Source organism: Lycium barbarum, chromosome 1, assembly GCF_019175385.1.
Source record: "Lycium barbarum isolate Lr01 chromosome 1, ASM1917538v2, whole genome shotgun sequence".
Taxonomy (NCBI): Eukaryota; Viridiplantae; Streptophyta; class Magnoliopsida; order Solanales; family Solanaceae; genus Lycium; species Lycium barbarum.
Window position 1 is genome coordinate 4,857,446 of NC_083337.1, and position 72,089 is coordinate 4,929,534.

General features: G+C 35.6%; 5 protein-coding genes across 6 annotated transcripts; 3 read left to right on the forward strand and 2 right to left on the reverse strand.

Annotated features, from left to right (window-relative positions):
- Positions 1-4,139: 4,139 nt before the first annotated feature.
- On the forward strand, positions 4,140-13,210 carry LOC132630127 (acyl-coenzyme A oxidase 3, peroxisomal-like). The gene is made up of 13 exons (XM_060345680.1): positions 4,140-4,723; positions 6,904-7,021; positions 7,127-7,234; positions 7,534-7,706; positions 7,806-7,905; positions 8,214-8,288; positions 8,385-8,515; positions 9,785-9,920; positions 10,007-10,126; positions 10,937-11,083; positions 11,160-11,264; positions 11,630-11,731; positions 12,742-13,210. Exons 1-13 carry the CDS (start codon positions 4,236-4,238, stop codon positions 12,988-12,990), a joined length of 2,052 nt encoding a protein of 683 aa, XP_060201663.1. The 5' UTR covers positions 4,140-4,235; the 3' UTR covers positions 12,991-13,210.
- Positions 13,211-23,491: 10,281 nt separating this feature from the next.
- On the forward strand, positions 23,492-26,540 carry LOC132630136 (probable O-methyltransferase 3). Its single transcript, XM_060345694.1, has 2 exons — positions 23,492-24,382; positions 26,053-26,540. The coding sequence occupies exons 1-2, from the start codon at positions 23,606-23,608 to the stop codon at positions 26,353-26,355; spliced, it is 1,080 nt and encodes a 359-aa protein (XP_060201677.1). The 5' UTR covers positions 23,492-23,605; the 3' UTR covers positions 26,356-26,540.
- Positions 26,541-47,772: 21,232 nt separating this feature from the next.
- On the forward strand, positions 47,773-52,515 carry LOC132630142 (prohibitin-1, mitochondrial). Of its 2 annotated transcripts, none has more exons than XM_060345713.1 (6): positions 47,773-47,860; positions 50,176-50,363; positions 50,715-50,831; positions 51,038-51,208; positions 51,318-51,530; positions 51,959-52,515. In XM_060345713.1, the coding sequence occupies exons 2-6, from the start codon at positions 50,187-50,189 to the stop codon at positions 52,148-52,150; spliced, it is 870 nt and encodes a 289-aa protein (XP_060201696.1). In that variant the 5' UTR covers positions 47,773-47,860; positions 50,176-50,186; the 3' UTR covers positions 52,151-52,515. The 2 variants fall into 2 exon arrangements, with proteins under 2 accessions (XP_060201696.1, XP_060201688.1); XM_060345705.1 differs by lacking the exon at positions 47,773-47,860 and adding an exon at positions 48,591-48,724.
- A 1,946-nt stretch (positions 52,516-54,461) lies between these two features.
- Positions 54,462-57,003, reverse strand: LOC132611084 (glucan endo-1,3-beta-D-glucosidase-like). Its single transcript, XM_060325785.1, has 3 exons — positions 56,870-57,003; positions 55,664-55,898; positions 54,462-54,656 (listed from the first exon to the last, which is right to left on the reverse strand). The coding sequence occupies exons 1-3, from the start codon at positions 56,930-56,932 to the stop codon at positions 54,631-54,633; spliced, it is 324 nt and encodes a 107-aa protein (XP_060181768.1). The 5' UTR covers positions 56,933-57,003; the 3' UTR covers positions 54,462-54,630.
- Positions 57,004-59,126: 2,123 nt separating this feature from the next.
- LOC132611844 (glucan endo-1,3-beta-glucosidase 4-like) lies at positions 59,127-62,180 on the reverse strand. The gene is made up of 3 exons (XM_060326393.1): positions 62,051-62,180; positions 60,851-61,082; positions 59,127-59,380 (listed from the first exon to the last, which is right to left on the reverse strand). Exons 1-3 carry the CDS (start codon positions 62,111-62,113, stop codon positions 59,355-59,357), a joined length of 321 nt encoding a protein of 106 aa, XP_060182376.1. The 5' UTR covers positions 62,114-62,180; the 3' UTR covers positions 59,127-59,354.
- Positions 62,181-72,089: the final 9,909 nt, after the last annotated feature.

Below are 72,089 nucleotides of genomic sequence, written 5' to 3' on the forward strand. Positions count from 1 at the left end.
TACGTTTTACTTCTTTCCCTTGATTCCTTTTTGTAATATTGTTTCAACCTGCTCATCATTATGAAAAAAATTTACAATCTAAGTACTGATTTGCCTTTTACTAATAATATACTGTTGGTTAATAATTGAAATATATTTCTGAAAATCTTCTATAAAACAATATTTTAGGTAAAAACATTTTAGTTTCCCTATAAATAATCTAATTATATATTTAAATGATCTGATATATAATTTTCTTAATATTGTCCGTGCCTAAATTTAAACTCATTAGAAAAGGTAGCATATTGATATTGGCAGGTTACATCAGTTTGGCTTTTTACCAAACTGCATTTACAATGAATTGACGTTTTATGCTCTTTTCTGTTTGTTCTTAATATGCCTTTTAAGGAAGCCTAGTAGAAATAATTAATATCTATTGGTGACTGCCTCATGACAAATTGACAATTCATTCAATGTTACTTATTAGTTCAAGATCAAATGGAATTCTTAGAGATGTAACCTGCATGATATCGTAAATAGCCCTCTCTTGTCATTGTACCTCATGAACAACCCATCTCTTCCTTTCCTTTCGTCACACCCAACGAAATCAGATTTCTAGAATAAAATGACGTGATAAGAAGAGAAGACTACATGCTGACAGGAAATACCTATTTACGAAAGCGCCTCGTTATAAGGATAAGAGGAAAAATGAAAGTACGCTATTGCGTACTAAGCTGAAGAAAGGAGCATTGGAAGTCTTCCACGACAGAATTACTCTCTTTTCATGAATAATCATGAAATAATTAGTGTTTTACATTGTCAAACTTCAAACTTGAAAAGAGATTTTCGAAAATTTCCTAACGTAAAAAAAAATATAAAAAAAAATCTAGAAGTAAAGATTACAAAAAAAAATCATCTGACACGCATAAAAAATTAAACATGAACATGTAATTAGCATATCATTTTCTTGGGAAGGAACATTTTGCACATGATGTTCATATTCTATTACCAGATTTGCACAAGCGATGGTTGCGTCTTAGCAGGGGCGGATTCAGGATTTAAAATTTATGGGTTCAATTTATAGATTTTTAGCATTGAATTCATTATATTTTTAAAGTTAGGGGTTCATATCTACTATTTATTACAATTTTAATAATTTTTTATATATAAATTTAGGCTCCGCGTCCAAAGTTTGGGGTTCAGTTGAACCCCAACCTTATAGGCTACATACGCCTCTGCGCCTTAGGATAAGTATGATAAAAAAAATTCTTATTCTCATCCGTTATATTTTGGGGCCAAATATACCCCTCATCCGTTAAAATTGTTCAAGTTGGACATTCGATCTTGCATGGCTGTCACACATTCGATGAGGTGGATGCTACGTGGCATGCCACCTCAACACCCCTAACCCATTTTACCGCTTCCCTTTATTTGTTCTTCCACCACTAAAATTTTTTTTACCTCCACCACCATTACTACCATTACCGCCACCATGACCACCTATTCAAATTCCAAGCAACATCACTAAGCAGATTTCAACAATTTTTATGAACGAGTTTAATATTTCTATTTAATATTTTTGTACCAAAAAAATAAACAGATTTAGAACATTGCAATCGAAAACAGAGTAAACCCTTTGTTCTTGGAATAGTAAAAATGTTCTCATAATCAATAACCGCAGAAACAATTGCTAATCCAAGTACAACTGAACAAAAATTAAGATATGCAAAAAATGCAAAAAGAATCACAATCCATTAGCAAAGCTTTTACAAACATTCAGATATCAATCCATATACAATCGCAGAAGAATCAATCGAATAGAAGCATTTTGATTACATTAATAGACCTCCAAATCCAATCACATCGAACAGAGAAGTGGACTATAATCATCTCACTCCAAAAAAAAAAAAAAAAAAAAACCATAGCCTCGAGTTTCAACTCCTCAATGAAGCGAACAGATAGAAAATCAGAGTTGTTCCGATCAAAGCACCGAAAACCGGCACGGAGATGCCGGCGACGGCGCCAGAGCTTAGATACGTAGTGAATGAGTTGAAAAACGAATAGCTTATAGTTCTTTAGACTATTAGACGAGAGACCACCTTTGCTGAAATTTGCTTAGTGTGCTGCTTGGAATTTGAATAGGCGGTCATGGCGGCGGTAATGATAGTGGAGGGGAAAAAAATTTTAGTGATGGAAGAACAAATAGAGGGGAGGGGTAAAATGGGTTAGGGATGTTGAGATGTCATGTCATGTGACATCCATCTTATCGAATGTGTGGCAGTCACGTAGGATCGAATGCATTTTTTTGCGCGGATTGCCCTTCTTTTAGGGTGGTCTTTAAATTTTGCCTCTCATATTTGTGGTCTTTAAATTATGCCCCTCATATTGCTGATCTTTAATTTTTGCCCTTCGCGTTGCAACCCTGAGCGTCCACGCAGAAATCATGAGGTTCTGGGTTCGAACCCCCACTCAAGTATAAATTAAAAAAAAAATTGCAAGGCAAGGTTTGGGTCGCGTGTATGCTGGACCCGACATACACTTATTAAGGAATTACCAAAGTTATGTCGGACCCGGCATACTCATGTCTTATGGGCAGACTGGGCATAAGTATACCGGGTCCGGCATAACTTTGGCAAATTCTTAACAAGTTTATGCCGGGTCCGGTATACTTATGAGCAAACTTTTAATGGGCAAACTTTTAGTTAAGCCTTAACTAAAAGTCTTTTCCTAGTTATGCCTTATGAGACAGACTTTTAGTTAAGACACAACTAAAAGTATGCCCCATAAGGCATAACTAGGAAAAGACTTTTAGTTAAGGCTTAACTAAAAGTTTGTCCATAAATATGCCGGACCCGGCATAAACTTGTGAAGGAATTACCAAAGTTATGCCGGACCCGGCATACTTATGCCAAGTCTGCCCATAAGGCATAAGTATGCCGGGTCCGGCATAACTTTGGTAATTCCTTAACAAGTGTATGCCGGTGGGGGCATAGCGAAATTTAAACTCTACCTTGCGATTTTTTTTAAAATTTTTGACTGAGTGGGGGTTCGAACCTGAAACACATGGGTTTTAGCCGAAGGGCAAAATTTAAAGATTTCAAATATGAGGGGAAAAATTTAAAGACCACCCCAAAAGAAGGGCAATTCTGCGAATTGCAGCAGAATTGCCCGATCGAATGTCTACCTTGAATAACTTTAACAGATGAGGGGTATATTTGGCCCAAAAATATAGCGACAGGGGTATATTTGGCCCCAAAGTATAACGAGGGGTATATTTAGCCCTTTTCCAATAGTACAAGGGTATATTTGGCTCTTTTCCATTTTTGAAAAGTACTTTTGGGAAAAATACATTTAGAAACACTTTTAAAAGCTTGACCAAACACTAATTGTTGCTAAAAAGTACTTTTCTGAAAAGTTCTTTTGAAAAAAAGTACTTTTAAAAATAAACTAATTTTAGAAGCTTGATCAAACAGGCTATTAGTCAAATGACCACTTCATTAATTTTATTAATTAAATTTCTTAGGAGCACCTTAAAAAATCAGTTACTATATTAGAATGGAGCTACTTCCTCTGTTCACTTTTACTTTTCCAGTAATCTAAAAATAGATTTTCACTTTTACTTATCATTTTTAACATATCAAGAAAAGATAATTTATTTTTTCCTATTTTACTCATAGTATTAAATACTCACTTCAAATTATTTTTCAAATCTAATAAAAGTATACACTAATTAATATGAATATATTGAAAATTATGCATTTTATTTATTATATAATTCCCTCTGTTTCAATTTGTTTGAACCTATTTTCTTTTTAGTCCGTGTCAAAATGAATGACCTCTTTCCTAATTTGGAAACAAATTTACTTTGTGAATGATTTATAGCCACACAAATTTTTAAGGCTTATTTTGAACCATAAATTTTAAAAATCTTTCTTCTTTCTTAAATATCGTGTCCAGTCAAATGAGTTCGTATAAATTGAAACGGAAGGATTATTAAACGGCGTGAAAAAGTTGAAATTGGATAAATAAAAATGAACGAGTAGTAGGTAGACATTTTGACCAAATGGTGATTTCACACTGTCATGCTCATCTTGTCCTCAAAGCCACGTATGCCAGATTGCCACCACATTACACCACATATATAAACCTTATTTTCTTCTAAAAACTTTAGATTCACTCCACCAAATAAAGACTTTTTTTCCCTCTTACTTTTCATATCTGTTTTCTTGATTTCCTATTCACTTGATCATCCAAAAATGCAAAATTCCCATTTTTCATCAATGGAAAAAATCAATTTCAGAACAAAAGTTCTAAGCAGACACTTAAATCAAGAAAATCCAACCCCAAATTCAATAATCCAATCATTTCCATGTTTAAGTTACACCCCACCTGAATTATCAGAACAATCATCCATTTTTGACATAAAAGAAATGAGAAAACTAATGGATGGTCATAATTTAGTAGATAGAGACTGGCTTTTTGGTTTAATGTTACAAAGCAATTTGTTTAATCCAATAAAAAGAGGTGGAAAAGTGTTTGTTCAACCTGATTATAATCATTCTAAAGAACAACAAAGGGAAATTACTATGAGGAGAATTTGGTACCTTCTTGAACATGGGGTTTTTGAAAAATGGCTAACTGGTAAAGGACATGAAGATGAGTTGAGAAAATTGGCTTTATTGGATGTTGTTGGGATTTTTGATCATTCACTTGCTATCAAGATTGGTGTCCATTTTTTCCTATGGTATGTTTTTGTCCATTGTGTACCTTTTCTTTAGAAGAATTAATCTAAATAGTCGTCCATCCAACTGCTTAAACTAAAAATAGTTGACTGATATACAATTTATATGTATAATTCATGTGTAATATGTGTATAATCTATGTATATCGACTAGAAACAATAAACAGTAAATCACTCGTAGCTAATTGAATTTTTGATAATATGTCGCTAAGCAGCATTAGTGACAGATTTTATTGTTTAGTTGTAGAGTTTGTTTGTTGCTAATTCATGTTTTTAGTAGTATATTATATGTATGAGACCTCTGGTTAAGGGTTAAGGCACATTTTTGACATAAAAGAAATGAGAAAACTAATGGCTGGTCATAATTTAGTGGAAAGGGACTGGCTTTTTGGTTTAATGTTACAAAGCAATCTTTTTAACCCAATAAAAAGGGGTGGAAAAGTGTTTGTTCAACCTGATTATAATCACTCTAAGGAACAACAAAGGGAAATTACTATGAGGAGAATTTGGTATCTTCTTGAACATGGGGTTTTTGAAAAATGGCTAACTGGTAAAAGGCCTGAAGATGAGTTGAGGAAATTGTCTTTGTTGGATGTTCTTGGTATTTTTGATCATTCACTTGCCATCAAGATTGGTGTCCACTTTTTCCTATGGTATGTTTCTTCATTTTGTACCTCTTTTTAGGGATTTTTACACTGTACATCCGCATTTTTACACTGTACAGCCGTCCACTAAAATAATAGCCGGGTATTTTTTTGTATATTGATGGGATTTTTGTATTTTGTATAATAGGGACTACACTGGGTATGTTGTTGATGTTTATAGGGATTTTTACACTGTATAGCTGCCCACCAATATATAACAACAACAACAACATACACAGTGTAATCTCACAAGTGTGGTCTGGGAAGGGTAGTGTAAGCAGGCTTTACTCCTACCTTGGGAGGTAGAGAAGCGCCCATCAATATAATAGCTGACAAATGTATATTTTTTGTATATATTGCTAGCGGTTGTAATTGTTTTTGGCGAGCGGCCAAATGTGCAACTTTCCCTTTTTGCTCAACCATTTGGTACCCGAAACTAACTGTCCTGACTAATTCGGATTCTCGTGGAGTAGACCCACCTGAATAATTCAGATACCTGTCTAGTAGACCTGCTACGGGAGAAGTTCTCCATTCCCAAGGCTTACTGCAAAAAAAATAAAAATAGCTATGAACTTTGTCGCTAATCTGTTAGTAAATCACTTGTAACTAATTGAATTTTGATAATCAATGGTAAATAGTATTAGCGATTGATTTTGCTGTTTAGCTATAGAACTTGTCCTTCGCTAATTCTTGTTTTTAGTAGTATTATAATATATATATATACGAGACCTCTGGTTAAGGGTTAAGGACACATTTCTTGGCAGTCTGAGTGATACTTATGATATATTAGTTGTTGATTTTGTTTGTTTTTCACTTAAATTAGTAGGGGTGAGTTTTATGAATACTCTTTGTCGAGTTCAGAGAATTCATAATTCCACTCATTTTTTTTACCATGGTTGTCAAAAGAAATAATTTTGAATAGGAATACGAAAGAATCTAAGTAGACATTAAATTTTACTGACATTCTTGATTGCCTGATTGATTGGTTGAAAAAGCTTACTTGGCAACATCAGGCCGGTGAGTATCAAAATTCTCAGTACAGACATTCTTGATTGCTTGATTGATTTGTAAAATTCTAAGTAATTGAATTTTTCTGTACATATATTCTATGTTATATTTTCCGTCAAGACTTCTGGGATATCTGCATATCAGTGAACTTTCTTGATATGATTGGACGATTTTTATGTTGGTGGTCAACCTACTGCAAGAAATAGATAAATTTAGGAGTATGAATTAGAAGAACCTTTATAGGTGAAATTTTGTGTCGGGAAAATCTTGATTGGTTGGTTGAGTTGCATAAATTAAAATTCCAGGTAAGCAAAAAGCAGTGGTGGGGCTACGATTTTGGTCACGGGTTCGACAAAACCCAATAGCTTTGGTCCAAACCTTGTATTTGCGTTAAAAAAATCTTTTATTATGTATAATTAATTTATCTAAAACACAGTAAGCTGCCTTGTCTAGAATTCAGAACCCACAAACTCAAAATCCTAGCTCTGCCTCCGACAGAAAGTCATTGAGCTTTTTGGTTGATTGATTCAGGGGCGGTGCGATCCAGTTTTTTGGTACCAAACGACATCATGATAAATGGTTGAAGGACACAGAGAATTACGTGGTTAAAGGTTGCTTCTCGATGACAGAGTTGGGGCATGGAAGTAATGTATGTGAAAGTTGTTTAAAATTATACAGTATGTGACTTTAGGGAGTAAACTGTTGCCCATTGTTTCTGCAATTCTAACTGAATTCCTTTGCAATTACCCTTCAGGTTCGAGGTATTGAAACAGTAACAACGTATGATTCGAGCACCGGAGAGTTTGTCATAAATACTCCGTGTGAATCAGCTCAGAAGTACTGGATTGGAGGCGCAGCTAATGTAACTACTCCCCTCTGTTTCAATTTGTTTGTCTTACTTTCTTTTTTGATCTGTTTAACAAGGATGTCTCTTTCCTAATGTGGCAACTCTTCAATTTCAACATCCCACGTGGCATGTTTAAGACTACAAGGTTAAAGGGCAGTTTAGTACATCATACATATCTTTAGTTTAAGACCACAAGATTCAGAAGTCTTCTTTACTTTCTGAAACTCCGTGCCAAGTCAAACTAAGACAAATAGATTGTAACTCTTGCTTGAGCCTTGTTCTAAATTGACATAATTTCTCTTTACCCATTGTAGCATGCAACACATACTATAGTTTTCTCCCAGCTCATCATTGACGGGAAAAATCAAGGTGTCCATGCTTTTATCGCTCAGATCAGAGATGAAAATGGAAACATTTGCCCAAACGTCCGTATAGCTGATTGTGGTCACAAGATTGGCTTGAATGGAGTTGACAACGGCAGAATCTGGTATAGAAGAACTGTACCTGAACTTGGCTTTAAGTGCAGTAAATTGTACTACATTTTGGCGGTTAGAAGCTAATATCTTTGTGAAATCACATAATCCAGGTTTGACAATGTCCGTGTACCCAGAGAAAATTTGTTAAATTCAGTGGCGGATGTTTCTCCAGATGGAAAATATCTTACTGCTATTAAGGACCCTGACCAGGTAAACTTAATTCGTTTAAGGCAATGATTCCTAAATTCTTTTGTTGTGCTTGATTCCCCTATCAAGATTCATGCAAGTATTTTCTAAGGAAGCAAAATATGGATATCTTTATCTGTTAGTGTTCTTTACGATCTATAATAGGAGACTCAATGACCCTCTTTGGCCAAGCTTCCAAAAAAAAAAAAAAAAAACTGTTTTGGCTTCCCAGAAGCTTGGCCAAAACACAAACAGGCTAATAATATTTGAATTTTGGAATGTTTTGGATAATTCTTTGGTAGCTAACTGAATTTTGACAATTTGTTTCTCAGAGATTTGCAGCATTTTTGGCTCCTTTGACATCTGGTCGTGTGACAATTGCAGCTAGTGCAACTTACTCAGCAAAGGTATGACTAGCAACAGTTGCTTCTACTCAAGTATTTTGTTTATCACTCATAAAAAATATTTTCATGGCATCTTATCTTCTTGTCTTGCTTGATCAGATTGGTTTGGCAACTGCAATAAGATACTCGCTGACAAGGAGAGCATTTTCGGCTACTCCTAATGGACCTGAAGTTCTTATACTTGATTACCCAAGTCATCAACGGCGACTTCTTCCTCTTCTTGCAAAAACGTAAATGCTCGCCGAATTGCACTAATTTTTTTATTCTACCATGCATCCTTTCCTTCGTACTCTTTGTACTATTATTCTTTGTTTATGGTTTCCCTCCTTTGTTTTGTTTTCTTTCGACAGAGATACATCGGTAAAAATAACCAAAAACCATTGGCTGTTTTCTCTTTTAAACTGAACTATATTTTTAACCTTTCTAATATCCATTTTGTCGCTCCATAGTTAACTTGCTGGCTGTAAGTATGCATGGAAACTCTTCTATGCTTGCTAATTGAAACTTGTTTTATAATAAGCTTTTCAGAATGTGGTCCACAAGTTTTTTCCTTTACTAATATGTCGTTTTTCTTATACTTCCTCTGTCCCATTTTGTGTAGCGTCTTTCAAATTTCGAGAGTCAAAACACGTTTTTCTTTGACCGCGATCTTTTCATATGCCTTTGAAAAATTTTAAATTATCAATTATTGTGACTTATAGTACTTCTTACGTAGTTTCCAAATATGTAAATTTTATTTTGAAAAACTTAAAGATTTCATGTTCGAATTCACGGTCAAAATTTAAAGGTTTGACTCTCGAAATTTGAACGGTGCCACATAAATTGGGGCAGAGGGAGTAGTATATTCTCAGAGTCACTTAAGGTAGATCAATAACCCCCCAATCCACCCCAGCCTCGGGGCCAATTTTTTTCTATTTTCAGCTACTGTATTTATCATATCATTTGTTAAAACCTACCGTGCAGTCTGCCATTTTGGCACTCATGGGACTAATAGCCTGTTTGGCCAAGCTTCTAGGAAGCCAAAAGTTCTTATTTTCAAAAATTGAGGTGTTTGGCCAAACTTTTATGTAAAACATAAGTGCTTTTGAGTAGTGAAGTTGTTTTTCAAAAGCTAAAAAATAGCTTTTCCCCGGAAGCACTTTTGGAACCTTGGCCGAGCACAAGTTACTACAAAATATTGGTAGAAGCGCTTTTCAAATTTATTAGCCAAACACAAACTGCTATTCTCCAAAAGTACTTTTTTGAAAAGCACTTCTGACAAAAAACTCTACCTGCACAAGGTAGGGGTAAGGTCTGCGTACCACTCTACCCTCCCCAGACCCCACTTGTGGCATTACACTTGGTATGTTGTTGTGCTTCTGACAAAAAGCACTTCTGAAAATAAGCAGATTTTGAAATCTTGGCAAAACAGACTATAAGGCTACATATCATGAGTTGTCAGATGTTGGTAAAAATTTATGGTCTCCCAAGTTAATCAACCCAACTTTGTCTCATTGCAGGTATGCTATGAGCTTTGCTTCTAATTACCTGAAAATGATATATGTCAAGAGGACACCTGCGATGAACAAAACTATTCATGTTGTTTCAAGTGCATTCAAAGCTACCACAAGTTGGCATAACATGCGAACTCTTCAGGTAGTATATACGCACAAAGAAAACTTGGATTGTTACCGATTAAACTTTCTTCCGGACTCTATAAGATTCTTTAAATATTGAATCAGGAATGTCGTGAAGCCTGTGGAGGCCAAGGGTTGAAGACTGAAAATCGGGTTGGCCAGCTAAAAGGTGAATATGATGTCCAGTCTACTTTTGAGGGTGACAACAATGTTCTTATGCAACAGGTATGGTTAAAAATGCTACTATTTGTTTTACAAAGTATTTTACATATGTAGTTTCTTCTGACTGGGATGAAATTGAAATTGTAATTTTTTGCTAACATGAATCTTCTGTAACACACTCAAGCAAATGTGTGGCTCTTGACTTGAATAGTCGAGAAGATTGTAGATTTTTGCATCAGCATTAGGTGAAAGACGAAATCTTAGTCATTATCTTAGCTCTGAGAAATAGAAGGTTATATCATTAATTCGTTTAGCATAGGGTTGTCAAATGGGCGGATTGGGCTGAATTTGGGAGGGTCAAATTGGCAAGTTAAATGACCCAAAGTTACTTGGGCTGAAATGTGCTAAAAACCGGGTCATAACCCAACCTGCCCAATTCTTACTAAGTTTTAGATTCTTTCTTTGTTTTCTTATAATTTATATAAGTACCTAATAAAAGAAGTTCCTTTTATTGTGGCTATATATAACATATCAAATAAAATAATGTCTTCTCAAAAATATTTAGATTAAGTTTCTCAGGGGTTAATTTGGGCTACATTATCAGCCTAGTGTTAAATGGGCTGAATTGGGCGGGTAAAAATGGGCTGAGTTAATAAACTAAACGGGTCATTAACTTGCCCAAATCTAAGCGGGGTGGGGCAGTCATGATTTTATGGGTTAATCTTGCCACCTCTAGTTTAGCTCAATGATTCAGCATTGACCTACTCTTCGCACTAATTATAGATCTTGAGAGTGCATAGGAATATCTTCTCGAAAGGTGGTTATTTTAATATCTTCTCAAAAGGTGGTTATTTTAATAAATATGCATGGCAGGTTAGCAAGGCACTTTTTGGGGAATATGTTTCAGCCAAAAGGAGTAAGAAGCCGTTCAAAGAATTGGGATTAGAACACATGAACAACTCTCGACCCGTCATACCTTCACAACTCACAAGTTCTACAATGAGGCAAGCCCAGTTCCAGGTAACAAATATTTTGTTCTTTTTTATTTTAGATGAATCACTTATCAGGTCAAAAGTTCTGATTGCCTTTCTTCCAGAACGACATATTCTGCCTACGAGAACGTGATCTGTTGGAACGTTTTGCTGCTGAAGTTTCCCTATGCCAGTCACAGGGAAAAAGCAAAGAATATGCTTTTACTTTGGTAAGTGTACCCTGTTCTTTTACTCCCTCCAGTCCAAGATAATTGATGTTTTAGCCTCTAAAAGTTGGTTCAAAATAATTGATGATTCATAAAACCAAGAAGGTATTTAATTCTTGTTCCAAATTTGCGCTCGACACATTCCCATATCCCCATGATAATTATGCCAACCTAAAAAGAAAAGAAAGTCACAATTAAGGGTATATTAGTCAAATCCCTCTTAACTTTAGGAGTAAGTGAATTCCTTAATTCATGTGCCCAAGCCTAAAACATGAATTATTTTGGACTGGAGGGAGTATCCTTTTCTTGTTCAATCTGTATCTGGTGCTTGCATATAACACATTGATTGTCTTTTTTTGCTTTGACAGAATTATCAGCTTGCTGAAGACCTCGGGAGAGCCTTCTCAGACCGAGCAGTTCTGCATACTTTTCTTGAGGCAGAGGCATCCGTCACATCTGGCTCCCTTAAGGTACTACAAATGTCTTTTAGTTCATTTCGATAGGGTTATCAGTGTAATATTCTATATGGGAGTGGCCTGGTGGAATAGTCGAGGGTCGCGCAAGTCGGCCCGGACATCACTTTCATTAAAAAAGGGGAGTGGAAAACTAATGTGAATGTAGCTTTGAGTGCGTAATAAGAAATACAGCCTCTGTTTCATTTTATATGTGGCGGTATTTGATTGGACCTGCTTTACAAAAGGAAGACAGACTTCTGCACATGCCAAATGTACCCTTAAAACTTGTGATCTTAAACATGCCTTGGTAATTATGTGGCTATAAGAGTATATCATTAAGGTAAAAAGAGAAGTACAAAGTTGAAGAACACTAAATTTAGAAAAGTATCTTTCTTTCTGGGAAACACAAAACTAAACGAAAGAGTGACATATGGGTGTGTTTGGTATGAAGGAAAATGTTTTCCGGGGAAATAAGTTAGTTTCTTACTTATTTTCTAGTGTTCAGTAAGCAAGCAAAAAATATTATCCCAAACATTATAGGAGATGGGGTGAAAAGGTAGGGGTGAGATGTCTTGGACGGTGGGGAGGACAATGATGTCTTGGACGGTGGGGAGGACAATCAATATGGACTACCACTATAGAACTTGTTTTCCCTACTACCAATAGGGAAGTCATTTTCCTTATTTTAAAGAACTTATTTTCCTGGAGAAAAAAATTTCCAAAATTTCTGACCGACCAAACATGGACAAATTGGAAAATATTTTTTGAAAAAGGTTTTACTCCATACCATACTGAGCTTTCAAATTGTTTTAAAGGTTCAGTAACAGTGGTTGGGAGTGGTTGGGAGTCTATCTGAAACAACCTCTCTACCCCATAAGGTAAGGTTAAGATCTGCGTACACCCCACCCTCCCTAGACCCCAGTTGTGGGATCACATTGGGTATGTTGTTGTTGTTGTTGTAACAGTGGTTGGGATTTGGGAAGACGTGTAAAATGTGTTGTGTGTAACCGTTGTTTCTCTTGCAGAATATTTTGGGTCTCGTGAGATCGATGTATGCTTTGGTCACACTAGAAGAGGATGCTGCATTCCTCCGATACGGATACTTATCGACGGATAACGCTTCTATGGTGAGAAAAGAAGTTGCAAATCTTTGCAGTGAACTAAGGCCACACGCTCTGTCCTTGGTCAGTTCCTTCGGCTTACCCGACGCCTTCTTGGGCCCGATAGCTTTCAATTGGGTTGAAGCCAATGCTTGGTCTTCTGAACAGAACTAGCTCGCCGTTCATAGATATACTACAAGGAGTAAAAAGATGTCATAACATGGTTAATTTATTCTTGCAACTAATGTGCTTCCCGTGAACTAATGTGCTTCCCATGAATAACAATAGGCTATTTTGCATTGTTTTCTTCCAGAAAATAAGTATATTTCACTTTTTCTGTTGCATCATTTAAAGGACAGATACTTTTACTCATAAATAAAATGTTATTTGATCCTGTGGCATGTTACAGATGCTTACTGTGTGTCTGTGATATAGTGAGAGTAGATGCTCATTAAGATACACTGAAATTTGAATGACACTGCAGTATAACACACAACCCTCAAAGGCCTAGTTCACATAACAATACGCTAATTTCATATTTCAAAGTAGTATGAGAACAAAAGCTGATAAAATAAGGGTAACAAATGCTCAGAATTACCAACAGGGGCAGGTGTTGTGCTGGAGGTACGTGTTCACCCAAGTTCAATAGCCTTAGTTTAGACCTGTTTATGTGATAAAAAAATCACTAAATAAGTCAAATAATAGATTTTTAACTTAAGTGATAGAACTTTGAACTCGAACTCATAAAGTTCAAATCGTAGACTCGCCTCTCATTACCAGGTACCTTCAAATACATTAGGGAAGAACAATCAACCAATTACATCTCACTCTCAAATTGGTTAGGATCGAGGGTCAACTATATGAATCTTAACCATTTTGTCGTCGTTCTCATCCTCCCATCACAATAAAGTTGTGCCTTTTGATGCGAAGGTCGACTATATGAGTCTTTTGTAAACATTTTGCCCTGTCATAATTGAAGAAATGAGAAGTTTGATAAGTGGTTAAATTCAATAACGCTCACAAGCAAGACAGTTGGAGTTGATTTTTTAAACGGTCACTTACGTTAATGAAATTACGTAGTAAAATCACATATCTTTTTCTTTCGTCACAACAAATCAACTAGCTATAGTCAAGTCTCTCAGAATATAACCAAAACCAAAAAACACAAAGCAGTTAAAAGAAATCATCACCGAGTTAATGGTGGAAAGGAACTTTGAACAAAGAATAATTGCCAGATATGAACTACAAAGAGATAAGGAGAGAGACTACTTTTGGAAAAATACCAGGAGGTTGCACTTAGACAACTCTGATTTTGGTGTTCCTTTTTACTTTGTGTTATAGTAAAAATTTGGTAGGTGGGGATTTATTCTGGTAGTTGGGTAATTAATTGCACTGTTGTAAGTATTTTGGGTTATTTTGGGATGCGAGGTAGTAGGTAAAAACTTACCCGTACTTGGTATTTACATCAAATTATATTGCTTTACCATGGTTAAGTTGAATTAAGGTTAGAATATGTATTAATTAACTATGATTTAATGATTTAACAATAAAAGTATAAGTGAAAACATATATCATGTATTCATTGAGTTAGTGCAAACACGAGGTGCAGATAAATTTTAGCCAGATAATATGTGTATTTATGGATAATAAAATGTGTAAGGTGGGTTGGTGCTGCTGGTAAGGTTATTAAATGGGAGTTGTTCTTGTAGAGTGAAGTGTGTAAAATGTTCTTGGGCATGTTGATGTGGTAAGCCATGTTGCTGCTTGTATTTTGATTTGTAAAATGGCTTAATATATATTAACGTTACGGAGTTCTGTTGTAATATTTGTATTGTTATTAGCTGAAAATATGCTTTTCCCACCTGATATTCAATATTTGTATTAGGTCATTAATTTGAAATGGTTGATGGAAGTCAAAGTGCACAAATACTTCATATTGGGACCACCATTTAAGCTATACATACATTGCATAAAAAGTTGCAAGTTTTCTCTTCGGAATGACTTCAGATATGCGGTGTCTAAAGTTAGGTTTGATAAAGTTTAAACTTCAAATAAAATATCTGAAGTTTCATATGATTGAAGTTCAGACACATACGGCTGTTAAGTCTTTTTTGCTTGCACTTTCGGCACATAAGCTTGAATTTCAATCATTTTTGCTTGAACTTCAAGCATAAACGATCATATGTGGCTGAATGCAGTTATTTTTGAAGGTCATTGGCATATGACTGAAGTTCAATCATATGTAACTTCACACATATTTTTGTTAAATCTAACATCAGACACCGATATCTAAGATTATTCCGTAGTGGACAAACATATTAAAAAAGAAGGAAGTTAAAAGTGGATGCAACTTAGTTTTACCTGCTAGAGTGGCTTTTGTGAGAGTGGTTCTACTCGCAATGTTCAAGAAATTAGTTTTCTAATCCTCGAGCTTGTTTTTCAGCATATCGATTATATATGAACTAACAATCGTTTTTGGAGAGTGTTGTGTTGTTCGTTGGAAAGCCTGGATAATTTACAAAATGCTCTCCGTATTTCATAGATTGGTATTGATTTATGTGACTTCTATCTTCTACAAGAGCTTTCTTTTTTTCTTGGCTTAATGTATATGCGCCCCCTAAACTTGCCTCCTTTTTCCATTTTGGCACCTCAACTAAGTGTTGTTCCTATTGAACCCCTGAACTCGTCCTCAAGTGTGTCTATCAAACCCCCTAAATCTGATTTTTATTAGAAGCAGAAATTAAATTGGGAAAATGAAAGTGGGGTAATATTTTAGACATGTGGTAAGCTATTCTTTAGGTCATGGATGTGTCGGTTTCCGCTCTTCCACTGACAACTTAATTAAGAGCTACTCTTTTTTTCTCTCTCAATTGTTGCTAATCTTAGCTAAAAAAATGACATAATTAAATTAGAACATATATTAGCATGTTGCTAAAATGAAGATGGAATACTAAGTAAGTTGGATTGTGTTTGATAGATACACTTGAAGACGAGTTCATAGGTTCAATAGGAACAACACTTAGTTGAGGTGTTAAAATGAAAAGAAAAAAAAACAAGTTTAGGGGCCGCATATGCATTAAGCCTTTTTTCTTTTGGAGAAAAGAACATTCCTAAATTTAAAAAAGTTAATAGTCTTTCGTGAAGTGAGTAATATAAAAACAATAAGCAGTCTCCTGGAGGATTCTTTCAGATGTGCAGTTTGTAGTTTGTACGAATAGGCCTCATATATGAAATTGGCATAATCATCATTTTGTTAGCATCAAATGTTTATCATTAGGTCAAAAACTATAGCTGATAACAAATTTTATTTTTTAAAACGGATTCATCAAATAAGCGCTATGTTTAACCATGATTCTGACTGAACCATCTCCACCCATCACCTAGCGCTCGCCATAAGCAAAAAGTTACATTACCTAACAACCCCCCCCCCCCCCCACCCCCTCCCTCCCTCCCCAACACCTACAACACACATCATGTCATATTTGGAAAAACCATAAATTGGTTTTAATACTACATGTTAGGATGAAACGTTTTCCATCATGCCAAAAAATATAGATAATAGCAAAGATAAAAAATTAATTTTTAACCAAGCCCATCACACAACATCATGTTCGACCATAACTTCGACTCGAACTATCTCCGGCACAATAAAGCTCCAAAATTCTTGAGATAATAACACTCGAAACTAATTAGTGTTTAGTGATATATATAAAAAAGTGGTAAAAGGAAAAACTTAAGAGCGACGAGACGAGTAGAAACTAGAGGAAATTGCTAAGCGGGCCGGTTGAGGCATGGTAAAACTTTGATAGGAAAAGACTTCTCCGTTCATCAAAAAATTATACTATCATGCAAATAAGATGGAAATAATATTTTTGGTGATATATATGCAACATTGAATCCATCTCTAATCTAGTAGAAAGAGATTTCAAATGTATGAACTAAATTTTTTGAATTTGATCGAATCCCTAACCGATATTCTATCTCCACCCACATAAATTCATATGTTGTACTCTAAATTCGACTATGTGAAGGGGCACGTCTACGATAATGTGATTGCTTAAAGAAAAATTAATTTCAGGTTTGAATGTATAATTTCTAGCTCTGCTCAAACCCAGGAAGCACATCATTTAAGAGTAGCTAGTGGTTCATTGTCCTCTTATTGTGATGATTGAAAAATCCACCAGATTTTGTCTTTTTTTTTTCTTTTTAAACATCACAATTAAGAGCTATTTTACAATTACAGGTTGCATTCCTTAAATGCTAGAAAATTGAAGTGAGAGATTGGAATCCACCGGTCAGCTGATTATAAATATCTTATAAGTTTTAAATGCTGAAAATTAGAATTTAAATGTTAAATTATTTATAAATAAATATTTATGTATTTGGATAGAAATGCTCAAGGGGGGTGATAAGCAGTTGATATGTTTGATAAAAATATGTTGTTAAACTTTTTTTTACTAAAATGACTAAAATACCCTTAGTTTTATTTGCAAAAAGTAATAAATTTGAAAATATCCTTTAAGAAAATGAGAAACACTTAGAAAACTAGGTGTTTTTTTTTTGGAAAGGTATTCTGATAATGAAAACAAATATTAAGGATGAAATAGTAGATTTGGTCAAACTAAAAATGCATATAAGCTAAAAAGTCATAGGTTAAGAATGACTAATTTATGACTGATTTTAACTTATAAACACTTTTAATACTTACAAAACGTGTAAATAAGAAAAAAAATGTCTATAAGCCAATTTAGCGGCTCATAAGCTTAGACAAACATCTTCTAAGAGAACACAAAGCAGTTTATTACTCCCACGTAACCATTTAACCAAGGGGAAGTTATACATTTAACTGTTAGGCCAAAAATATTTATATGCATTACCCACTAACCAATACACACACACACATATATATATATATATATATATATATAATTTTTTTTTCAGTGGACAGATATTTATATTAATTTCCCTTTAAACAATGCAGTAGCTTTCAAGTTATTAAGCCCATTGACCAAACATTGTCATATCTCATCACCTTAGAGTCCCTTATCTTTAGCACACTGTCAGTATATCAATAGGAATCATCTTTGTAAATAGACAAGATCTCCTCTGTCGGCTGTCGCGGTTTGGATTAGTTAAATGCAAATATTAAGTAGGGCAGGGACTAAATTATATGTAGTATTTCTTATATGTTTCGCTTTGTAAGTGTCACATATCCAAATTAGGATGAGACATGATTGACACTGGGTCGTTTGGTTTGCTGACAACATTATCTCGATATTATACTTCTCAGTGAGATAACACCAAGTTTGAAATACAAATTTATCCCGAAATAATTATACTTTGAACTAAATAAAGGATAAATTTAATTAGAAACTTAATTATGGAATATTACACCAAACGGCCCCTTAATCTTTACTTCATGTTTTAACTGGTTGATGACTATTAACAAACTTAGCATAATAATAAATACTACTAAAGCATCCAAGGGTGTAGTCTAGTGGTCAATGAAGTGGGTTGAGCAATATGAGGTCTTATGTTCGAATTCCAGCTGAGATAACCACTAGGTGATTTCTTCTCATCTGTCCTACTCGTGGTGGATATAGTTACCTAGTACCTGTTACTGGTGGGAGGTAACAAGTATCCTGTGAAATTAGTCGAGGTGCGCGCAAGCAGGGGCAGCTCAATGATACTTGTGGCCTAAAGCCAAATTCCATTGAGAGGCCCATATATATATATATATATATATATATATATATATATATATATATATATATATATATATATATATATATATATTTGTACGTTCGAATCACCAAGGGAGCAAAAAGGGAAAGCTCTCGGGGGAGGGGTAAAATTTTTTTAAAAAATGCATGAGAAATAATGAAAATCGATATGCTTTTAAAATATGTAGATGCATAAGAAGAAGAAAAAAGCATAAGCACAAATATCAATTAGGAAGACATGAACTAAAAATGCAAATGTTATTTGCCAGAAAAGTATATATTTCCTTACACTTAAAGGCTAATTATCTCCTCCTTTAAGTTGTCCTTTTCAATCTACTTTTTTCTTTTTACAAACATTTGTATTGTTTTATTCTTCTACAAGATTCATATTATTAACAAAGAACAATTTAGTCATTCAAAACAATTTTGGGGGCCTAAGGTTTGGGGGCCTCAAGCAAGTGCTTTACTTGCTTGCTCCTTGAGCCGGCTCTGCGCACAAGTTGGCACGAACACCAAGGTTATCGAAAAAAAATACTATTGACGTCATTAATTACTCTTGGGGTGTAGAGATTGAGCTCCTAAGCATGATTATTCTCCCAATCTCTTCGGCTCTTCCTTTACATAGGATTAATCGGACCAATGAATATGGAGTACCTAGTTGTTGTACATCAACAGTTATAATTATACTTTAATCCAAAGTTAATTGGATCGATTGGATGTGAGGATTAAAAAGAAATAAAAGATTTTTGAAAGAGAATTCTATGTTTTACTATGACATATTGCAATGATTTTCTGTTATTAAACCGTTAAAAGTCTTTTTCCATTTATTCTGAAAATGAGTTAATTCATTTCTACAAACTTAAGTTTTGTACTGGTGAAAACTCTTTATGTAGATCAACATCGACAATCTTAATATTTTCTTTGTGGAGATTTTTTTTTAACGTAAAGAATTTGATTAGGAAAGTAAGCTATCCAATCTAGTTACTGAGGTGTCGCTGGGTGTTTGTCAATTTCATCATACTTATTGTTCAACGAATGTCATAAAAACAGTTTAAAAATTGGGAAATCTACATGACGTGACAAATTACTACTATTAACTATATTTAGTAGCTATAGTTTGAATTAATTACTTCTTATAGTTAATAGTTATATGTTGATGACACTTATTAGCTATTACGGTAAAATAAGCTGAACACATGTGTATCCTAACTCTCTAAGAGCCCGTTTGGATTAGCTTATAAGTTGCTTATAAGCTGTTTTCAACTTTTTTGAGTGCTTGGCTGACCAGTTTAAAGTCATTTTGTGCTTAAAATAAAGGGAATTTTACATAAATGACTACACTTTGGGGGTTTAAAATTTGTTATAGCTACAGTTTCAATATTTACATTGCGTAGCTACAGTTTCCCCGCTGTATTCAAAAAATGGCTCGTTGTATTCATAAAACGGCCTATCTATATTCGTGAATACAGTAAAAAAAATTCAAGAATTCTTTTCACTGTATTCAAGTCATATGTATCCAACTCAGTTGTATTCATGTCAAATGTATTCATCTATAGCTACTTTTACATTGTATTCACTTTATTGTATTTAAAAATCAGTGGTATTCAAACAACATAAATACAAAAAATATTGTATTCAACTTGTTGCATACAATTTTTTTTTTAGTGAAGGCAGCGAGTAATACACTAAAAATTGAATACATGAAAACATAGATACACTAAAAATTAACAAAAACACTCAAAAAAACTGAATACAAAACAATAAAACCTCAAATTCAAATTCTCCACTCGGATACTGATCCTCCTTTGTAGAACTCTTCGCAACATCATCACCGTTGATTTCAGGACCAGCCTCATCTTTGGAAGATGATGATGATGATACGTCGTCGTTTTTTGTGTCGAAAGCTGAAACAGAGAAATTGCGATGAATATTTTTGCAGGGATTAGGAGTAGTGTAGAGGGAAAAGAAAAAGGAATTGGAATGAAGAGAGATTGGGGAAACAGTGTGAATTGGATAAGAAGAAGAAGGAAACTGAGAGAGAGAGAGAGAGGTGATGGAGGAGAGAGAAAATAAAGGAAAATGGGAGCAGATTGTGAGAGAATAGAGAGAAAATAGTTTTTATTCTAAATACAATATAATTTTACTATACTAGCTACCTTGTGTAATTGACATACAAGATTTAGTTATGAGATGTAATTTGGGCAAAGTATAGCTACTAAATGTAAATAAGGTCTAATGTTCTCTACACTATGTAGATTTCCCTAAAATAAACTTAAAAAAATAATTGGGCCCGTTCAAATTGGTTGTCTTTAAATTTTATCTTTCGCCTAATACTCCGAGGTTATATGCTCGAACCCCAGCTCAATTAAAAAAAAAATCGCAAGGCAAAATTTTACAAATCTACCCATGCAGACAGAATTTGGGCCTTAAAGCCGAATTTGCATGGGGAGAAATTCTGTCTTTGCCCATTTGAACTTTAAGGACAAAATTTAAAGACCACCAATTTAAGGGGCAAAAATTAAAGACCACCCCAGCGAAGGACAATCCTACAAGTTGCCTTTTTTTTTTTTGAAGTGGACCAAGCTGTTTCTTGTTTTTCTAATTTAGAAAGATTTATCGGAAATCTCCGACTAGTTTGGTCTTCACTTATTGCACATGGGCAACTTCTCTTATGATCCTTTATTAGTTTGTTTTCTTCTGTACTATGAGTTGGATCTTAATCGTCGTTGTGTTGGAGATGGAACTTAAATTAATTAACTGCTTCATACACGTTGAAACTTTAGGAATTGTTAGAACTTAGAAGTAGTTAAATATGATTTACAAAGAATAAAGTAATATAGTATTTTCTCAATTATTATTATTACTTGTTATTTTATCTTGATGACTGTATACTACAGTATTAAACTGTAAATAAAGATTCCCCGGTACTAATCACTAATCAGTATATGGGACGGTGAAACGGTGAGTGCTTACTTTTGCATTCACGTGGGACCCGGATTGTGTAAGCCTCAAGAGATTTGAGAATTAAATCAAGAGCATAATCACTTTCAATCCTAATCACCATTAGAGATTTTTTATGTATGTACAAAATCTCATTTCAATATTGTAAGGGCATTGTGATGTCAATTGTGACATCAATTACAAAAAAATAAGGGGATTTTAAAATAATATATAGCCTAACACAACACATTGCACTCGTATAGTCATATTTCCAGTTTACACACGCATAATCAATTTTTTTTGCAACAGTGTTAATATAACTGGTATACAATATTATACGATATTATACACTTACAGTAAACAATATATCAATCTTATATGAATGTACAAATAGTGTATAAGAGGTATTATACATATTTTTACACTGTTATACAAATTTATACGAAAATTGACATTCGTCTCCTACGAACTTCAACCATGAAACTCTATTCGAAATGAGTCAATTTTTTTCCGAATAATTTTAAATTTTAACCACAACTTTAGAATGATATTCCTGACGAATCTCGATTATCAATTTGTCAAAAACTTCATACTGAGTTTTCAAACTTTTAAAATCCCAAACAATATATGTCAATTGCCATTAAATCTTCATCCTTTTGTCCTTCTCAATTTAATTAGAACACCATGCATGTTAGTCTGTGTAGTGTTGTCCAACCCATATCACTTCTTGCTATTACTGTCATTTGACTTTCACTTCGTTTTTAAGTGTCAAAATATGGATTACATAGGGTTGTAGACATTGAAGTTTTATGGATTCTATAAAATGAGTCCAATCCATCTTCAAACTCTAAGGTTCGCTAGGGTTTTTTAGAAGCTACTCTACCCTAAGCCCTAGCTCACGCCAATACAAAGGGACACATGATCTCTTGAAAAGACATCTCGAAAATTTCATAAACTCATGAAATATTCACAAAGAGATCAAGATGTGTTCGTACTGTTCTTGATAATTAAATACTTCAGGAAGATCTCAAATATGAATAAACTCATGGGTATTCACAAGGAGATCAAGCCATATCTCGAAAATTCCATAAACTTTCCGGGATATTCACAAAAAAATCAATATGTGGTCAGATATTTCTTGACAATCAAATACTTCAAGAAAATCCATACACTATACACAGATTTGTACTCACAATCTTGATAAATGAAATCAACCTTTTTATTTAATTTGTGATTGTAGTTTATTTTCCACATACTTATTTTCCACATACTTGAGAAAATTTGTTGCTGACAAGGGTACCAGACGCCGATTGAAAGTTAAAAATATCTTATTATTTCCGCATTGGGGCGCGTCTTTCAATTTGTTTCAATAAAATCATCTCATTAGAATATTTTTTCTTAAATATTTCAAATTATACAAAATGGATTAATAAGGGTAAGATATAAAAATATGGGCTTATTTTATAATAATCTTCGGCCAAGTGATATAGAGGTAAAAATCTCAAAAAGTAATCATTTATATATTCAGAAACAATTTAACTTAAAACTTCGATTTAATCTTTAATGAGATACCGACAAGGATTGTGGTGGAACGGTAGGTACTCCTTTATCGTTGATTAGAGGTCTCGGGTTCGAGCCCTGGGTATATAGATCATCATTGTTAGGGAGCACATCACCCCTAATGTGGGACTTTCTGGGATGAATTTGGATTTAATCGCGCCCCAATGCGGATAACAGACACTGATTGGATCAAAAGCAAAAAACGTTAATTAATGAGATGATTTTATTGCTCCACAAAAGCGTCAATATCTATGTCCTATGACTTGCTTTAGATCACAATTTTTTTTAAATGTTTCTTAAACTTCGTGGCCAATCAAACATTACTTGAAATAATACAAAGGGAGTGCAAAATACTCACTTGCTCGAACTTTTAATAATGGATTTGAAACACAGAATCGTGTATATATCATGATATTTCTCAAATATGACTAGCCGGCTGGCCGCTATTATTATTATTTTTTGTCTACACTCAAGACTTAACTCTATATAAATTGATCTAGTGTTAGAAAGAATTGCATCAATCAACACTAAGTTAACATTCTACAAAATAAGAACAATCTTATAAGATGGTGGTGCCAATTGTAGGAGAGCATGAGACTGAAATTCTCCATGCTCAAACTCACATATGGAACCACATTTTCAGTTTCATAAACTCCATGTCCCTCAAATCAGCAATTCAATTAAACATCCCAGACATCATCCACAAACATGGCAAACCTATGACCCTTGATGAATTAGCCAATGCACTTTCCATCAACAAATCCAAAATCACTCACCTCCGCCGTCTCATGCGTATTTTAATCCACTCCGGATTTTTTCTCAAGTCAAAGATCCCAGAAGAGGAATCAGGAGGCGAGGGCTACGTCCTCGCCCCTCCTGCTCGTCTTTTACTGAAAGACGAGCCATTGACCGTTACACCGTTTTTACTAGCCATGTTGGATCCAATTCTGGTTAAGCCTTGGCACCATGTGAGTGAATGGTTCGAGAATGATGAACCAACACCATTTGAGGTTGCACATGGGAGGACATTTTGGGACTATGCTGGACATGAACCTAGGCTAAATCATTTTTTCAATGATGCAATGGCTAGTGATGCAAAGTTGGTGATGAGTGTTGTAATAAAATACTCTAAGGATGTTTTTGAAGGATTGAATTCTATTGTTGATGTTGGTGGTGGCACTGGGACTGTGGCTAAAACAATTGCTAAAACTTTCCCTAATTTGCAATGCACTGTTTTTGATTTGCCTCATGTTGTTGAAGGACTTGAAGGAAGTAACAACTTGTCTTATGTTGGTGGGGATTTCTTTGTGTCCATTCCCCCTGCTGATGCTCTTCTACTCAAGGTAATTTTTGTTATAAATTAAAGGATTTAAGTTATATATGCTGGTAATATACACTTTTTGTTTGTATATTATTAGCATAGCTCAAAACATATAACAACACAATTCATGTTAATTACCAATTTTGTTGAATTATTACTTAATATTTATTACAGAGATTTACCTGTAATTGCCTTACACTTATTACTTATAATGCCAACAGATTCGACCATCTCTTCCTGAGAAACTAAGTCACCCTTTTGTTCTTTTCAACAATAGAACAAAATAAAGAATGAGTTAGTCTATATCATGTATCAAGGTAATTTTTTCATAAAAGTATTTAGGTTATATACGGGGGTAGTTTAACCTTTTTTACACTATTAGTGCAGTGTAACTTATGATAGTAGGTTAGTAATCATTTTTACTATATTACCAGTTAATATTTATTAGAGATTTAAATATAATTGTCTTATAAGTGATGTAATTGTGTAAATATTTGTTACACCTTTAATGGATATACAGGATTTAAACTCGTGTTCTGAATTCGAGATTTAGCATCTATGCACTATGTCGTATAGAAGATGTTTACATAATTAAATTATTTTAAGGTAATTACATGTTAATATCAATGATAAATATTACTCCGTAAGTAAGCTGGTAAAAATGATAGTAACTAACTTGATATTACAGGTCAAACTACACCAATAATGTTTAAAAAATTTACATCGTCATCAATAACTTGTGTCAACGAATTTTACCATCAACTTTAACTGAGAAGTTGAATCACTTTTTTATTTTCTTTCAAAACAGGACCAAAAAAAAAAATGAGTTAGTCTGTGTCACGTTTCAATCAGTTACTTTATGAAGAGGTCAACTCTCCAGGTACAGAACTTAAAATTATCTTTTTATATTTTGTAAGTACACACGAAGTTATTTAAAATTATAATTATTAGAGTATCACTCAGTACACTAGCATGATTGGTGTGGAGAATCAATCTAGCAGACTGCTGTATCTTATGCATGCTTACGATAGTACGTCTTGTAATATTTTAAGATATAATTCTGTTCGAAGATAATCTAATACTTCATCCGTTCAAAACGGAATGTCTTAGTTACTATTTAAATGGTCAATTGATATTTTGTCATCATTTTCTTTTCAAATACTTTTAAAATATTTTTAATTATTAGCTATTGTGACTTATAGTATCTTTTTTGTACTTTTTAATTATGTAAATTTTATTTTTTTTTTAAAATGAAGATTCTATGTCCTAATTCACACCGAACATTAGTTAGTTTGACCCTCATATTCCGAATTAAGACAATCTTTTGGGATGGAGGAAATAGTTGTTTTTCTAATAACCATCTGGTATATACAAAAGTTTCCGACCCGATTAATTCAGATTCACGTCATATATGACCATTTAAAGATATTAGGAATTTTCATTTTCGGACCTCGAACACGAGATCTCGGTATATGACCCATTTAAGGGGAAAGTTTTCATTTTTAGAGCTCGAACGTGAGATCTTGGGAAACACATCTGTTGGTCGTAATCTAATAATTTTTTAATACTAACTTTTGAGATTTCCCTACCAGAATTTTTTTCATGTGCAAGATTCAAACCCAGATTTTAAAAAAAAAATGTGATAAGTTGCATGTTACTAATTGTTGGCATTTTAAAAAAAATTAATTGTAGTGGATATTACACGATTGGAGTGATGAAGAAAGTGTGAAAATATTGAAGAAATGCAAGGAAGCAATACCAAGCAGGGAAAAGGGTGGAAAAGTGATCATTATTGACATGATGGTTGATAATAAAATAGGAGACGATGAATCAATTGAAACTCAAATTTTCTTTGATATGTTGATGATGGTTTTAGTTACTGGAAGAGAGAGAACTGAAAGAGGCTGGGCAAAAATCTTCTTGGAGGCTGGTTTTAGTGACTACAAAGTTACTCCAATTCTTGGATTAAGGTCACTAATTGAGGTTTATCCTTAATTAATTCGAGATACAAAAAAGAAAAAATGAATAATTTCTCCTCAGTGTGCATTTATTTTATGAAATGTAGTACTTAATTATCATGGTATGTTATGTATGATGTAAATAGTGAGAACTATGTCTTGCTTAATGTACTTGTTAATTTGGTGTAATGGAACTATGGAAGTTGCATTGTTACATTGCCAGATGAATCTTGATTAATTTCTTTAATGTCTCAAATGTTGCTTGTTTCATTCTTTGGAACCAAAAAAGTAATTATCATACTTAGGGCCCGTTTGGCCATGAATTTTTTTCACATTTTTCCGAAAAACATTTTCATTTTATTTGGAAATCAGCATTTGGCCATGGAAATTCCAAATACAACTTGAAGTTATAGTTGGAATTTGAAAAATACCAAAAAACTTGTTTTCACTTTCAATACATTCAAACAATCAAATATTTTTTGCAAAAACTATAACCAAACACAACTCCATTTTCAATTCCAACTTCAACTCCAACTCCAAAATACCAAATATATAAAGTGAAAAATATTTGATTTTCATGGCCAAACGTCTGCTTACTACTTACTAATAGTAAGTTAACTTGTACTAAAAAAAATGTGTATAAGAATATAATGAACTCTGTGTATAAACAAAATCTAAGACTAGTTAAAGCAAGCGAAGGAGATGGTCAGATGGCTTGAGATTCTTTAGAAGAAATGAGGTTTTGTTTTTGAAAGTAACATGCTTGGTCTTGCTTAGGCGGTTTAATCAATATTCTAAGAAGAAAATTCAAATATTAATATCATCGATTGATGAGAACATTCATTCCATACCAAATTTCATCAATCGAATCATTTCTTTAAAAAATACTAATTATACAAATAAAGAGATCTATTCAATGACAAAAGAAATAGAAAAAACATAAATTGTCTCTGCTACCTTTTTATCGAGAAAGCAGAATACCGGGGAATAACAACAATTTATTAGAAACATAGGACTCTGTTAAGTGGTAATATAAATGTATACAGTCTGATACTTGCTCAATATTGGAACTTCCAAGGAAGAAATATTAACACTGTGAATGGAATCCCGGCAAACAATGATAGTAACTCTGCATTAATTGGTCAATCACAGTGACTATCATGTTTTAATCAGTTGTGTTATTATGATATGAATTCTTTTCAGTATTACTCCCTCTGTTCATTTTTACTTGTCTACTTTTGACTTTGTACACCCCTTAAGAAATAATAAAGTACATAATTTATTAATGTGCCCATATTAATTGGTGCATATTTTTATTGGATTTGAAAAATGATTTGAAATGAACAATTAATATTATGGGTAAAACAGGATTTTATTTTTTTTCTTGATATACTAAAAGTGACAAGTAAAAATGAAAATTTATTTTAAGAATACTGGATAAGTAAAAGTGAACGAATGGAGTAATATATACTATAATTTAAATTCGTGAAAAGTTCTCTACTATCAATCATATCATATTCTTATATGTTGATTGTATTTGAATACTCCCTTCGTCCCATATTACTTGTCCACTTTCACATTTACACGTTCTTTAAAAAATCATAAATAAAAGTGTATTTTTACTACATTATCTCTATTTCTCTCCAATAAATTGCACTCTTGTCAATATTGATTACTTTAAAAAACAATTAATGCTAAGGTCAAAAATGAATTTTTTTAATTAAATCTATCTTAATTTAATAAATGGATAACTATTTTGGGACAGATATATTTAGTAACGTTAAGTTCAATTCATGCTGAAATTTATGTTTCTTTACCAATCACCATTTTGTGTGTGCGTGTGTAACGATGAAATTTTTTTTGCATTGTACCAAACAACAAACATCTTTGGATTAGTGACTATTACTCCTTCCAGATAAAAAAGAGTATTCACTTAGCCATTTGCACAACTCTTAAGAAAATACTAAATTTCTAGATAAAAATAAGTATTTTGACTAAACTAACCGTAATTAAATAGGTACATTGTGATTTGATCATAAAGCACTTAATAGGGACCGTAGATAGTGAAATTTTACCGAATTTGTAATAAGACTCTACAAAATGAGTTCAATTTATCTTCAAACTCTAAAGTCGGTTAGTGCTTCTGGAAGGCTACTCTACCCTAAACCTTAGATCGTGCCTATAAAAGGGGGCACATAGTCCCTTGAAGACACATTTAAAAAACCCCATAACTTCCGGTATATTCACAAAGAGATCAATATGTGGCCTGATATTTCTTGACAACTAAATACTTCAAGAAGATCCATAATATCCTTTCATGGAGATCAAATACATCCAAGAAAGTCCACGCATCCAAATCCAAATCATCTTTATTCGAGAAATACGCTACTAACGGCCCTCGAATCACGGAATGAAAAATAGGAGAGAAGAATCAAAGGAATAAACAGAATTGTATCCGCAATGTTTATTCATAAAATATTCTTGTTTCTTCATATTTTGTTTGTAGTTATTTATTTTCCGCACGTCAAAATTTGTTGCAAACAAATTGGCACGCCCAGTGGGACCAAATCTGCCCTTCATCTCTTCTCTCGCAAATCAAATCTGCAAAATCTGGAGCCACAAAATCGTCAAGATGGAAGCTCCATTTTTATAGGTACTTCAAGTCTCATCTTTGAGTTTCGACAAGTCTACACTCCGACAAGCCTTGAAGTAGGGGGCATTTGTAGATAGCGAGATTTTACCAAATTTGCAATAGGACTCTACAAGATGAGTTCAATTCATCTTTAAACTCTATAGCGATTAGCGTTTCTTGAGGGCTACTCTACCCTAAACCCTAGATCGTGCCTATAAAAGGGGGCACATATTCCCTCGAAAAGACATCTCAAAAATCCCACAACTTCCGGGATATTTACAAAGAGATCAATATGTGGCCTTATATTTCTTGACAACCAAGTACTTCAAGAAGATCCACAATATCCTTCGATGGAGATCAAATACATCCAAGAAAGTCCACACACATCCAAATCCAAATCATCCTGCATTCGAGAAACACGCTATTAATGGCCCTCGAATCACGAAATGAAAAATAGGATAGAAGAATCAAGGGAATAAGCGGAATTATAACCGCAATGTTTATAATGAAATATTCTTGTTTCTTCATATTTTGTTTGTGGTTATTTATTTTCTGCAGCTCAAAATTTGTTGCAAACAGGGACAAATCTAGAAAAATAAAGTTAATTCTTTCTTGATTTGATAAGTGAACACTATTTTTTATCAAAAAAAAAGGCTAAGCGGACAATCTTTTTTATCCGGAGGGAGTAATTCACTAGATTAAAAGCTTATATAGCTTTACTGATTGAAAGTAGATGATAAATATAATTAAGTTGGAATTTTTTTTATGTGTATCGATAATTATCGTGTTTGGTGAAAAGACGCTTTAATGTTAAATTGATCAAAATGCCCTTTAAATTATGGAGAAATGTATAAATTAAAATATTTGTTTAAATGGAAAAGGACAAAAGGCGGAAATGAAATGGAGAGTGAGTTAATTAGAGATGTTATGTTTTGAGAATAGCATATTAGCAATTACCCCAAAAAAAAAAAAAAAACATATTGAGGATGAACTAACAGAAAATTCTTGGACAAACAAATCCTTACCTTCTATCCGACAATTACAAGAGACATAATAAGATTACATATGTATATGATCATCAACAGTACGTATTCACTCACGACTTCTCTGATTCGAAGATATCTTTGATTATACGTGTTTGCGACAAATTTTGGTACGTGAAAAAAATTTACAACCACAAACAAAATATGAAGAAACAGAATTATTTTATTGATAAGTAGCGCGGGTAGAATTCTGTTTATTTCCTTGATTCTTCTCTGCTGAATTTTCCCCATAATTCGAGGGTCGTTAGTAGCATATTTCTCGAACATAGGATGACATCATTGTGATGTATTTGATTCCCAAGAATATAGGGCGGTTTGATAAAGGCAGTATTTGATGCCTTGATCTCTTTGTGAATATCCCAGGTATTTATAGGATTTTTGAGATATGTCTCGATCTCTTTGTGAATATCCCTAGAGTTTATGTGATATTCAAGATGTCATTTTAATGGAATATGTGCCCCTTTATATAGGCGTGAGCTAGGGTTGCTTCCAAGAAAATCCTAACGGACCTTAAAGTTTGAAGATGGATTGAACTCGTCTACTAGAGTCCTTTTTTAAATCTGCAAAATTGTGATGTCTACAATATGATACTAGTTTGATTAAGCTAGGTTCCCGCTATTAAGCTTCCTATCAAGAAATTTTTCGTTCTCAAGACTCGAATCGATTCGATACCGCTGGTTAAGGATAGATGAATTCTCGAACCTGAGACCTTTGCTTAAGGATAGATGAATCAACCATCTCACCAGATCCCTTATAAGTGGTTGATTATATGATAGTAATGGAATTAGCTAATATCTGCACTGATAATTGTGTCTTTTTTGTTCTTGTTCCTAATTACTAGTGTTTTGATTTGCAGCCTGCAGTATTATATTTTACCATCGCGTAAAGTGCATTTGCAGTTGATAGCATACATGTATACAATCTCAAATTTCATTAATTACATAATTCGTATATCATGAAATTAAAGCATTAAAGAAAATATATAGGAGAAGCAGCAATTTAAGGAGAGATAATTAAGATTAACCTCATGTAGAATGCCTAGCTAGCTTGTTCTCTGGACTCACCCATATTTCCACGTAAATTGAAATAAATATCCGCCCATTCATCTATATATACTTGAAAATCACAATCATTAAAATGATGTTTTACATGGTAAAACGGTTACTTTCCTGCTGACCTAATCATTGTTGAGAAATAGATTAATTAACAGGATTCGCATATCTCATGTATTAATTTTTTAATATGAGCACGTAGTCAATGTCAATAATGGATTTTACACCTACCGTGCTGGATAATATTTAATAACAAAGATTATTTAATTAATATTGGATTTGGTAGCAGAATGAGAAAGAGACAAGATCTGTTATTCTAATCCAATGTGATTCACGTATCTAATAATTCATTGAAAATGAAAAAGAAATCGAAATTTGATTTGGGAGTATGTAACATGCAAATGGGCATGTGGTTCAACAACCTATGGAGTTTCCAACAATAATAGCTAAACTACAAAGATCAATCACCCAAAACCTAGAATGACATTTAAATCGTAAATCAACGTTGAATTCAATAGAGTTGAGAGCAAGAAAAAGACATGATCGATTATTCGTGCTCTATTTGATCATGAAAATGAACGAGGAAACAAAAATTTGCTTTGGCTGAGCAACTAAAATTTGCTTTGGCTGAGCAACTAATCCTATATTCAGTGGAAAATTTGTGTTATAAAACATGATTTTCCCATCACATTCCCAATGAATCATCTCATTGGAAAAACGCATCATGGGAAATAATTTCCCATTGAAACGCTGGAAATTTCCTAATTTTCGGTGTAAAAACACTACTACTATTTTTTCTTTTCTCGCAGATTCAATCAAAATAGTTGTGGGAACAACCACTAAACATTTCTCATTGATAATTTCAGTGGGATATTCGTGATGTTTTAGTAGTGTAAATCGGAAATCAACATTGACTTCGACTATCTTTGTATACGGGTAAAACTGAGGATATGGATATACCCGGTTTCCCGATGTTAACATTATGCTCGGCCAGGATACGAGCGGTTATCGGGGATCAGGCGTCAAGCTCGATCTATTCTAAGTGAACGAGCAAAAACTCACTTCAAGAACGTGGACGCCAACAAGCAAGATAGACTGGAAAAGCCTTAGCAAGTGATACACATGATCATGGGAGGAATGGACCTTCCCCTAGGACCGGTAGTAAAACGCACCAAAATTTTCATAACAAGAGAAAAGCATATTCGAAATAATGACACCGACGGTCCCATCTCGTTCAGTGACGAGGACATGGAACGCATCGTTCAGCCTCATAACGACGCACTGGTAATATCTATCCTTGTCAATAAGTTTATAATCAAACGTGTGATAATTGATCCAGGTAGCTCGGCTAATATCATCCGATGGAGAGTTATTGAGCAGCTGGGACTACTAGATCAGATCATACTAGCAATATGAGTCCTCAACGGATTCAACATGGCCTGGGAGATGACTAAGGGTGAGATCACCTTATCAATCAACACGGCAGGAGCTGCGCAACAGACCAAATTTTATGTGATAGAGGGAGACATGGGATACAATGCATTGTTGGGAAGACCGTGGATTCACTTTATGAAAGCGGTCCCCTCAACTATGCATCAAGCGTTAAAATTCTCGACCCCAGAGGGGCTCAAAACCATTCATGGTGAACAACAGGTAGCAAAGGAAATGTTTGCGGTCGACGAATTTGTTAAGACAACGAAGATATCGGATTGGAACGAAGGGGAAAGTGCCAAATACCAATCACAGATTCTGATCCCAAATTCCTCGAAAGATTGGAATAGGAACACGCTAGACGAAGAGTTAGAGTTCGGAGTTACGAGGACCTTTGTGGTGCCCGATGATTCAGATGCCACTAAATCCACAGTTGAAGAACTCGAACAAGTCATACTGATCGTTCATCTATCGGATAAGAAGGTAAACCTGGGCACGGGGCTAACCCCCAAGCTCAGGAATTTTTTTATTGAATTTCTTAAAAATAACCCAGATTGCTTTGCCTGGTCCCATTTAGACATGACAGGTATCCCACTGGAGGTGACAACACACATATTGAGCCTGGATCCAAGTTTTCCTCCCGTCAAACAAAAGCGGAGGCCACAGCCCGAGGTAAAGCATACATTCGTTAAAGATGAGGTAACCAAGCTCCTTAACATAGGATCCATTCGAAAGGTTAAATACCCAGACTGGTTAGCTAATGTTGTAGTAGTGCCTAAAAGGGGAAATAAATTTAGAATGTGCGTAGACTATAAAGATTTAAACAAGGCTTTCCTGAAGGATTCATTTCCTTTACCCAGCATTGATCGCATGATAGACGCTACTGTAGGTCACGATACACTGAGTTTCCTCGATGCCTACTCTAGGTACAAACAAATACAGATGGACCCGGAGGATCGAGAAAAAACCTCTTTCATAACTTGGTCTGGCACGTATTATTATAATGTAATGCCATTCGACCTAAAAAATGTCGGTACTACTTATCAGCGCCTAGTTAACTGCATGTTTGAGCACCAAATAAGAAAATCAATGGAAGTTTATATAGATGACATGGTCGTTAAGTCCCTGCGAGCTGAGGACCATTTAAAGTATTTGCAGGAAACTTTCAGTATATTAAGGTAGTACAACATGAAGCTGAACCCGAAAAAGTGTGACCTCAGTGTTGGTTCGGGTAAGTTTCTCGAATTTATGGTATCGAATCGAGGGATCGAAATCAACCCGGATAAGATAAAGGCAATTGAAGGCATGACCGTGATAATCGACATCAAAGGGGTACAAAGATTGATCGGGCGGATAGCTACCCTAAGCCGATTCATCTCCAGATCCTCAGATAAAATTTATCGATTTTTCTCGTTGCTAATGAAAAAGATCGACGTTGCCTAGACTCCTGAATATCAGATGGCCTTAGCAGAACTCAAGAAGTACTTATCAAGACCGCCTTTGCTCCACATGCCAAAAGCGAACGAGCAGTTATATCTATACTTGGCGGTGTCTGCGATAAGTGTCCTGGTTCAAAAGGAGAAAGGTACGCAATACCCGATTATTATGTAAGCAGAACCCTAGGTGACGCTGAAACCAGGTACCCGTTTTTAGAAAAACTTACTTTGGCTTTATTGAGTGCATCTAGAAAATTAAAACCTTACTTTTAATGTCATCCCATATGCGTCGTAACATCATACCCCTTAAGGAATGTCATGCGTAAACCCGAACTCTCAGGCTGATTAGCAAAATGGACTGTAGAGAGATTAGCGGATATGATATTGAATATAAACCATAAACTTCTATCAAATCCCAAATACTGGCGGACTTCGTATCCGATTTTGTACCGGCCATGATCCCCGAGGTTAACAAAGAAATGCTTCTTGCCTCGGGGACTAGTTCGGGAATCTGGACCCTTTACACAGACGGTGCTTCTAATATAAAAGGGTCTGGGTTAGGGATCGTTCTTAAACCTCCCTCGGGTGACATAATAAGACAATCTATTAGATCTACTGATTTGACTAACAACGAAGTCGAGTATGAGGCCATGATTGCAGGTTTAGAACTGGCTAAAGGCTTGGGAGCCAAAATCATAGAGGCCAAATACGATTCTCTCCTGGTGGTCAACCAAGTGAATGGAACATTCGAAGTCAAAGACAACCGAATGCGGAGATACTGAGAAAAACTGCAAGTTATCCTTTGCCGATTCAAGGAATGGACGTTGGAACACGTACCTCGGGATCAAAATAATGAGGCAGATGCCCTTGCAAATTTGGGATCACCGGTAGAATCGGAAGGGTTCAATTCTGAAGCTATGGTGCAGTTGATGAGATTGGTCATAGAGACCGGTCACGCCGAGATAAACTCAACCAGCCTCACTTGGGATTGAAGGAACAAATACATAGACTATCTTCAAACAGGAAAGCTACCTTCTGATGCTAAGGAATCAAGGGCCCTTCGAACCAAAGCAGCTAGATTTTGTTTGGTTGATGGCCAATTGTACCGAAGGTCATTCCACGGCCTCTTGGAGAGATGTCTAGGGCCAGGAGAAACCGACTACGTTATGAGGGAAATTCACGAGAGGACCTGCAGAAACCTTTCGGGAGCCGACTCACTGGTCCGCAAGCTGATTAGAGTGGGTTACTATTGGAACGAGATGGAGGAAGACGCCAAAGCCTTCGCTTGAAAGTGCAATGAATTCCAAAGGCACGCTCCGTCAATACACCAACCCGAGGAAGAACTCCATCCGGTCCTTTCTCCATGGTCATTCATGAAATGAGGTATGGACATAGTGGGGCCTTTGCTATAGGCCCTAAGTAAGATGCAATTTATTTTACTTATGACTGATTATTTCTCTAAATGAGTTGAACCACAAGCACTGGAGAAAGTCAGGGAGAAAAAAGTTATTGACTTCATTTATGACCATATAATTTGTCGATTTGTGGTACCCGCGAAAATCGCATGTGATAACATGAAGCAGTTCATAGGCAGCAAGGTTAGCAAGTTTTTCGAAGAATACAAGATCAAGATCTTATCCACCCCATATCACCCAAGCGCGAACGGCCAGGCTGAATCTACCAATAAAATTATACTGCAGAATCTAAAGAAAATACTAGACGACTCTAAGCACCGGTGGAAGGAGGTTCTGCCCGAGGTTTTATAGGCCTACCACATGACGATAAGATCAAGTACCGAGGAAACTCCGTTCTCCCTAGTATAAGGAGCCGAGGCTTTAGTACCCGTCGAAGTTGGTGAACCAAGCTTAAGATTCCAATACATCACTGAGGACTCAAATCGTGAAGCAATGTCTGCTGGTCTGAATCACGTGGACGAAAAGAGAGAAGCTACTTATATCCGGATAGCCGCACAAAAATGAAGGATGCAAAGATATTATTACCGAAAGGCTAACTTTAGGCATTTTCAGATTGGTGACTTGGTGCTGAGGAAAGTCACACTCCACACCAAGAACCCCCACAAAGGTAAACTAGCCCCGAATTAGGAAGGGCCATATCGGGTCACTGAAATAACCGGGAAAGGTTCCTATTAGCTCGAGAACGAAAATGGAAAACAGTTAAAAAATAACTGGAATGTGGCACATCTAAAGAGGTATTATTGTTAAAGTTATGCATCACTTTTCTTTTTGGCTTTTCTTCTCTCTCAATCTAACTATGCAGGGATACAACTTAAGAGGCATCGAGAGCAGCATAGTGGAAACCGCAGAGTCATAGACTTAAGACTGAAAGCACATGCTACACTCTTTTTCCCTTCGACCGTTTTTGTCCTGAAGTGGGTTTTCTGGCAAGGTTTTTAATGAGGTAGCGCCGAACAGCGTGCTACGCAAATAGAGCAGACCGATCAAATATCGGGGACTGGAGATTGCACATATAGGACCAATAATACACGAGCCCTCACATTTCGGACTCGAATACTAGGGGACTACTATACCTTGGGCTAAGTAATAACTATGTAAAGCCAAGGCTTGAACGATAGGACCAGATGTAAGGACCAAACGATCGATTAAATCGTGTCCAATTAATTTGTTCTTGCCACAACAATTATTGTAGTTATATCTCTGGTCGGTTCATCAATAAAAATCTTATCTTGATCAAGATAATCTAGTATTGCCAATATTGCATTTTGCCGGACCAGACTCTTAAGTATGCGAACTGCATAAATTTAAAGACTATGGTCTAACCGGTTAAAGACTAGGGTCTAAAAACTTACGCAAACTTAAAATACTATGGTATAAACGGTTTAAGAACACGGTCTACAGTTAAATACTACGGTTTAAAAACACAAAAAATATTGTGATCCAGTCTATCTTGCCATTTATAAATAAAACAACGATCAAAGTCAACATGGACTAAAAACCCGATCACGAAACATTACCACTTAAATTTTATTCTGGCTGAAACAATAATGCAAGCGAAAGCAATAGCATGAATCGGACAAACGAAAAACTAGGGAACACTTTGTAAAAGGCAACGAAAAGTGATGAATAAGCCGAATGAATTTTTTTTATTTATATATATATATATACACACACACACACACACAGAGGATTTACAAAGGCTCAAACAAACAGCCTTAAAACAAAAAGAAACATAAGGCCCCTAAGCCTAATCTTCACCCGAGCCTTCAGTCTCTTTCTTGGCTGACTCGAGGTCAATATCTGAATCTTCAGGATCGAATACAGCCTTCACCTCTACCTCGAGCCTCCTGGCCTCCTCGATAAGATCTGATAAATCCACTTCGGTGACTTAAATTTCTTCGAGGGTCTCTCTTCGAGATAAACATCGCACGTACTCAGCTCAGATCACTAGCCTTCTTCGCAGCGGTCCCATCGGCTTTATACTGATCCAACATATCACCGTAGCTAGAGATTTGGCCAAGGGCTCTTTTATGTTCTGCCCGCAAATCGGTAATATCCTGGCCCAATCTATCCCGTTCTGCCTCGGCCGCAGCAAGTGACGACTCAAGTTCGTTAATATGCTCCACCATCACGTGAAGCTGCTCTTTAAGAGCATCCCGCTCGGCAACAACACCAATTGTTGTTTCTTGGAGGGTATTGAGCTCAAGCTTGATCCCATCAAGCTCCGCCCGAAGTTGATCAATCTGGCTAACGTAAGCCCGAGCCTGAGAGGGAGGGGAATTAGCATCGTCTATTAAAGGTTTATTATAAACTTTGAAAGCCCTTACCTTCACTGCTAGCTGGTCATGTTCCCGCTTGGCCTCGATAGCCTCATTTCGAGCCGCTGCCAAATCTGATTTAAGGGTAGAGAGATTAGGGAGAGTCGAGATATATTCCAATTTCTGCCCATAGAGATCCATGAGCTCATCCACCTTTTGAGTTTTCCTTTTGAGCTCCTCATTAAGCCGATCTACTTTTGACCTAAATCGGTGGAAGTTTGCATGATGAAGCACAGAGGCCTGTAAGGAAAAAAGGAGCAGTTATTAAGATAGGGCAAGAAAATAAAGCTAAGTGAAACAATGAAGGAACATGAAATACTCGGTTCAAATCCCGCTGAGCCTCGTTGAAAAGGCCTGATATGCTAGGTGCTGGTATCTCATAATTCCCATAGCTGGTTGTCTCTTCTGGCCCTGTTGACCCCTCAGTCATTTTGTTTTTGGCTTTAGCATCATTAGTGGTAATACCCACCAATCGAAAGGGCGAGTCCTGTATGCAAATAATTGTCTCAGCCGAAGCGGAATGTTAAGTACCTTCGAACCCAGTACGGAGAGAGTTGTCTTCGATCCAGCGGCTGCAGTCGGGAGCCGTCCCGATCTTCAACTAGACGCACCCCACATCCGTCGGTCTCAGGATATCCCTCAAGCCCGCCAGCATCGGACTTGAGCTTTCCACCAAGGGTAGACTAATCTTTGAAAAGCCGGTCAGCTCTCTATTGAGGCCCTCATTGGTAAGCTGGCACTTACCCAACATCTGGTCTTCATCATCAGAATGATCCGTTAGTTGACCAAACGCATCGGCATCCAGGGCCTAGGTCGAGACATCTTCCGATAAGGTCTCTCTGGTTGTGAGCCTCAATCTTTTTCTGGCCTCGGAAAGAGCTCTAGAAGACTCGTAGGATCGTCTTTTCCTCCTCTCGGCCTTGTCTCCTTGGTCAGGAGCTTCGATGTTTTGTTCATCGGCTAAGGCCTTAGCAATCTCTTGCCCCCGAATTTTGATGGCCTTTGAAAGACCTGTAAGGGAAAGAAGAACAGTTTAAACTTATCAAGCGCAGTATAACACATAAGAAAGACGGAGCAGCGCTCTGGTAGAGAGACTTATTGTGATTTCTGGCCTCCCACCGAGACCGAGACAAATGTCGCCAGTTGCGATCGGGAGAGGTAAGTTGGGAACAGATCTTCCCGATCCATTCATCAATGTTTGGAACCGCACTGAGGGTTCGAATAAGTGCTATGAACATACGAGTAAAATCAAAGGGTCAATGTAGGTTCAGACATATGACTGTACCATACCAAAATAAAGATACTTATGGGTTGGGTTCCATTTCTCGGAGAATGACAACTTTTCAGCAGGAATCAGATCTTCTGTTCTGACTCGGACGAATCTGCCCTGCCAGCCTCAGTCTCTATCTTTATCAAGACCAGAAAGGGGAGATTTTTTGGCTAGTTTGATGAGTTTAATCATACCCCCTCAAAAAACACGGGGACTGTACAATCGGAGGAGATGGTTCATCATGAAGGGAATATTCACGCTCGTAGTAAAGTAACAAAGGAGTACAACGATCCGCCAAAATATCGGATGAATTTGGCCGCGACAAATATCACCCGTTTGCAAATATCCACTACCACGGGATCGAATGTGCTAAACGTAGAAGGGTAGGTATAAACGCTTAAATATCCTTTCACATGGGTCGTTACAGCTTCAGCCTGATCAAGAATAACGACCTTCGTATCCTTCCACCCACGGTCTTCTTGACCTGCTCAAGTTTACTCGGGGTATCGTGCACAAATAGTCTGATATATCGATACCTTGATCCCCTTATTGAGAAGGTTTCTCAACCTTGAAATCCCTGATCGTCGCATAATCTTGTGGAATGAAATCTGTCAATACAGGCTCCGGTTTTGGGACCGAAGAGGTCTCGCCGGTTTTAGCTTTTGAAGATTTGCTCATCATTACAGAAATATGAAGGTATGAAGACTTGTATGAAGGTTTGAAGATAAGATAAAGAACAGATAAGAAGGTATGAAGATATAAAGGTTTGCGTATCCAAGCACACGAAGGTAAGAAATTTTTAGTAAAAATAGAAAAGTGAAAGGGGGAGTTTTACTTTTATAGAGTCGGGTCGAGACGGTTCGTATTCCGTAATCTTCTTCGCGACCAATCGGGTCTCGACACGTGTCGATGTCAAAACGATGTGACCTTGATCTTATTTACCTATGGGAAACGTAAAGGAGAAGGAACCGAATCACCCTTTTTTTAGATCACCAAGGCATACAAACCCAGTCACTTCCGATTCTGTTTCCTGAATAAATTCCTGAGGCCCGTTGTTTCCTATATCAAAATCCTGTAGCGGAGGTCCTGATGAGACCCAGGTCGGGCCTTGGCGCCGATACTATTATGATCGGGTAAAGCTATCATTCGACCACAAAGGATGCGGTTCCAATTCGATTACGGTCGAGCACAAAGAGTAAAATATGCAAACGTGGCGGTCGGTAGCGAGGCGTTTCAATTTTGGGTGTACTGTAAAATGAATGACAATTGTTCAAATATTGTAAAGACATGTACAAGAGCGCAAGTTCAAACAACGCAAATAGAATACTCAATGAAGTCCGATAAAAAATCGATCCGCAAAATTCTATTAAAATCGTTCCACTTTGCAAAATCCCGACTTTCTCGGATACTCGGTCCATCAGAAAGCGTAAAAGGCCCTACTCTACGGCCATTAGCTAAAAAAGACAAGAAAAAAAAAAGGGCAACACCCCTAACTGGCGTAGCAAGCCGAATGTTAAGAACTCCGGCCTATCCTGTGGGATGCTGCGATGGTATGTGACACCGTCTAGATATCCCCAGAACCTTCAATGGAAGTAGATGAATCGGGGATACTCGGCTCCTGTAAATTCTCTTCATCAAGTACTATTGTCAGCAGGGTTTCGCCAAGAGGCATTTCCCGACAGTTCTCCATAATATGACGAGTTCGGACCCGAGAGCCAATTCCCAAATGTCTAACTGGAAAGCCTTCAGTTTCTCTGTGTCTAGGTATTCTCGGCAGCGCCGATGTGTTTCCTCCCCGAACCACATCCTTACGATTTTTCCCTTAGAAGTTTTTCTCATCGGAAGTCCTGAAAATCAAATACATTGGGTTGAGATACGATACAGAAAAATAAAAGTCAAGCGATGGGATTAAAAAATTACCATGATTTTTTCCTTTCCACCCTTCGGGTGCCATTCTCCTCCAGGAATGGCCTAAGTAATGGGAAGCTCGGAGAACGGTAACCACCCATTCAAAGATAGCTGTATTGAGCTCAAGTTCAATCGGATTAGGTGATGCGATCCCACATCTCAAGAAAATCGGTGGTTGATGGACGATGAAGTTGAGTTGTACGTATCATCACAAACCGACGAAGCCACCCCTGGTCATAATCATCCTCGGGGTCAATCAGACTTTGGTTTCCCCGAGAAAGTCGGTGAACAATCCCCCTCCCCCCCCCCCCCCCCGGGATCACCTGAAGTATGTATATATAAAGTAACTGGTCAAGGGTGAAGGAAATTTCGACCATATTAGCCAACTTTTCGATGTCGTACACAAGTCTCCAAGTCTGTGGAGCGATCTGACCCATACATACCCGATACCAACAACAAAAGTCCTCGATCACTCGAGGAACAGGGAGAGTGCACTCGATGGCTAAAGGATAAGTGTATGACAATGAGTAACCAACAACATAGTGATTTATTTTTACCCCATTCCCAACATGGCGAACGTCAACATCTGCGCCTAAGTTGCAGTCTTCCCTGACTACGGTAATGGTGGCATCATCGATACAACATTCGAAATTCTCCACCGAATCAAGATGGTAAGAGATTTTGCGGTCGTTCGCATATTTAAATCCCGATGGAAGGATATTAGCAGCGAGAGATTCTAACTCCTTATCAGAACCCGCGGCCCCTGTTGGCGACGAAAACGAAGACTGATCTTCACCTTAGGTTAGTAATGGAACATAAGACATAACCGTGACAGGTATAACCTAACAATGGATGCTTGCACCCTGATGGAAGAAGGTTCAAAGCTCGAGATAGACTATGGGCTTGGTGTGGAAATCGTAGCATGGTTTTGGGGAGAAGCAAGGTTTAGATTTGAAAAGCGCAGATGCATGAAAAAAGAAAAATACATGAGCTTTATATAGAAGAGAAATCAAAGGGTCCTGTAGCGTATCAATGACTCTAACAAAGGGAGGTTTCCCAAAAAAGATTTGGTGGCTAAGTAACAATGACCTAGCATCGGGCAGAGTGAAGTGTTGATTAGAAGGTCTCGTCCTAGGTAGATGGGTGCAGCTGCTCAGCTTTATTTGGGTCCATTTCCAGCAGTAAAAATTTCACCTCGAGAAATGGGGGGGACTATCTGTATACGGGTAAAACCGAGGATATGGATATACCCGGTTTCCCGACGTTAACATTATGCTCGGGTAGGATACGGCCGGTTATCGAGGATCAGGCGTCAAGCTCCATCTGGAACTAGGCATTAGGGCAGGATGAAGAGGCAGTTAACCACCCTGAGGAGAAGACCGGAATATCCGCCCTCAGCCGGATATTTCGGCACCAATCCCGCAACAGTTGTTCAACAGATTCGTTTTCTTACTTAGAATTGTACTAGGGTTAGGACTTCTCTACTATATAAGAGGAGACCCCCATTCATTTAGAGGTTCTGCCTCCACCACTACTAAAAAAACGGAAAAATCCGTTGACAAAAACCGACGTCCAGTGTCGGTTTTTTTAATGAAACCAACAGGAAACCGACCTTTTAAGGTCCGTCGGTTTTCATATCCTCGCTTTTGGAAAACCGACGGACCACGTCGGTTTTTTCCGACGGACTGCGTCGGTTACGTAGTCCGTCGGGTTTTATTCAAAAATTTAAAAAAAATAAAAAAAATAAAAAAAACCGACGGACAGAGTCAGTTTTATTAATTTCTGATTTTTTATCTTATATATAAATGATATATATTTTATGAAAAAAACGATCCATTGCGTCGGTTTTTCATATAAATTTTTTTATTTTAATTAAAAAACCGACACAGTGCGTCGGTTTTTTTATAAATTTAAGAATTAATTTCCAGAAAACCGACAGACAGAGTCGGTTTTCAGTCGATTTTCTGGAAAATCTGCAAAATTAATTTCCAGAAAACCGACGGACTGAGTCGGTTTTCCGTCGGTTTACTGGAAAATTTCCAGCATGCAAACCATGCATTTTCTGCAACCACACCTGCACAGAAACCAGTACCAAAAGCTGCTCAGAAACCAGTAACAAAAGATGCTCAAAACTAGCATTAAAATGCTCCAAATCAATTCTAAAAGAGCCACAACACATAAAATCACCCTCAGTAATAATAAAACACATCAAACACTATCGAAACACATCAAATACGATCTTAATAGACCTTCAAAGTTCAGTAATATTTAAATGTCCAACCAATTCTAACTTTGAATTCTCAATATCAATTCTAACTTTAATAACTGATGGATTCTAACTTTAATTCTAAAAATTGAAAAGTAAATCTAGTCAAATAAAGTCTACATTTTAGTTTTGAGGTTATAGAAATATTATAACTTAATAATTCTAACATAACTTAATAATTCTAAGTTTGAAAAGCACAATTCCAACCAATTCTAAAAATTGAAAAGTAAATCTAGAGAAATAAAATCTACATTTTAGTATTGAGGTTATAGAAATACTATAACTTAACAATTCTAACTTTGAAAAGCACAATCCTAACCAATTCTAACTTTGAATTCTCAATAACAATTCTAACTTTAATAACTTATGGATTCTAACTTTAATTCTAAAAATTGAAAAGTAAATCTAGTCAAATAAAGTCTACATTTTAGTTCTGAGGTTATAGAAATATTATAATTTAATAATTCTAACATAACTTAATAATTCTAAGTTTGAAAAGCACAATTCCAACCAATTCTAAAAATTGAAAAGTAAATTTAGAGAAATAAAATCTACATTTTAGTATTGAGGTTATAGAAATACTATAACTTAACAATTCTAACTTTGAAAAGCACAATCCCAACCAATTCTAACTTTGAATTCTCAATAACAATTCTAACTTTAATAACTTATGGATTCTAACTTTAATTCTAAAAATTGAAAAGTAAATCTAGTCAAATAAAGTCTACATTTTAGTTTTGAGGTTATAGAAATATTATAACTTAATAATTCTAACTTTGAAAAGCACAATCCCAACCAATTCTAACTTTGAATTCTCAATAACAATTCTAACTTTAATAACTTATGGATTCTAACTTTAATTCTAAAAATTGAAAAGTAAATCTAGTCAAATAAAGTCTACATTTTAGTTTTGAGGTTATAGAAATATTATAACTTAATAATTCTAACATAACTTAATAATTCTAAGTTTGAAAAGCACAATTCCAACCAATTCTAAAAATTGAAAAGTAAATCTAGAGAAATAAAATCTACATTTTAGTATTGAGGTTATAGAAATACTATAACTTAACAATTCTAACTTTGAAAAACACAATCTCAACCAATTATAATTTGGAATGATCAATAACAATTCTAATAACTTATGGAATTCTAACAAAAAGCACAATCCAATAATAATAAAAAAAAAACTAGTCAAATAATTAAAGTATACATTTTTGCACATATTCAACATCAATAATATTACAAAGAATGATAACTAAGCTAACACAAATACATTGACAAAGAACATGAAATATAGCACGATCTCAAGCCAAAAAAAAAAATGACAACTAAACTAGTCAAATAAAGTTTACATTTTTTTCACAAATTCATCATTAATAACATTGCAAATGATGTTTAACAAAGCTAAATAGATTAGCATTAGGCCTAAAATCCACAAATAAAACTAAAATTGAAAGAATTTTAAAAACCCTAATTTAAGAGAAACTAACCTCAATTAATTAACTTCAAAAAATGGTCTGGGGTTGGTGGGACGGGCTGCGCAGGCAGCGGCGCTGGGCGGCGGGGCTGGGCAGAGGGGAGAGGGCGGCGGGTAGCTAGGGTTTGAGGGGAATGTGAGTTTAATTGGGAAGAGGAGAAGAAATGGGTATGAAAACCCATCTGGAATGTTTTTAAAGAAAAATCGACGGACAAAACCGACCCTGTCCGTCGGTTTTTCCCGCACGTTTGACCAGATTTGACCCAAAAAAAAAAAAAAAAAAGGAAACCGACCTTGTCCGTCGGTTTCCTAAAAACAATTGTTTATTATTTTTTTAAAAAACAAATTGATTTGCATATTATTTAAAATATTTTTAAAAATAAAACCGACGTCGTCCGTCGGTTTTATATTAATTATTATTATTTTTTAATAAAACCGACGTGAGACGTCGGTTTTTGTTTTGCAGATATATAATTTCAAAATTCTGCGGAAAAAACCGACGTTGTCCGTCGGTTTTTTAATTAAAAAAAAATTAGAAATACACAAAACCGACGCACTGAGTCGGTTTTCCGTCGGTTTTTCAAAGAGACGCAGTCCGTCGGTTTTTTGTCCATCGAATTTTGCCAGTTTTTTAGTAGTGCACAGAGAAAAAGAGAGATCATGTACTAAGCAAAGCAATACAATCATCTGAGTTCATTCATATTTTCTAAGGTTCTCTTTATTGTTCATTGTTCAAACGCCCGGTCATAAGGATTCGACCTCAGTTCTCAGTACCCGAGGCTAGTCATCATTCATCTTTGGTCAGATCTACATATTTTATTTCACTTGTTCGTTTATCGTGTAATTAAATCTCGTATTGAATTAAATCACATATTTTTAACACCGCACATAAATTCAATTGTTCTCCGTTTTAAGGTAAAACAATCTTCTTTTCTTGATTTTTTGTGTGAAATTGATTACGAGAATCAAAGCTTAAATGCCCTTTTAGAATCTTGCATGTTTTTTTGATAAGGAGTGTGGGATGAACAATTTATGTGGAAACAAAGTACACCTATAAAGAAACCGAGGTGACTCATTAATTGGCGAAGTTATATAGATGGCTTTAGTAAATTATGTGGTTGATCATATTTAGCAGTAATGTGTAAAATCCAAAAAAGTTCATCTCCAACAAAATAAAAGTAGTAAATATATTATTTACATTGTAATTATTCAACTAAATATTATCTGAAGCGCAAGCACTTATATCTTTGAACAAAAAAAAAAAAAAACCTTCTTTATAGAATTCTGAAATTTTAACCAAACAAATACAAGTAATTTTGCGGGATAATCTATTTGCACATTTCCATTTAAGGCGTGATAGCCAATCTTCTTTTAGTTGTTCTATAAAGTGGATTTTGAATTTTGCTATGAAAGTGAGTTTAAATCAAGTGGGTGTTGTTGGAAAATTTGAAAACATATGACAATAATCATTGCTGCAAAATTGAAGAATTATTGGATCCTTTCGAATATCAAAAGTGAGTTTACAACAAGTTGGTGTTGTTGGAAAAACTTTAAAACATTGAAAAATGACCCTTCTAGCAAGCTTGAAAAAGTGAGTCTTAAATTTCAAATATGCAGTTTGAGTTTTAAACCAAACGAGAATTGTTGGAAAAGCTTGAAAACATTGTCAGGTATGAAGATTGCTAGTTCAAATTTTAGAAAACTACTCTCAATGTAAAACATATATGTTTGAAATTTCAGATATTGATAATTCAAATTTTGACAAACTTATTGAAGTTTGGCCTTGGCAAGCCAAACTTCAAAATTTGGCATTGGCAAGCCAATTGTGCAAATTTTAGCCATAGCAAACCAAACATCATAAGCATATATCAGAAGTTTGATCTTGGCAAGTCAAACTTCAAACACGTACGTCAGAAGTTGTCTTGAAAACTTCAGACGCATAGAAACTTCGGCTACACCTTAAATGGGGCCCCACAATCGGCTACTTTGCACTTTCCCCAACAAATACCCCCACTTTTACAATGTTCTTTTAAAAAATTTTGCTTGTACAAACATGCCAAAAGATTGAAAAGAAAAAGAAAAGCATACCGCTAGTCCTAGTTAAGGTTACTCTTCGTTTCTCCCTTATTTACTTGTGGGGGTTTTAAATATATTTACTGCAAGATATCAAGACATGTTTTTTTCAGTTACTAAGTTGTCCTCAAATCAATATAATACCGAGAGAATACGAGTCATACATCACTTAAAAGTTTAACATCAAGTGGGTTCAGTTATATATGATCTAAACTACGTGCAAAAATGAATTGAGGGACTAAAATTGTTGTTTTACCTTTCATTTAAGGTGCAATTACTTAGTGGGTTCAGTTATATATGATCTAAACTACGTGCAAAAATGAATTGAGGGACTAAAATTGTTGTTTTACCTTTCATTTAAGGTGCAATTACTTAAGAGTCATACCAATTTTAAAAAATATATACATAAAATACCTAATTTTGCGGAGAGATCATGTGTTCACGTGACCCAAAATTGATACATAAATCGCCTCTGGTTGGAGTGCGCCAAAAATATAACGGTGAGAAAATTTTTTGACACAAGAACGTAACAGAAGGCAAAATTATACTGTTTTGAATAATTCAGGTATATTTTTGACCTTTTTCCGTTAAATACATTTTGGTAAAGAAAAGTGTACTATTTTTGTGGGCCACTACCATCTCTCTCAGAGTGGGCTTTTGAAGCATTTTTTTACGGGCAATTTGCAGGATTGGCCTTCGCTGGGGGTGGTCTTTAATTTTTGTCCCTCAAATTGGTGGTCTTTAATTTTATCCTCTATCTTTGCAGAATTTTGCCTGAAGGTAAAAATTCTGTCTTATTAGAGTTTGAAACTCTGCCTTGCGATTTTTATTTTTTTAATTTTTGACTGAGCGGGGTTTTGAATCCGAAATCAAGAAATTCTAAGGAAGGACAAAATTAAAGACCACCAATTTAATGGTCAAACTTTAAAAACTATCCCCGAACACTCCTGCGAATTGTCCCTTTTGAAAAGGCTATTTATCGGACGAGAGCCCAATGTAAAAGCCCACAAACATTAGAATATCAAAATTAATCTACCAAAAAATAAAAAAATAAACTAAAATATGGAAAAACCCTAAACCCTTCTCCATGTTCCCGTAAATTTTTTTTCAGTCTCTTCTTTCTTAACATTCTTCACAAACCCTACTCTTCGTTTCAATCAGGTAAATTAATCTTCATTTAAAATCTCTATTTACCCCACTTGTGAAATTACACTAGGTATGTTGTTGTTCTTGTTGTTAAATACTTCATTTTATTTCCAACTACATTATGCTTGTGTATGACGTCTAGTAGGTATTTTATCGATATATTTTTAGTAATTTAAAAATGGAGGGAGTTCAAAATTAATCTATGTGGCAGCTGAGTTGGCGCTCCAAAACACATCGGATGCTATTTTTTAAAGGCTGTCACGTGCCACTGGGCGGTGCATTCACGCTCTTGTCCACATCAGCAAAAAAAAGGGCATTTTGGTATTGAAAAAATTTGTCCAGGGGGGTAATAGGACCCCCGCAAAAGTTAGGTGTGTAGTTGGGATTTTGGTCAAACGTTGGGGGATATTTTGAGTATTTTCTCCTAATTATTTGATACAGTTATAGATTTATATTGAAACCTTCGTTTTTATAAAAAAGAACTTAAAATCGATTCAGTACGGTTAAAACTATTGACACCCCTAGTACCAAGGGTATTTTTGAGCTATTTGGCTAGTTAAAAGCTATTTTACAGCAAAAAATCAACGATAATGACATTTTTGAGCGAAAAACGTAACGGAGGACAAAATTATTCTTTATTGAATAATTTGGGTGACTTTCATAGTACTCAGAATGGGCTTTTGAAAAGGCTATTTATCGGACAAGAGCCCAATATTAAAAGCCCACAAACATTAAAATATCATAATTAATAAACAAAAATAAATAAAAATAATGGAAAAACCCTAAACCCCTTCTCCAAGTTCCAGTAAATCCTTTTTCAGTTATTTTTCTCATTTAACTTTCTACCAAACCCTACTTCCTCCTCTTCCTTTCAATCAGGTAAATTAATTTTCATTTATAATCTCCATTTTTGTTCCATCTACATTATGCTTTTGTATATTTAGTCCATTAGATTTTAATTTTTGACCCAATTTGATCCTCTCTAAGTTTAACCTGTTATTGTAATTTCGGGTATCAATTGAACATATTTTGAGTTTGCTAGTGAATATTTCAAATGTAATTTTACATTGAGTTGAACCTTTAGTTTTGCTAATTCAAATGTATCTAGAATCCCAATACTCAACTATATTGCTCGGACTCTTCAAAATTATTGATGGATGCGTGTTAGATCCTCCAAAAGTAGTGCATTTTTGGAGGATCTGACACGGGTGCGGTAGCATTTTTGGAGAGTCCGAGCAATATCAATACCAAGGGCTTTGGTTCAACGACAAAGGTAGTATAACACGGGATTTGTGGTAGGTGCACTTCACAAGTTTGAAACCTAGTGTGATATATAGGGGACATGGGTGGAGTAGCCGACCCATTAGCCACCGAGTTCCGAGCTAAAACAGTGGATATCTCAGTCATTAAAAAAAGAGAAGAAAGAACCCGCAAGGGTGGCTCAGTTGGTTGAGTATGGGGCTTTCATAATGGAAGTCCCAGGTTCGAAACCCCCTGCCTACGACAGCAGGGGATTTGCCTTCTGGGTTGAGCTCGTCGCACGGGGCTTGCCTAGTGCGGGTTACCTCTTCTGTGTGGTTTGCGAGCTATTGCACAGGAGCTGGGTTTACCCTGTGCGTGCCCGAAGGGTAGCGGCTGTGGGTTCCCATGTCATAAAAAAAAAAAAAAAAGAGAAGAAAGAAAAATGTGTACATGCTTACATAAAAGTATTAACTATAAAAAAAAAAAAAAGGGCAGCCCGGTGCAAGCTCCCGCTATGCGCGGGGTCCGGGGAAAGGCCGGACCACAAGGGTCTATTGTACGCAGCCTTACCTTGCATTTCTACAAGAGGCTGTTTCCATGGCTCGAACCCGTGACCTGGAGGTCACATGGCAGCAACTTTACCAGTTACGCCAACTTTACCAGCAACATAAAAGTATTAACTATAAATGAAGAAATAGGTGACTATCAATTGAATGCAGAATGTTGGGGATTTTGAAGACTAATGCTGCATTACACATGAGATTCATATTGGCAAATGACTTATTTGCTCATTCGTCTTATTTAAATCTGTTAAACAGCTGAGCCTTTAGTTCTTTAGAAGATAGAGAGAGTATGCGACATATAAAAGGTTTCATCGCAATCTGTTGATGCTAAAAGGGCATCAATAGAAAATAAGAGCATCCTTCTACCTTTAAAGTATATTTTCCCACATATTGGAAAAGGCATCAACAAATGACTTAAGGTCTGATTGTGTGCTTGTTTGTTAAAGCTCTTCAGAATGCATTCCATACTAGTAGGCTTTTGATTTTTAGGTAATTGAAAATATGAACATGATTGTTTTATTTCAGGGACTTGTAAGATGAATCTCAACAATGTTAAGGTTCCCAATATGCCTGGTGGTGGTGCAGCTTCTGCTTTGATCAAGTTGGGAGTTATTGCTGGTCTTGGTGTGTATGGAGTTTCCAACAGTCTCTACAATGTTGAGGGTGGGCATCGTGCCATTGTTTTCAACCGTATTATTGGTGTTAAAGATAAGGTATACTAATATTCTTGCCTTTTGTTCTTTCAGACCATGATGACATTTTGGACCTCTTTTTCAGTGTTAATTGGATTGACTTTTGGTTTGCATCAGTCGCTCCAAAATTATGCCTATGTTAAGTGAAGAAACTTATTAGGTGGAAGGTGAATTTAGGTGCCTTCTGCCGGCTGTAATTTTTTCTGTTTTAATATATGGAAAGATTGTTATAGCTTTTCATGGTTTTTATTTAATATAAACTCAAATATCTATGTTGGCCCTCAAACCTTTTTTTTCCCTCTGCTTTTATGTTTGATATGTGCCCATGTTTGTGTTTTCCTTTTTAATCTGTGTTGAGTGGTTTTTGAGTAGGTTTATCCAGAAGGGACCCACTTCATGATTCCTTGGTTTGAAAGACCAGTCATATATGATGTCCGTGCACGCCCCCATCTTGTTGAGAGCACTTCTGGAAGTCGTGATCTTCAGATGGTAAGTTTTTAGTGAACACTTGTTTTCCTCCCTTCCCCGAGGACGAAAAGAAAAAGAAAAACAAAGAAACGAAACAGGGAGAGAGAGGGAAACATTCATAACAATTGTGAAGTTATGAAGGGATGTAGTGGCTTTATCCTAGGGAGAGAAAGCTTGAACTCTTAGAAGTAGAGGATTTAATAGTCTTTTTCCTATTTATTGCACAGGTAAAAATTGGTCTTAGGGTTCTCACTCGTCCAGTTCCGGACCAACTACCCACTGTTTACCGAACTCTTGGTGAAAACTACAATGAAAGGGTCCTACCTTCAATTATTCATGAAACTTTGAAAGCTGTGGTTGCCCAGTACAATGCTAGCCAGCTCATCACCCAGAGAGAGGTATGTGCAAGAGGCCTGACGTATTTAGTTGATGTTCTTCTTGGTTGAAGTAATTTAAGCTATAGCTAGATACCATCTCATTGTTTCCTGTCTTGTGTTCTTTGAGCAGAATGTTAGCAGAGAAATAAGGAAGATTTTGACACAAAGGGCAGCCAACTTCAACATTGCTTTAGATGATGTATCCATAACAAGCCTGACTTTTGGAAAAGAATTTACAGCTGCAATTGAAGCAAAACAAGTGGCTGCTCAAGAAGCCGAGAGGGCAAAGTTTGTTGTGGAAAAAGCTGAGCAAGATAAGCGAAGTGCTGTTATCAGAGCTCAGGTCAATATAAGTTCCACTCTTCACGTTTCCTGTTTAATTTAATCTTCTATGAAGTTCATTTTGCACCGGAAACTATTCTAGGAGAAGTTCACATCTGTTCCATTTTGGAAATTGATTGGTCTTGGTTTGACATGGTTTACGTGTTACTGGTTCTGTCTTTTATGTGAGCTCTCTCTCTAGCCCATCATTCGTCGACTCCAGCCCTCGAGTTTGACATTTAGCTGCTTCTGTGGTATTTTATATAGTAATAACATATAGATATTGATAAAACAAGAATAGAAAACTAAACCACAGCAAATCATTTTAGGCTAAAATTGTCACTTGTGATTTATTTGTTACTACTATGATTTTCTGATGAGGATAGGGTGGTGGTGGTAGGGGAAACATTATGAAGCATTAGTATTGACTTACTATTTGCTGTTCTGCAGGGAGAGGCTAAGAGTGCCCAGCTTATTGGACAAGCTATTGCCAACAATCCAGCATTTATCACGCTCAGGAAAATTGAAGCAGCCAGAGAAATTGCCCAGACCATCTCACATGCGGCAAACAAGGTGTACTTGAGTGCCGATGATCTGTTGCTCAACCTTCAGGACTTGAACTTGGACACTGCACGAAAGTGACTTGGATAGCGTAACAACTTTCAACATTTTATTTTCTTCCCAGCCAGTTAAACTGTGGGACGGCCCTCCGTGTTTACATATTGATTGGATAGATGGTAATTCTCAGTTAATTGAACTCTTGAATATGGGATCATTTTGCACAAGAAATTATTCTGACTTTGGGATTGTCAAATTGGTTATTGAGGTAAAGTTCCTCCGGTTGTTGTCTGGTCTGACATGACCAAGCTTTATCAGCTTCCAAAAACATCCCTCTGTTAACTCTTCCATCTCTTTTAACGGATCTTTCTTGGTCACTTGAAATTCTTCTTCATTTTTATCAATAATTTCCCGTGAGCTTTTCAATGAACAAAAACAACTTCATGACTTGACCGAGGCCCAAGTGCTCTCCATTGTCTATTTGTGGATATTTAATTACTAGCTAATTTCCTTAGTTACTTCCAAGTTCATTAGATTTCTACTGTGGCATTGCCAGCATCATTTGCTCTTCCTGCAAAATAAACTTTTGCTCAATTTCTTTTTGGAATCCTCAATCCAATTCTATTCTCGTATGGTGATTACAGTGAAATATTCCAAGTATCGCAGGCTATGGACAACAACTTTCTCAGAGGGATACTGAAAAATGGGTGCATCTTTGAAGTCAAGAGTCTGCAAATATGGACAACTTAGTAGTAAAATCTGGTACTACCTTCACCTGAAGTTTCAGGAAGATGAATAACTAGAACACCCCATTTTCTAACACCTTCAAGTGTCTAAGAATACTACTGCTTTACGCAATTGAGATTCTGGAGATTGATGGTTAATACCAAAGAGGAGAAGTAAGCAAATATGTAAATTACCAATAATTCTAGAATAATGCTCAAACTATTGTGAATCGACACGCGAAGAATTTGTCCATTAAAGCTGCATCTTTTTCTGACAATATTTGAGGGAATCTTGACTCCTTGGACAAGAGTTGTGCTTTGCCGTCGAAATTGAGCAGTGAACTCGAACCAACTCTCTAGAAATGAGCTCAAAGTATTCTTCTGCAACCTTCTCTAGCGTCTTTTCCTGTCATCGGAGAAATCCTTCTTCCCCCTCAATGTTGAACCATTCTTGCACATTTGGTAGAACAGTCCTCTGGAAGACTGGAAATATGTTGGAAGTGCAAGCGCTAAAGAGCGAGAAGGTTTTGGAGAAGTGTATGATTTTGTGCGGTTCAGTTTCAACAATTGATTTTGTTTTTTGAAGGGTGAAAAACAGAGGACACATGAAGTTAACGTGACCAAGACGTTAAAAGAGATGGAAAAGTTAACAGAGGGATGTTTTTGGTCAAAGTTTCCCAAACTTGAGGGATATTTCCAGTTAAGTGGGATATTATAAGGATGTAGTGGAAGTTTGGGTGAAACAATAGGAATGACCAGATGATATTGGTCAAAAGCTCGCTTTAGCAATGTATGCTTAATATATAAATAATCTTGTAGGATCTGTCTGTTTAAGTCCCATGTTTCAGTTGCTTTTGAAAAAAACTAAGATTCCAGCAATAAGGATACAATGAATAGATTCTGCTAATTTCTCACAGATTACCTGATAAAATGGAATGTTTCGTATTCCATTATATCGGTCTGTAGGGTATTAATATCTTGCAATTCTTGGTGTGAAACTCCTCTTTTTTTTTTTTTTTTTTTTTTTTGGGGGGGGGGGGGGGGGGGGGGGGGGTAGAGCATATTTTAACACTGTAATGGAAGGAAATCTTATTGAAATGGAGAATTGCAATTACAACCATTGGTAGAGGAGTTCATATCCTTTCATGCAATCAAAACTCAGAAATAAACACAGTTCTTGCATAATTCTAATGGAATTTCTCCTCTTATATATAGTTATCTTCACTGCTGATATTTCCTCTGTATCCTTGCACATGTTTCTTTTTAATCAGGGTCCCAAAGTTAATTTGATTCCAAAATAGGTCTTTCTTCGTGGTTACATTCATAACACACACTAATTATACAGATAATGGCTAAAATCCGTTCTTTAAAGAAATTAAGTTTATGTTTTTAAATGGACCACTCCACTTTGAGCTGTGTAGTGGCTAAAATTTAGGTTGATGACCTAGAGCGGAGTATATCGCACCTGGTACTTACATTAAATCAATATTGATGTAATGCACTTAAATAAGTAAAATCCTAATTTGATAAGCTTAATATGTTAGTATGATATTATTTGCGCATTGTGCAGGTCCTATTACTAATTATGCTAAAATAAGAGCCAATAGGTAAAAAGTAAAAACATTAAGTGAAGCATAAGGTAATAAAAAGTATAGGATAATGTAACAATATGTACTCCAACAAGACATCAAATCTATTTCTTGATTAATATTTATTTTGATATTCACCATGCATCACGCGGGTACTAATACCAATTAATTAGAAAGCAATAGTTTATTTAAGCAATAGCTGTTTGCATTCTCTTGTTGAAGGATCTCTTCTACTGTTGTCCAAATCCATCTATGGATATTTGCAGTTTCCATAAGCTGCAAGATCACCAAATAGAAACAAACCAGATAAGTACACTTGCTTTATTAGGTGCCTTTAGCAACAAAAAAATATTTAAACAAAGCTCTAAAGAAAAAAATAAAACGAGTTAAAATTAAGAACCCCATAGTTTATTTTTTTTTCCACAAGGTATCCGATGTTTGTTTTGAGGCTAAACTAATCCGGAAAAAAGGGTATTTAATAGAAATCCAGACACCTTTTTTTTTTTCCGCGTAGGTGTGCTCGGTTCACGCCAATATACTTCATTTGTCTCAATTTATGTTACATTTTTTGCTTTTCAAGAGTCAAACAAGAAAATCTTTGACGGCGATTTATCCGTATGTCCTTTAATACTTTAAATTATTAATTATTGCGACTTATAGTACTACTACTATCTATGTAGTTTTTAAACATGTAGCCTATTTTTCAAAAAACTTAAAAATTTTACGTCCAAATTCAAGGTCAAAATAAAGAAGTTTGACTCTCGTAATCCAAATTGTCTTAGATAAATTGAGACGGAGAAAGTACTACTTTAGTGTGTGGCGCGTGTGTGTTGTTGGGTGGGGTGGGGGGGGGGGGGGGAAGCTTCTGATGACTCCATTCCTAACGCTCAAACTCCAGACCGCTGATTAAAAATGAAGAGATACTTAATTCCAATCTTTGGTAGGGAGAGTTTTGCGCCTCAAAGTGGGATTTGCATTCGGATTAATCGAACCACATAACTAGTACCGAATAACAACATACCTAGTGTAATTTCACAGGTGGGGTCTGGGGAGGGTAGGTTGTACACAGACCTTATCGTTATCTTTGTGGGGGCAGAGTGGCTATTTCCAATAAACACTCGGCTCAAAAGAAACGTAATCGATGCATGATAGAAAGAAAAATAAAACAGCAAAATATCAAAATATAAAATAGATGACACAACTGATAGTAATACACACTGAGAAGAATAGGTACCGAATATCGCATAAAAAAGAAAAAAAGAAGTTAAGAGAGAGAAACTTACAAGGATCAATTGGTGTCTTTTCGCCCAGATGAGGAGGACACTTGCCAGTTTTCCTATAAACAAGGTTAAGAACATAGGAAGCAAGGCTACGAGTGGTAAAAGGCAAGAAACAAGGTTTTCCAGGTGCTATGTTCTCAAGATATTTGGTAGGTACCCTATCAAAAAAATCCATAAGTATATCATCACTTGCCGTATCATCTGCCACACACCACACCTTAGGCCTTCCAGTATTTCCCTGCATGCATCAGAAGGAACAATCTCACTCATCAAGGTGTATTTGCGAACAATCAAATTCATCAAGGTGTATTTGCTACAAAGGAAAATATTTTTCTGAAAAACAATTAAGTACTCCCTCCGTCCCAAAAAGATTGTCCTCTTTTGACTTAGCACAAAACTTAAGAAATAAAGGAAGACTTTTGAAATGTGTGGTTCAAAACAAGGCTTAGATATTTGTGTGGCTGTAAATTATCTTATAAAGTTAAATTATTTCTAAGCATATAAAGGGGACAATCTTTTTGGGACAAACTAAAAAGAAAAGGAGGACAATCTTTTTGGGACAGAGGGAGTAGTTTTTATAATTAATATTTGGTAAGCAAGCAAAGCATATTTTCTCGAGAACATTTTTATATAACAACGAAAATAAGGTTGTGGTTGGGGTGGGGATGGAGGTGGGATGGGTGTGAGGGTGAGGGATTAGGTGGTGGGGATGTGGTAGTGGGCGATAAGACGGGCCGGGGTCGAGGTGGGATGAGCATGGGTGTGTGTGGTAGTGAGGGATGGGGTAGTGCATGGGCGGAGCAAATGTGTTGATTAGGGGTACCTAGTAATTTCGGTCTAAATTTTATATTTGACTTAATAACAATCATAATAATCGCCGAAATCTCTGAAAAGAAATTTATTTACTGTGCACAAATTATTAATTTTACATGCATTAACTTTAAACAAAAATTTCAAATCATGAACTTCAAATTCTGACTCCGCTTCTCAAATAGTGGGCGGTCGGTTGTGGGGTGGGGGTGCAGTCGGTGGAGGTGTGGATAGGAGTCGGGTGTTGAGAGTGAGAATGAGACAATCAATGTAGAAGGACTATTATGAAATTGATTTTTCCTACTTTCACCGGAAAAGTCATTTTTTCCCAAACATACTCAAGAGGAAAATGCAAAAATACTATGCAAGAGATCAAACAGCTAACTACTGATATTTTACCTGACAAAACCTCGTGAAGGACAAAAACACAAGGAAGCACAAAAATAAATTTTGCTTTGCCATTGATTTCCCTCTAATTAAATAAGTGTTTTAGGTTCTGTTTCCTTATGCCAAGAAATGACAAGTTCGATCAGTTAAATAGCTTGGTTCATCTGTTTGAATTTAGTGCCTAGAAATAACAACTGGGTAATTCTATTTATCATTTTTTGCCATGTAATTATTTTATGGAAAAATTATTTAATGTGGCTGAAGTTGGTTTAAAATCACTGTGCCTCAGAGAAAAAAGGACAAAAAAAAAAAAAAAAAAAAAAAGAGTCAATACACTTAGCAACACCGTTCTCATAGTGAAAGCCTTGGCAAAAGGTTGCTTTGACATGTCATGACACTAAAACAAAATTGACATTAGTTACTAATTTCGTAGTTAATTTATCGTTAAAGTATTTGTAATTACCAAATTTCTTTTCTTCATAATTTGTCCCTAATTAAGATTACAGATGAATTTTGCTATTTAGCTACACAATTTATCTTCGCAAATTTCTATTTTCTTAGTGGTGCAGTTTCCCCATATGGCAACGAAAGAACGTCAGAATCAACTGAGCACCTGAACACGTCATAAAGTTTTCATATTAGAAATTTTCAACTAAAATAACGAAAAAAATTTCAAAACGTGTTTTCATGCATTCATTACGTAGATAACTTAACCACTTAAAATATGTCACTTCCTTAAATTATATGCATTAGTTCAATAAGCCGCATTAGTTTAACCTTATCTGACCCCCTTTTTATGTTTTTATTGAGCCGAGGGTCTCTCGGAAACAGCCATCCTACCTTGGTAGGAGTAAGGTCTGCGTACATTATACCCTCCCCAGACCCCAAGATGTGGGATTTCACTGGGCTGTTGTTGTTGTTGTAGTTCAATAAGCCGCAAAACTTTGATCATGCTTGTTTCTGTTGATGCTGATGCGTATAACTAAAGAAGTTGACATATTTTATGTGACTACATAATGCACGCACAAACCTTTTTTCAGAATTTGAGACAGAAGTGTTTAATAAAAATACTTTATCATACATGTTAAGGTGCTTAATTGGAACAAATCATAATTCGAAAATCTAAATAAATTTATTGATAAGTTTAGAGGGTTGTCAATATATTCAGCCAATAAAAAATACTCAAAAATCACTTTTGAGGGAAAGCATATTTTACGGTGACAACAAGAATGCAATTAGAATTTATACTTCCTCCGTTCCAATTTATGTGATAGTTTGACTAGGCACGGTATCTAAGAAAGAAAGGAAGATTTTTGAAACTTATAGTCTAAAACAAGTTATAGATTTTTGTGTGGCTGTAAATAATTTAACTAAGGGTAAGTTTTGAGTATGATTATTTCTAAATATAGAAATGTACCATTCTTTTTTGGACAAACTATAAAGGAAGTGTATCATCTAAATTGGGACAAAGGGAGTACCATTTTTAGATAGACGTTTTAGATTCTCTCGATATATATACAATTTTTATTTTCACTTGGTCTCCAATATCCGTATTGAAGCCCGATTAATTTGAATTCCTGTCATGTAAAGGCTCATTTAAAAGGGAAGCACACCCTAATAGATTTTTTTTCATATTTATAGCTCTAATCCGAAACCTTTAGTTAAAGAGATTTTAAAAGTAAAGAAACAAGAAAAAGATTCTTTAAAAATAATATTTTTATCAAAAAAGGAATGTGTTTAAAAAGAAAACAAACAATATGTATATTAGGAAAAGGACATTTATGACACAGTTAAGTAACAATAGGAGCATATTGGACTTAACAATTAACTAATGACATTTTTGTTCAATTTCACATGATTTAAGGACATTTTTTTTTTTACCCTTTTCCAAATTTTATTTGACAATTTTCGAAATAGGCATTTCATCGTGGTACATTCTTTACATACACTAATTATACAGATACTGGCTAAATTTGTAAAAATTAAATATTAGGTAACATGTTTTTGGATGCCACCACTTTGGGCTGTTTGCATAAAAAGAAATACCCCCTACTCCCCCCCCCCCCCCCCCCCCCCCCCCCTCCCCCGGGGCAAAAAAAAAAAAAGAAGAAGATAGCAAAAATTTACTAAAATTACAATAAATAGTAGATACGAATTTATAACTTTAGAAATATAATAGTTTAATGCTAAATTTTTAAATGTTAAAACCCTAAAATTTAAATTGTAGATCTGCCTCTACTCTTAGCTCAATAGTAAAACATATACGAAATGATAAAAGAAAGTCTTTCATATGTAAAATCGCACTTATATAATATGGATAAAGAGGCTGCTCCATTATCTCAAACATATTCCTTAAAGAAACTACAACTGAGGATCATATGTTACACATTTACTAAAACGGTTGATATATAGACTATTGGTAACTAAAAAGCAATAAGCAATAGCTGTTTGCATCCTCTCATTGAAGGATTTCTCTTGCACTGTTGTCCAAATCCATTTATGGATATTTGCATCTTCCATAAGCTGCAAGATCACCAAATAGAAACAAACCAGATAAGTACACTTGCTTTATTGGGTGTTATTAGCAACAAAAAAGTATTTAAACAAAGCTCCAAAGAAAACAATAAAAGGAGTTAAAATAAAGAACCCCATAGTTTTTTTTTTCCCACACGGTATCTGGTAAACATTTTGAGGCTAAACTAATCAAAAAAAAAAAAAAGTGGTAATTCAATTGAAATCCAGACACTTTTTCTTTTTCGCGTAGATGTGCTCGGCTTTGCGCCAATAAATACTTCATTTGTCTCAATTTATGTGATATTTTTCGCTTTTCAAGAGTCAAATAAGAAAAATCTTTGACCGCGATTTATTCGTATGTCCTCTAAATACTTTAAATTATTATTATTGTGACTTATAGTACTATCTATGTAATTTCTAAACATGTAAACTTATTTTAAAAAAAAATAAAGATTGTATGTTTAAATTCACGGTCAAAATGAAGAAGTTTCACTCTCGTAATTAGAACTGTGTCACATAAATTGAGATGGAGGGAGCACTACTTTATTGTGTGTATGGGGTTTATGTGGGGTGGGTGTGGGGATGGGGAGAGAGGAAGGGGGTGGGGGGGTGGGGAGCTTCCACGACTCTATTCCTAAGGCTCAAACACAAGACCTTTAATTAAAAATAGAGGGATACTTAATTACAACCTTTAGTAGGGAGATTTTTGCGCCTCAAAGTGGGATTTGCATTCGGAATAATCGAACGCATAACAGGTAACAACTACAACATACTTAGTGTAATTCCACATGTGGAGTCTGGGCAGGGGCGGCTCAACGTAATGTGTGGCCTAGTGTAATTCCACATCTGGAGTCTGAGCAGGGGCGGCTCAACGTAATGTGTGGCCTAAAGCCAACCCATCATAAGAAGCCTTAAGTTTATTAATAAAATAATTTTTTTCCGTTAACAATTGTGTACTTCAAATTAAAATAATCAATTCTAAAAAATATACTACATAAGACTTTAAAAAAAAAAAACTTTTTTTTTATCAATATCGCCATCAAATTAGTCATTTTTATATATACATGTTTGTTGTGAAATTTGAGTTATTTATCTAAAAATCTCTATTGCATTTTAAAAAAATTAGTGTCTTTTATTAATAACATTTTTTTATGATATATAATATTCTATAAAACAATAATTTTGGAGCTCTCAATTTTGGGGGCCTAAGGCAATTGCCTTAGTTGCCTCCCCATTGAGCCGGCACTGGGTCTGGGAAGGGTGGGTTGTATGCAGATCTACCGCTATATCTTCATGGGGTAGAGAGGTTTTTTCCGATAAACCCTCAACTCAAAAGAAACGTAATTTATGCAAGATAGCAAAAAAATAAAATAGCAAAATATTAGAACAGATGAAGCAATAAATAGTAAAACACACCAAGAAAAACAGGTACCGAACATCGCATAAAAAAGAAAAAGAAGTTAAAAGAGAGAAACTTACAAGGATTAACAAATGTCTTAACACCCAAATGAGGAGGACACTTGTAAGTTTTCCTATAAACAAGGTTAAGAGCATAGGAAGCATGGCTACGAGCGGTAAAAGGCAAGTAACAAGGTTTTCCAGGTTCTAAGTCCTTAACATATTTGTAAGGTAAGTGATCCAAATATTCCAAAAGTGTATCATCACTCGCCCATTCATTTGCCACACAGTACAACTTAGCTCCAATATTTCCCTGCATGCATTAGAAGGAACAATCTCACCCATCAAGGAGTATTTGCTACATAGGAAAATATTTTTCTGTAAAATAATGAAGTATTTTTTATAATTAATATTTGGTAAGTAAGCAAAGCATATTATCTGGGGAACATTTTTATAATCTAGACATATATAACAACAAAAATGAGGTGGTGGTTGGGGAGGGGATGGAGGTTGGGATGAGTGTGAGGGTAAGGGATTGGATGGCGGGGGATCAGGGGGTGGGGTCGAGGTGGAATGTGTGTGGGGGTGGTAGGGATTGGTAAGTGGGTGGGTTAGGTTGGGGGGTGGGGGAAGTAAATGAATAGATCACGTGTTCTGCCGGATCTAGTAATATTGGTCTAAATTTTTATATTTGACATAAGAAATTTATGTAATATGTACAAATTATCAATATTAAATGCATTAACTTAAAACTAAGAATTTGAAATTCTGGCTCCGCCTCTCGGGTAGCGGTCAGTCTGGGGGGGGGGGGAGGAAGGGAGAGGGGGTGCAGTTGGTTGAGGATTGGATAGGAGTTACAGAGGCGGAGCTAGAATTTGAAGTTTTTGGGTTTGATGAGATTCTAGTTATTTTAAGTTACTGCTCAGTTCTCGACTAAATAATTTGTATATATTTAATGTATTATTAAGAAAAATACAAGATTTTGATCAAAACTACTGGATTCGACCGAACCCGCATACTCTACACTAGCTCCGCTCTTGAGGAGTTGGGTGGTGATGTGAGGAGGAGATTATCAATGTGGAAGGGACTTTTATGAAATTGATTTTCCCTACTTCCATTGAAAAGTCATTTTTCCCGATGGTCAAGGCACTTGTTTTATTTTGACCAATCAAATATTAAAAAATTAAAAAATATTTTGCACCTTCTCCGTACCAATCATACTCAAGAGGAAAATGCAAAAATACTATCCAGAATCCAAACAGCTAACTACTGATATTTTACCTGACAAAAACTTGTGAAGGATAAAAATACAAGGAAGCAGAAAAATAAATTTTGCTTTTCCATATTTCCCTCTAATTAAGTAAGTGTTTTTGGTTCTGTTTGCTTTATGCCAAGAAATGAGAAGTTCGATCAATTAAATAGCAAGGTTCATACGTTGGAATTTAGTGCCTAGAAATAACAACTGGGTAATTCTATTTATCATCTTTTGCCATGTAATTTTATGGAAAAATAATTTAGTGCCTAAAAATAACAATTGGATAATTCTATTTATCATTTTTGCCATGTAATTATTTTATGGAAAAATAATTTAATGTGGCTTAAGCTGGTTTAAAATCATTGTGCCTTAGAGAGAAAATGGATTAAAAAAAAAGAGATAATACACCCAGCAACACCGTCCTCATAATGAAAGCCTTGGCAAACGGTTACTTTGACATGTCATGCCACTAAAAAAAGATTTGGCATTAGTTACGAGTTTCGCAGTTAATAAGTCATTAAATTATTCGTAGCTAACAATTTTATACATACATATATATATATATTACCGACGAATTTTGTTGTTTAGCTACACAATTTATCTTCACAAATTTCTATTTTTATCACGACCCAAATCACGGGCCATGATGGCACCTATACTATCCTCCTGGTAGGCGAACCATCCCAAATTCATTTACTTCTTGCAATAAATCAAGTGCGGAATTACAATGTGTAAACACAATTCGATAGTAAATGAAACACAATCAAATATGAAAAAAAAATACTCTTATTATTAATAATTCCCAAAATCTGGTCTAGATTCGTACAAGAGCTTCCAAAAAATATACAATTTAAAGTAATATTACAGAAAAAGTTTGAGACAATTTCTGTGTAAGATAAGAATTAAACAGAAATCTAAGAGAGAGACTCCTAGCAGCAGGATCCTCTAATAGCTCACCCCAACGTCTTTGAAGAATGCCTCGAAACAGTCACGAGACTCTGAACACAATCTGGAAAGAACTTTACACTCTACAAGGAGTGTAGCAAGGGTAGTATGGGCACAACACTAGGTTTGTAGGTATCATAGCCCGATAACGATTAGCCAACACATATAAATGATCAGAAATAAAGAGGTAGAGCAGGCAAGCAATCAAGTACAGTCACTAAGCATGTTTAAATAACAGTTCACAACAATTACAACACAATATCTTATTATTCTCATATCATAGACCTATGTGAAGTCCCTAATCCTCAATCAGTCAACTTTCCAATAAAAGGACCTTGAAGTCAAACAATAAATCGAACAAGTCATCAAATATTTCCAGTCTAATAATCAACCAAGATTTCCATGAGAAAGTATACTATGCAATGATGTGGAATGCAATACCAATGGGATGTAATGCAATGCAATGCAAGACAGTGATATGCAAATGCTATGTGATGCCCCCACGCCTCTTCTCGGTACTCATATACACATGCTAAGGGTAATGCCCCATAGTCATGACCCATGGAGGACCCACAAAGTGCATGTGCTCACACAGAAATATCCGCTGGGGCTCACAAAGAATACCTCCGATAGGGTTCACACAGAATACCAATATGCACTAGGGCTTATACAGAACGCCGTAGCTAGGGTTCACACAGAATACCAATATCCATTAGGCTCACACAGAATGCCGCTGCTAGGGTTCACACAGAATTCCTTTGCTACCCTTGCCAATTGAGCCCACATAGAATATCCTTGTTTCCATGGTAACCATTAATGCATATGAATGGATGATATATAAATGATTGGATAAGTTTCAATCAACAACTCAAATCATGGAACAGTCAGTGCATATTAGGAAGGCTGAGCACACCTCAAATCATCAATACGTTATTCATTCCCTTTCAATAGCCTTCCTTTCCATATGATAAGTGAGGTACCAAGAAACAGAGATAAGTACAGTCAAAACATAATTACGATGGGATCAACATCAAATACACCACATAACATAGGATCAACTGACACTTGCCATAAATGCATCAAGCTCAATTCCTTAATGTTTTCCTTCTTCTTTCTTTCCTTTTCATGAGGCAAGTAAATGTACATCATAGAATAAAAAATGCAAGCCAAGAATACTGAACACAATTCAAGTTCCAATTTACACAACAATTTTTCCTTTTTAGTCGGTTAAAAAAAATTAACACATTTCTATATTTAGTAATCATTCAACTTTAAATTTCTCATTTTTACCCTAATGAGATGATTTATAACTACATAAATATATATGACTTATTTTAAAACACAAGTTTCAGAAGCCTTTATTTCATACTTGAACTCGTACATAGTCAATCACCTTGATATAATATAGACCGGGAGAACTAATAATTATTTTCTAACAAAGAACGTCTTTTTTAGTGAAAACATTTTCCTTATATGTATAACCTATATTATCAATTAAAAAAAGTTAATGGGATTATTCTATTTTAATTGATAAAACGAGATTAAAAAAAAACTAAAAAGATTATTTTATACTTTTTTATTAGTTAAAGGTATTTAAGTTTTTTTTTTTCATATTTAGAAAATGAATTGTGTTTAAAAAGAAAAGAAACAATACTGTTATTAAGAAAAGGACATTTTGTTTTGGGTATGGGCATGGGGAATTACATTTTAAGTACCTGGGCATCCCACTATCTACCGAAAGACTTTCTATCCTGCAATGGCACCTTTAATCACCAAAATTACTAGTAGAATTGCTTCTTGGACAACAAAAAAATCATCAAAAAATTATCTTATGCTGGTAGAGTTCAATTAGTTCAATCATTGATTTTTGGAATCCAAGCTTATTGGGCCCAACTTTTCCCCATCCCAGTACATGTGCTAAAAGTTATTGGTGCCTACTGTCGAAGCTATATCTGGATGGAACAAATGTTATAACTAGGAAAGCTCTTGTTGCATGGGATAGAATGTGCTTACCTAAGTTTGTAGGTGGCCTGATTTTGATCAATATCAAGTTGTGGAATAAGGTTGCTTTGGCAAGATCTTGTTGGGACTTGGCTCACAAGCAAGACAAACTATGGATAAGGTGGATCCATGCCTTCTACATAAATGGAAAACAAGCTCAATGACCCTGTGATACCTCAACAGGCTTCTTGGATGGTAAGACAGATTTTGCAAGCTCATTATACTCTCTAGATAGTTCAACACCGAAACACTAGCAAACATAGCATGATAAACCATATATCTCCAGTTGCTATCTGTCATGCCAAGGGTTTGCTGGAAATCTATAGTCTTCACCAATTATGCTAGATCAAAAGCCAACTTTATCATGTGGTTGCATTTTGAGACTCCCAACTGTGGACAAACTGCTCAAATAGGGTATATACCAGCTAAACCAAAATGTTCCTTGTGCCACAGTCAGGATGAGAACCCGGAACACTTATTTGTGCAATGTCCTTTTGCCAGGAAAGTGTGGGAAAAAGTACTGGGTTGGCTTCAAAGACCTCGGGTGACTACTATTACAAGGGACTAGTATCAGAGATGGGATGTTGCAAGTGCTAAAGGGAAAACACGCCATGCCAGTGCATTCAAAATCATCTTTGCTGAATGTGTGCATGCTATTTAGATAGAAAGAAATTCCAGAATCTTTGAAGGACGAGCAACAACTATTGAGGCTATTGCCAAAGATATTGCCTACACATGCTGTGTGAGAGCTACGCCAAGCCTTCATAAATACCTTCTTAAATTCACTTTCTAAGTATTTTAAGTGATTCATGTTCCTCTGTAATGTTTGTTTCTATGTTCTACTTGTATCTCCTGAGATAGCTATGCTGTGTTGTAGCTAGCTATGGGTTTGTCATTGTTCACTTGGTGGTTAATAAAAAGTTGATTACCCAAAAAGAAAAAAAGGGAATTTTGACCCAATTAAGTAACGAAGATCCTTAAGTGGTAGATTGGATATGTGGTTAGATTAAGACCACATCATCTTCTTCCAGATCATTGCCTTTTATGACACAAGTATACGAAGTCACATTCTCCTGTGGGTCTGTCGTCCCATCATAATTCGGGATATCGGGCATTTTGAACCTCTTCGGGATCAGCTTCGAGGCCGCACTCGGAGGAAAGGGCCTTTGGATATATCTCTTCGAGTCTGGTCCTTTCAAGATTAGAGGTGCCCCCGGGATTTGATCCACTTGATAGTTATATGTCTCCACCCTTTTTTCAGTTGATTCGACTTGTTTAGCCAATATGTCAAGCATTTTCAAAACTTCGATAGATGTACCAGCCCTGGACCCGTTTTCGCTCTCGACTATCCGGGCCTCCTCTCGCCTTCGTTCGGTAGTCCGATTTGGCTTTGCCGATGCTGCCTTATTGTGTTTGTTCTGGAGCTGAGCTATAGAGATCTTTTATTCCTGCAACATTTCAAATATCAAACGTGAGCTAATTTCATTCGCAACATCCGGCGTCTTTCGGGCTTGCGCCCAAAGCAAATTGGCTGAATTATTGCTATTCAAAGGATCTGTGGGCGGGAGGACAGCATTATCTTAGTTGACTTCGTTGTTAGATTTGTAATTCCCCTTTTTTTGGTATTAAATAGATCTGTGGCCGGAAGGACGTCTAGTGGGGGCTGCGAGGTTTCCTTTCTCATATTAGGAGTATTTTTATCCTGCTTCTATGTGTTGGGTCCTGTCTACCTTTGCTGTTTTATCATGACTTCGTTGCTCTTGCTATTTATCATTTTCACATTGTTTTGATTTGCTTATCCATAGCTGATTCTTTTCCCTTGTTTTTCTTGTTTTCTTTTGAGCCGAGGGTCTTTCGGAAACAACCTCCTAACCTTTCAAGGTGCGGATAAGGTCTATGTACACTTTACCCTCCCCAGACCCCACATTGTGGGATTCAACTGGGTATCTTGTTGTTGTTGTACTTGTCATACGTTGAACTTGTTGTCATTAGATAAACGGTGACCTCCATTGCGGTCTCTTGATAAAACGACATTTATACTTGACCTTAAAATTAGCAATTATGCCAGGATTTGCGGGCTGAAGATATGGTATACCCCATTTTTACCCCGGAGGTTAAAGTAGAAGTACGACATATTGATGATTCCTGTTTTTGTTTGTTGTTTTTAAGGAGTCGCCACCTAATTATTTACGGTGAATTAGGACACCTGAAGTTTATTAAAGTTATGTCTAAAGTTAATTCTGTTTAAGGTCTGCGAAATTTAAGATTCTGGATAAGGGTTCAATTAGTCTAAAGGGAAGGTATTAGGCACCCTTTAAGACCCATTAACAATGGTTAACCGACCGGACTTATGATTAATTAGGCTGAGTGTAAATATAGTATTATAGGAAAAGGAAAGCAGTTTGTAAGTATGGCCAAAGATAGATATGTCAGAATGCTATTTAAAATAGAACTTGTAAAAATAATAATAATTTGTATAAAAGACTATTTTTTATGCTGTTTAGAAATACAATTTATAAATATTGTTAAAGTTTTAAATAAAAGTATAATAGTGCTGTTTAAAGTAATACTTATATAAAAAAAACATAATAATTTGCGTAAAAGAAGATTTTAAATGTTAAATGAGACTGGAAGATATTGCTAAGGCATTAGATAAAAATATAATAATGTCATTCAAAAATAAGATTTGTAAAATGGGATGATTTGCTTATGAATAATAGCATTTTTAAAGGATAGTTTGACAAAAGTGATCTTCAAGTAAAAAATGATATTACATGAATATAAAAACACCTAGACTTAAATATGATAAAAAGTCCATGAATTTCTTTCTATATTTTTATCTCTTTATTTAACATTATTTGCGCTAAAATATGCATGATTAAAAAGTGTGTTCATAAAATGTATTTGAGTTTATATTTTTTATGTATCCATGATGTAAGACTAGAAACGTGATCTTAATTCAAAATATATATTTACGACCTCACGTCCTTGAAAAACCGATTGTTCTAATATAGATAAATATTGTAGGTATTGTAACTAATTTAATATAAAAAATGAAACTATGAAATTAATTATTGGTTCTTTCTACCTATTTTACTAAAATCAAAACCCCACTGATTTCGCTAAGGTTCACCTAATCTAAGCAAATAAAATAAGTAAAGTGTTAATCAGGTAATTATAAATTAAATACACATAAAAAAAGGGCAAAATGATTCAAATGGGCTCAGGCCCATTTTCGTGTTGTTGTTGTTTGCTATTGGGCCACTGCTGGGCTGAAGCCCAGCAGATTTATGCGCTGCTGCGGATCTGTTTGCTGATGTTGGGCTTGATAGAGAATGGAATCATGTTGGGCTTTTAGCCCAACGCCAAAATACGGAAGAAAACGAGTCCCTCGGACTCGTGTGCGAGATGATCATGCATAAAACGAGAGGAAACGATTAGTATATGATCAACGAATATGTAAAATACACACTCAAAACAGATCAGCAGGTTGTATATATTCTGTGTATATTTAAATATATCTCATGCATACATATTCATAAGGATGTGTAAAAGGTTAAGGTTGGAAAACTTCCTCTCCATCTTCCCGATGCCGCACAAGTTCCAAGGAATTTTTCATGAATCCCAGGCCTGGCTAACACCGGGAAAGGCTTGGATGACCCCAAACTGTCATGATCCATCTAAAAAACAAACATGTCCAAAAATGGGACAAGGGAGCGCAGGGAACTCGAAACAAAACTCAGAACAACTCAAATGATAACAGCAACATTCAAAAGAGTATTGAGCATATAGGATTTCCAGAAAGGAAAGAGGAAACGACCTATTAGCATGACACACACATATTAAGCATAGAAATTAAGTCCATGACTTAAGCTGGTCTAGGCAAGAGTGTTAAACCAAGCAAATTACTCAAAATAGCATGGATGATAGTGTACAGTCAGACTTCAACTAGACAAAACAGTTAAGCATTTCTATTCTTTTAAGTATAGGAAAGGAACAAAGCATGAAGTCACAAATGGGAGAAACAGCAGCCCAATGTTATTGAGGGCACAACGAACATAGCACTCGAATAAAAAAAATCCATGGAATAACAGAATTAGAACAATTTCCAATAGTTCAGATAATGTAAAACAGAAGGAAAAGGTGTGTGTTCCCAAGAGTTTCAGGTTTCAGGACTGAGACAACATACAACATAAGATCAATATCTGGTCCATAGAAGTTGCGTCTCATTTTGTAGCCACAGAGGAAAAGATGAGAAGCCTATCAATTGCAAGATTAATTAGGGTGACATTCAGACATGAGGGCACAAAAAAGAAAGCATAGGACAGTGGCAAATATGAAAAATGAAATACCTGATATACCCTATAGCTAGCAGAAGCATGTCAAGGAATTACTAATCTATTTAAACACAGTTGCATACCCAAAAGTTTTACACAGATTATGGTAAAGCTCAACTAGTGCACAAAAAGTTTCAGAATTTGACTAAGATTAACATGCATTCTGTGATCAAACTAGTCATGAAAACAGTACAGAGATACAAAACATACTAGGAGATACTGACTTAAGCATAGATAGAGGGTGTTCACATCCAGGCCCAGCAACAGATCAAGAGAAAAACAGAATGCAGTGTTATCACAGGAATGAAGGTTCATACATACATTACAAGGAAAAAGGAGATAAAGAATTAGTATTCTACATGGTGGACTGATACTAAACTTGATTCAGGACAAATTAAACAATGTAGATATATTTAGCTATTAGTTCAAATGCAAATTCAGTTCCAAGAAACAAACGCAATGAGAGATAATCATTAACGACCAGGGCAAGACTAAATTAGTTAGAAGTAAACAGTAGCCTGCATAATACTACTAAGATGCTGAACTTAATCTAACCAACCGGAAATGGAACAAGGTTTGATAAACGACTTGTTAAGGAAACTAAACATAGAATTCAGATTTGGAAACAAACACATTTCAACAACCAATACCGACATGTTAGGTAATCTTTCATTGTATTTAAATCTAAGCGGATTACATTTATGATAGGGTACATTACCTGAAAAAAATAGAGTAAAAGCAAGGCAATGCTGGCCTGTTCTAATTACATACGGAGTATACCTAAGATATACACACAGTGATGTGTATATCGAATATATATTGAATGTATATTTTCTTCTTATCCCGGTAACCTACTGTATATCACATGTATATCTGACTCTGGAACAAATTATGAATCATGGAAAGTTCAGTCTAAGCCTCCAAACTACTACAGACACCTTTCAAATTCGACTAACGATTAATATTTTATCCTAACAGCTTCCCAAACATCAACAAACAATTGAACAAGCAAAGGAATTACCTAATTACCACAAAATGACAGAACTAAGCTAAGATTCTGACTAAACAGAGATTGAAGACTAAATCGATGAATGTGTCAGGGTTCACCTTTTTTGCGCGCAGTGAAGTGGGTCGTCGACGTCGTCGAATCTACTCGATCTTCAAGTAACAAGCCGAAATAGTAAAACGACTTGATTTTCAAATGAGTGTTCCCAAGTATAGCGATTGAAATATGCGAAAGTAATTGGGAATGGTTGAAGAGGCTTCTGAAGAACTGAAACGTAACAGAATTCGGACGAATTCCAGATTCAGAGTAATCAAAGAGATGGGAAAATCGTTAGGAGTCCAAAAAAATCCCCCCAAGACGTTGAACGATTCCCGTTTCAAAACTGAATCCCCATCATATTTATAGGGTTTCATTTGTGTTAAAATAAAGAGTGGAGCGTATGAGAGAGAGGAGCGGGGGACAGGGGAGAGTGGAGCAGGCGTGGGGGACAGGGGAGCGTGAAGTGGCAAGGAAAAGTGGAGATGGCAGAGAACGTGGTGGGGGACAGGGGTTAGTGGAGAGGGAGCGGCGGTGATGGGGTGAAGAAGAGAAAGAGAGGAGAATGAGAGGAGAAAAAGAAAAAGGAAAGGGGCTGGGGCGGCGGAAAAAGAAAAAAAAAGAAAGAGAGAGAGGTTAGGGGTTTAGGGTAAAAAAAAATAAGGGGATTGGGCCGGGTCTGATAATATTTTGGGCTCAGTTGGGTCCGAAAATTTAGGGGTAATGGGCTGGTAGGGAAATAATGTGGGCTGGTTAAATTAATTAAAGTATGGGCCAATAATTTAGGCTGAAAATGTGGGTTGGTATTAAAATGTGGGTTGTTTATTTGAGTAGGAAAATAATGTTGTATTGGTATTTTGGGCTATTAATTTGGCTAAAAATTGTTGATCCTTCCTCCGCTATTTAATAATTCTTGGGCTTCTAATTTAATAACTGGTAAAGATGATAAATAATTAATAATGTAAAAGTAAATATTTTGCGAAGCGTTGTCTTGTAATTAATTTAACGAGTCCAAACCCGAAAATGAAATGATGACGAATCATTAAAAATTTGTGATAAATTAATACTTGTAATGTTAAAAAGTAGCGAATATAAATAGCAGTGAAAAATAAAGTATCTAGCTCGTCAATAAATTTAGACGTCCGAATGAATAGAATTAACTAAAGGAGGGACAAAATTGGGTGTCAACAAAGATATGGTGTCGTATTAGGTGAATGAAACTGAATAACTAAATGTTAGCACAATACTTTAAAATAATCATATTAGAAATTTACTATGTGTATGACATTAATGATGATTACCACAAATATTTTGATATTTTATATTAATACTCCATCCGTTTCAAAATATTTCTCAGGTTTTGACTTGGCTCGGAGTTTAAGAAAGTAAAGAAGACTTTTGAATCTTGTGGTCTTAAACTAAAGATATGTAGAATATACCAAAATGGTCTTTAATCTTGTGGACTTAAACATGTTATGTGGAAAGTTGGAATTAAAGAGTTGTCAAAACAAAATGATGCATTCTTTTTTAAACAGACTAAAAAGGAAAGTAAGACAAATATTTGAAACAGAGGGAGTATATAATATATTTCTTACAAAATATTATTACATGATATTTGAGTATGACTGTTATAGAGAGATAAATTTACAAAGAATGTGTGTCACTGCTGTTATAGGTAGAATGTTGTTATAGAGAAGTAGAATATAACATGAAAAATCAGTTCTGGAGAAAATTAGGTCG

Excerpts from the sequence above, each read along its gene's own strand:
- LOC132630127 (XM_060345680.1), top strand. The coding sequence starts at position 4,236 with ATGCAAAATTCCCATTTTTCATCAATGGAAAAAATCAATTTCAGAACA. Across the intron at positions 10,127-10,936 it reads ACAATGTTCTTATGCAACAG|GTTAGCAAGGCACTTTTTGG; the intron begins GTATGGTTAAAA and ends TATGCATGGCAG. Across the intron at positions 11,265-11,629 it reads AAGAATATGCTTTTACTTTG|AATTATCAGCTTGCTGAAGA; the intron begins GTAAGTGTACCC and ends TTGCTTTGACAG.
- LOC132630136 (XM_060345694.1), top strand. The coding sequence starts at position 23,606 with ATGGTGGTGCCAATTGTAGGAGAGCATGAGACTGAAATTCTCCATGCT. Across the intron at positions 24,383-26,052 it reads CTGATGCTCTTCTACTCAAG|TGGATATTACACGATTGGAG; the intron begins GTAATTTTTGTT and ends AATTAATTGTAG.
- LOC132630142 (XM_060345713.1), top strand. The coding sequence starts at position 50,187 with ATGAATCTCAACAATGTTAAGGTTCCCAATATGCCTGGTGGTGGTGCA. Across the intron at positions 50,364-50,714 it reads TTATTGGTGTTAAAGATAAG|GTTTATCCAGAAGGGACCCA; the intron begins GTATACTAATAT and ends GTTTTTGAGTAG. Across the intron at positions 50,832-51,037 it reads GAAGTCGTGATCTTCAGATG|GTAAAAATTGGTCTTAGGGT; the intron begins GTAAGTTTTTAG and ends TTTATTGCACAG.
- LOC132611084 (XM_060325785.1), bottom strand. The coding sequence starts at position 56,932 with ATGGCAAAGCAAAATTTATTTTTGTGCTTCCTTGTGTTTTTGTCCTTC. Across the intron at positions 55,899-56,869 it reads CCTTCACGAGGTTTTGTCAG|GGAAATACTGGAAGGCCTAA; the intron begins GTAAAATATCAG and ends TGATGCATGCAG. Across the intron at positions 54,657-55,663 it reads AAAGACACCAATTGATCCTT|CTTATGGAAACTGCAAATAT; the intron begins GTAAGTTTCTCT and ends GTGATCTTGCAG.
- LOC132611844 (XM_060326393.1), bottom strand. The coding sequence starts at position 62,113 with ATGGAAAAGCAAAATTTATTTTTCTGCTTCCTTGTATTTTTATCCTTC. Across the intron at positions 61,083-62,050 it reads CCTTCACAAGTTTTTGTCAG|GGAAATATTGGAGCTAAGTT; the intron begins GTAAAATATCAG and ends TAATGCATGCAG. Across the intron at positions 59,381-60,850 it reads TAAGACATTTGTTAATCCTT|CTTATGGAAGATGCAAATAT; the intron begins GTAAGTTTCTCT and ends GTGATCTTGCAG.